At 46.4% G+C, this 72,089-nt stretch overlaps 1 protein-coding gene across 1 annotated transcript; it reads left to right on the top strand.

Moving 5' to 3' along the window:
* The first annotated feature begins 12,358 nt into the window (after positions 1–12,358).
* LOC146184158 (kelch-like protein 36) lies at positions 12,359–44,785 on the top strand. The gene is made up of 8 exons (XM_084608497.1): positions 12,359–12,583; positions 16,469–16,675; positions 23,915–24,123; positions 39,860–40,077; positions 41,637–41,829; positions 43,047–43,246; positions 43,687–43,797; positions 44,589–44,785. Exons 1-8 carry the CDS (start codon positions 12,359–12,361, stop codon positions 44,783–44,785), a joined length of 1,560 nt encoding a protein of 519 aa, XP_084464623.1.
* The last annotated feature ends 27,304 nt before the right edge of the window (positions 44,786–72,089 follow it).

A 72,089-nucleotide genomic window follows, 5' to 3' on the forward strand; every position in this document is an offset into this window, starting at 1 on the left:
AACTCAACTAGCTTTATTCATCAATGACATAAGTTCGAACCTGGATTTAAACGTACCTGTAGATGCTCTTTTTTTAGATTTTGAAAAAGCATTTGACAAAGTTCCTCATCAGCGACTTTTACTTACGCATTAACCACCTTGTATTGGAATGGATACGTAATTTTCTGACTAACCGGAAGCAATTTGTGTACGCTAACAAACTCTCATCGACTTGCTCCCCAGTCCTCTCCGGCGTTCCCCAAGGCACTGTACTTGGACCCTTGCTCTACCTAATCTACATTAATGATCTGCCTAGTAACATTGTTTCTAATATCCGCCTATTTGCAGACGATTGTGTCATCTACCGTCCCATCCATAACAGTTCTGATTCTCGCTTTCTTCGAGATGACCTTAAACGCGTTGAAGCCTGGTGCGACAAATGGTTAATGTCTTTAAACACTAATAAAACGTCATTACTCTCTTTTCATCGACGACAGCACTATCAACCCTCCAGGTATGTCATCTGTGGCTCCAAAATGTCATATGTCCAATCATACAAATACTTTGGCATCACAATTTCTAACACACTTAAATGGTCTGCACATGTAACGAACATTGCTAACGAAGCCAATCGCACTCTTGGTTACCTCCGTCGAAATTTGCGCCTCGCCCCTGTCTCGATTAAAGCACTAACTTACCTCACGTTCGTTCGATCTAAGCTGGAATATGTATGCTCAATCTGGGACCCTCATAAAGCTAACCTTTGTAACATCCTCGAATCAGTTCAAAATCGCGCAGCAAGATTTATCTTTTCAGACTATTCTTGTCACTCCAGCGTAACTGCTCTTAAATCTAAGGCTCACCTTACTAATCTCAATTTGAGACGTTGCATGTTTAGGCATGGCCTTTTTCATAAATTTTATCACACACCACTTGATGTTTCAGTGATATTACCAGCTCATCTCTTCTCAAACCGCACCAGCCATCCCAAAGTTGTCTACCCTCCACCAGCGCAGACTACAGCTCATCTTCGCTCGTTCTTCGTAAAAACTGCTCGGGACTGGAACAATCTGCCAGTCGACTTCGTGCACCACTCCAATCCATCTCAATTCAAGGCAGCCATCGAATCTATTTTCATATGAAATAGCAGCCCATCCCTCATGTAATACCCCATTCCTGGGGCATTTGAGGTATGATAATAAATAAATAAATAAATAAATAAATAAATAAATAAATAAATAAATAAATAAATAAATAAATAAATAAATAAATAAATAAATAAATAAATAAATAAATAAATAAATAAATAAATACGAAGTTGACATCGCAGGTCGTTCGATCCAGGTGTCCGTGCGGTGCCATTCATTTGGCGCTTCCTCAAACGTCGCACCACACTGCATATAGAAGCCGACTAAGTGCAACAGGCATCAGGCGTTTCAAATATTTCAGAGGAAAACAATGGCGCAGTATCTGTCACAATTCTCCACGGATACCTTAACCGAGCCGTAAGGAAAAGGAGGAAGGTGCGAGCGAAAATAGAGAGAAAGAGGTGCCTTGGTGGATGGCTTCCGACCACCGCGCAGCAGACGCTTTCGCCTCATCGCACTTTCGTGGTCCAAAGTGCCCCCTATGGCGTAAATAAAGTTGTCTCTCATTGCTAAACATGAATGACCACAACAAGCGACGCCAGGGAAGCGTACCTCTCGCTACATGTACTCTGGTTTAGGTGAGCGAAGCCGCTGCCAATATTTTTAGTGCTGAATTTAAATGGCACTACCAAAGGGAACAAAGCAAAATATCAAGGAAATAACACATAGCGAATAGGAGAACGTCACATAAGCCTGCCACATGAAGGGAACAATACCAAAGAGAATGGAACGGCGGGCTATCTTGCTCACCAGATTTTTATTCGATGTCGACGCTATTGGCTTGTGTCGCATGTGCTCAGCATTGCAGCTGTCAATAAAATGAACACGCCGAATTTTGAGGCCACTACGTTTAAGGGATATAATTGAGAAAATCAACGTCACTCGCGAAAAACTGGCACTCAAATGTGGTTGAATTTATCGGTGATCGGACACGCCTGAAAGGTATGTTAGATAAAGTACAGAGAGGTGAAGATGTGAAAATATAATTTTAGTCAAATGCGTGAACGAAAGCGCAAATATTGTCACGTTGGCAAAAAGGCGTGTGAGAACCGCAGAGCCGGTGACACAGAGAGCCCGGTGTTGGCGAAGTCCAGGGACGTACGGTTCGAGCTCGAGATGGGAACTTCGTCGTCTCCTGCTTCTCTTCCTAATCTTTATCACACTGGCATAATTAGCTCCTTCGGTGAGGAAGCATCGACCTGATGCTCGGGGCAATTCACGGACTCACAGAGAGGGCGTACTGGCGTGATAAGGTTTGTGTCGAACGACGTGGACCATCTCTGGACGCGCGGTATGACTTGATCGTGGGGCCTCGTGAGGAAGAACTTCATAGTTGAGAGTGCCAACACGGCGCAGAACTCGGTTTGAAGCGAAGTAGCGACGCAAGGGATTTTCGCTAAGTCCGCGTCATCGAACTGGAGACCAAACCAAGACAAGGTCATCGGTCTTATATTCAACTTTGCGGTGCCGCAAGTTGTAGTGTTGCGCATCCTGTACCTGCTGCTCACGAATGCGCCGCTTAGCGAGCTGGCGGGCTTACTCGGCACGTTGCAATAAGTACCCAACATCATCATTGGGGTAGTGGTCGACATGGAGTAGCATTGCGTGAGTGATGTGGTGACTTGGCGGCCATAGACAAGGCTAAATGGCGTCATATTGGTCGTTTCTTGGATGGCTGCATTATACGCGAACTGTTACGTAAGGTAGGACTGCATCCCACGTTTTGTGCTGAACGTCCACATACACTGAAATCATGTCGGCAAGAGTTCTGTTTAAACGTTCAGTTAATCAGTTCGTCTGGGGATGGTAGGAAGTACTCCTGCGGGGACTTGTGTGACTTAAGTCAAGAATATGCTGCATAAGCTCAGCAGAAAGGCCAGCACCTCGGTCCGTGATCACAATCCGAGGAGCACCATGGCTCAGGACGATTTGCAGTATAAGGAATTTTGGAATTTCATTAGCAGTTCCACACGGAAGAGCCGCAGTCTCCGCGTAACGTGTCATGTAGTCGGTGGCGACTATTATCCACTTTTGTCCGGAGCATAAGTAAGGGAATGGCCCTAACAAATCCATCCCGATTTGGTGAAATGGCTAGGTGGGAGGGTCTATGCGTGTTAGGAAACCGGCTCGATTGACAAGACGAATCTTTCGGCGCTGACAGTCACGGCAAGTGCGAACATAATTAGTAACGTCATGTCCAAGACGAGGCCAGTAGTACTTTTTTACTCACATTAAGCTTTCTAAGGCTGTTCCTTTGTCGCTCTCTTAGAACTGTATAGATCTCACAATATTTATTTATCTTTTTGCTTATTATTGTTTATTATACCTATCAGGGCTAGAGGCATTAAAGAAGGGGTGTAGCAAAGCACAAAAATAATTTCAGAAAATTACAGCGAAGGCACAAATATAAATAGCACCTGAGTATGCATTGCTAGCTAAAGCTGCACGAAACACTAAAAATTTTAAAAGTCTAAAATATCTGCGGGAGGGCTTCCAGTCGCGTGAGGTACGCGGAAAGAATGAATGAAAAAAATATTTGGTGTTACATGAATTGAAACCGACTTTGTTGGAGTGGTCAGTACGATGGGAGACATAAAATCGCTTTGGAATAAGCCAATTGGGCTGAATTGGATGGTGCTACAATCTATGAATCAATGCGACACAAGACACATTTAGACAAAGTGATAGCGAAGAGAGAGAATGACTAGCTTGCATAGTTGTTATGCCTGCATTATGGTTATAATTCGTAAGAATGAAACCCATGGAGTTATTTCGAACCAGCTTGACAGCAGAAACATAGTTATCATAAGTAGGATCCCAAAGTAAAGCTGCATACTCGTTTGGAGTGATATAGTTTATTATATGACAGAAGTTTGAAAGGCGACGGAACATTGAAAGCGATGTGACCCAAATAATCTAGTATACGATTACTATTGTTGATTATGGTTCAATATGATGAGAGAATATGGAAAATAAATCCCGTGGACGTTTGTTCCGGTCTTATTTTTTGTTCACAAGCACTAAATCGTTAATGCGCATTTCGAATACGCCGATAAAATATTTTTTTGCAGTGCTGTCTGTACTACATCGTCTTACTATTAAAAACGGGCCGCTCATATCACAAAACCTGGACCAAATGACACCATTGGAACCACGAAAAATCATACGTTTTAAGCGAGACAAATCTGAGCAACATCAGGCTCACCGGTCGTGTACGTTGAATTCAAGTTTTGCTATGTAATGCTGCGTGAGCACGTCAGAAAAGCGAATGAAATAAATGTCGAGGTTGAACTAACCTTGAACCAAGTTTCACGCGATGACCGGGAACACGTGAGAGGCAGCCATCGACATTTTCTTCGGGTGAAGGTTTCGACCTCACTGAGATCATCATGACCTTGTAGTCATAGAAGTGAACCCTCACTTGCTGCCTCCTGCCTGCATGCTCACATTTTTTTTTTCGATGCAGCGACGGTTATAACAAAAGGGAGGGGATGGGGGACAAAGTTTACGTGTGTTCAGCTCCCGCCTCACCCTTTCATATGAAAATAGCTCCGCGAGTTGGCAGCTCCTTGCAACGTAACCGTGCCAGTTTCTCTGGTGACGTCCCACAACCAGCCGACCAATAAAACGTTCGGCGGCGTTCATGAGCGAAAAAAAAACATAAGCGCCGTCGCACCTCCGACCCATCGCTGTCTGGCGATGCAACCTGCCAGCTGACGTCCACCAGATGCATACCATGGCCTCAGACGTGAGAGGGTGAGTGAAAGGGCCGCGGTCGTGTGTCACCTGACGCTACCTGCTCCCATAAGTATACTGATTTTTTGAGGTTGCGGGGCTGTAAAGGAGGAGAGGGATACAAGAATTTGCTTGAGTGGAGAAGGTTTTTGCTACTATAGCGACTGGAGCTATGAATGACACAGCAGCAGAGGACTCCGAACATTTCTCCCAAGTAGGGTTCTTTAACGCGCACTGGCATTACATACTACACAGGCGGCTTGCTGTTGACCTGCAACGAAAAACGGCTGCCATGACCGGTATTTGGTTCCACGTCCACAACCATGGTGAGAAGGTCCCCGTGCGTCACCTGTCTTCTAGCAGCTGCTAGCGGCATACTCGTGATTTTGCAAGTCTTCAAAGATTGAGACGGTCGACGTCGCCGACGCTGAGACAATTCTTTCGACATGGGGTACTAATGATCTCGCGCTGAAATCTCCAAGCAGTATTTATTGTGATCCATTGCTTGCCAGCGCATTCAAACGTTGTTCTTACACAAAAAAACACAAAAACATGTCATTTCGATTCCTTTGGAACACTAAACAGATAAGCTGAAGAACTTTGAAAACTCTTTGTAGACTCATCACAATTGTTAGTAGGCTGTAAAAGCTGGCCAAAAACTTTCATCGTTCTTTCTGAACGCAGTGCAGCATGGGCTATATTTTGCGAATTGCGATGTAAGAACAAATCATTGCATGGAAGTAACGGGAAACTTTTCGAAAACGGCTTAATTAACTTTCTTGTTTAAATGTCTGATGACAATGTTTTCAAATTACATCGAGGAGTTTCCTTTCTTGTTTATTTCAACCGCTTTCTAGCCGACGTGATTAATCTTCGCTGGAGGCAGCAATAAATCGAAACGACTTCAAAAAATAATACTCCCTAGTGTACCAGACGAGAGCCGCAAAACTATTTCAATGTTCACAAAATCAACATTATCAGCACTTGCAACAACGTTCGACCAGGCTTCCCAGTCTCAGGACAAGGCACTTGTTGCTTGGAACAAAGCTTGTAGATGACGCCGCCTTAGGCGATATTTCTGGTGCGCGGTTCGGAATACACACAACAAGGCGCGCTCATTGTTCGCCTGAAAACGAGAAAATCAATGACCTCGAATTTGCGGGCGGAGCAAAGTCCGTCGAGGCGGTGCGCTGCGTTGCGCAGACATCGGAGTTTACGGTGTTACGCTTTGGGTTCCTCGTGTTTGTTTCTTGGCGGGCGCGTTTGTGCGTATCTTCTGGAGAAGAGACATTGTTCATATTTTCTGCACACAAAATTGGCTCTCTCTTCTCTTAAACGGAACTTTTATGGTACATGTGTTCAAGAAAACAACGTATCTCATATAGCATGCACCCTGCTTCCTGCACAAAGTCGTAGATGAGCGCGAATTTCCTCTGGCTAGATGTAACCTGAAAAGCTTGATTTTCGTCTGTCAACAGTATGAATTTGCAAGCACAAATAAACCACGAAATGCTCGTTGCCGTCTTCATGACAATATTGAGCACAATGCTCGTTCCAGATTCGTAAAAGTGATTGTTGGATATGTAGCCACCTGGTTGGAATGAAGATGAATGGGGAATCAATAAAAAAACATGCGAGAAATAAGACCACACAACCACTTCCTCACAAACACGTATCGCAGATATGCCGTGCACTTTTTCACTTGAACAGGTCGTATTCTTTCCTAGGCTATTATATTTATCGACATATCTCGTTCGTTATAAAAGCCCATTCCCCGTGATTTGAGGCGTTTGGCATGCAGGTTGATGCCGTCTTGTGCTAGTCTGAATTCAAATATATTAATAAGAAAAATCTGCAGCAACAAGCAACACTAATTTTAGCAAGCATGAGTCGGCTTACTCTTTGTATGTGCTGTTAACCGACAGGATTGTTGCCATTTCGTGCTAGTAATGTAAAGCAATGGGCGATATTTATGATGTTTTCGCGTTATCTCTCTCTTTGCGTTCTTCGTTCGTACTTTCTTTGACATATGATGACGTTCACGTAGAAATGTCCCTGGCAACTTACTTTCTGTTCATACTCGCATCGATATGCCGAACGTAGCCCGAGGTGCACGATGCTCCCTTACATATACTCGAAATTTATGACTGCGTATTCCGTAGGGGATAAGTTCCACATACGTTTTCCTTTCTCATTTTGCCAATCTGCCTGAAGTCTAAGCTTGAAGCCCTGCCTCGAACCGACAAAGAAAGCGCGACTTGCCTGCGCATGCTTCGGATTTGGACAGTTTAACTAAATACACTAAATTTTCCTCTGACGGGGAACACTTTAAGAAAGGAGAATATACTCTTATAGAAGAATCCTCTCGTTGCAAACCGGCAAGCACAGGTGAAGTTAATATATAAAAAAAGGTATAGTCGCTCTCACCAGGCAGTATGGCAGCTAAGATTTGGAGACCGAGCGCAGAGCTGACTGGGTGCCTGTAATGAGCATTAAAACCTACGGAGCGGCATTATAGCTTAAATTTCTTTGCACAGCCATTCAAACCACTTTCTTGCTGCTTATGTACATACCTTCCGCAATTAAAGGTTCAGGTTTCAACTACTTGCCAATATTTGTAATGAATACAATGAATTCTCAAAACGAATATGATTTGGCTTCTTTGACTGATACATGTCAGGCATCCTCTATAACTACCTTCTTACAGGCTTCTTGACATCACGGATAAGCACCAGCAAAGAATCCTTATTATCTCCGCCAAATAATTTCTTGGGCCTTGTTTAATTCCTTCACAGACGGGACGAATTCTTTCATTCTGAGTTATTGGGCCAGAAGCACCGCAAATAGGTTGTGAATGCGTGGGTGTACTACTGCTCAGCTGTATGCTGAAGAGCATGGGTCCGATGTGCTCTGGCAGCTTTACCTGCGTCGTCATTGGCCTTCATCGACTGACGTCAAATCGAATAATCGATCATGCCCGCACCTTCTTGTGGTTTATCTAGTGTAAATTTTTCAATCTTCCTTAAAGTCTATAGCAACGCGGACGCTGCGCCGCGTAGAGTTCGGGTTGGCCTCCGCGTACATGATGACTCCGTTTAGCGGTCGAGCTACGTTGGCATGCATAGAATCTCCTCCTCTTTTTGCCGTCTTTTATTTGGAGCACAAGCTCTGGCTGTCCTTTTCTCATTGGGAAATGCTGGATGCCAGTTTTGGGGGACGGTAATGACACTGGGGAAATTAGCTGAGTCGGCTAGAAGTTTTTGCCTGTCTCGAACGTGGCATTGGATCGGCACTCAGAGTTCGTGAATTATTTCTCTGCATGCCCTGCATGATGTTCTGTTCCGCTGAGCCGCTATTTTTGCGCCCACGATTTACCATAGTGTGTTGCGGATTGGGATGTTAAAGGCTCCATCGTGTTTATTTCAGATGATGAAGCTCATATCTACTTTGTCTACGTCCTCTAAAAATTCAGGTATGACGTGACAGAAATTATGCTAATAATCAAGGCCTGGAAGAGCTTGATAGTGCCTGTTTCATCCATCGCACGTACATTGGAAGGGAATGTCTGCATCATTCGAGTGAATTAATTGGCTGTCTTCGTGAGATGTATGATGATCTCATGGTTAGTGTTAAGGCCGGGGCAGTCGAACATGGGCTAAGAATTGTGCATGCTGGTACATTTCATATCAATACACCGATAGCGTAAGCCTCAATGGGGTATTCCTGTTTATTTCATTTGCAGACAATTTCTTGTCTTTGGGGGCAAAGGTTTGGAGAAAAAACTTTCTGCGCATTATTGTACAGGGATAGCCGACGGCTGTAGGCTGCCTTGAACTTTATACCTTCGCCTTTCTTGATCATTAAGTCAATGGTAAATTAGGAAATTTTAGGCTTCTTCAGATTGGAAAGGACCCTGTTCAGAATTAACTCCAACATGTCTGCCGAGGAAAAAAAATGTCATTCGTAAATTTCAATTAAGCGAACGGTCGCCTCGTTAACATTGTTTTCCGTAAGGAAAAGTTTGCATCACCTGAGTTTCAATTTGCGCAGGTGCTATGACAACACATCTATTTTTTTAATTTTGCAGTGCTCTTGCAGAGTCCACATGTGATACTGCATCTGCATTGGCGAGACTGCAAGCCCTGTTGGGTGTTTGCGAAGGAAGCAGCGAAGCAGTTTCTTATCGCTGCCATCGCGATGTCTGCGGTGGTGCTTCCAGGAATGGTACGAAGTTACACGGCTTATTTAAATATGTGCTGGTTGCGATATTTCAGCCATGCATGCTAGTTTCTTCGTGGTATCGTTATTAGTTGCGATGCTTCCCAGTTTTATAAGATCGCGTGGTTTTCTAGTTGTACCTGCGGCCAGTGCTTTTTTTTATTTCGCAAGCTTTCCATTGATCATAAAGGTCAAGTAAATCGTTTTCTGCCAGAAACTGCTATCTTGTTGCGCCATTGTCGCAGGCTTTTTTTTATTTTTTGTTCAAAGCGCTTACTGTCTATTAAACTAAGCTTGCGGCATGCGAAAGACTGGTGGTGTGTTAGTGGGTCGGGGTTTTGGCACATAAGCGAATAAGGCTATAATGCGCCGAAAACAAGGTAGTTGCACTAGAAAAACTAATGCACCTTGAAACAGTGTGGACTCCATACCGCCGATGTCGTACTGCACTGTTTCCGCCAGGACTTTCACACGTGAGCTTTTGTCTGCATGTGTAGTCTGCCGTACCTGTGCGCATTGGTAACCTACATATGTTGGTTAGAGATGGCCTTGTTGCACATTTTGCTGCTATACATTATCACTGCATTTGTGGGCTTGATATAATACCGCGCGAATATTTTCGAGCTACGCTGGATCGACACTCAACTGCGAATTATGTGATAGCACCAGCGCTTTACCGGTCATGCTGCACAACTATGCTTAACCCGTCCCGTTGCAAGAGGTTCTGATTTGCTACCTTGCTGTTGTCTTCTAGCTGCTGTGTTTTATTGTCAACTACACTCAAACAACAGGATTCGAGCTCAACAGACTGAAAAAGGTTGGCGAGCGCTGAAATGCACCCTTCAAAAGGACGGCCTCAAAAAATCCGGCAGGGAGGATCCAGAAATATAACTTTATAATTTGCGCGAATGTTAAACTCAGTCCTTACGTCATTCAAGGTCACTAACTTTACTTGGCCACCGATTTTCCGGGGCCATGGAGTGCCTATGAGCGGCCATGCTTTTTTTTTTTTTTTTGTTATGGACGTCTATGGAGCCTTTACTACCAAAGCACTATACCTTGCAATCAGGAGCTCCGGGTGTTCAAGCTTCTTTCTGTTCAGCTCGCGGCGATCCGTCGAAAGGTTGACCATGATTAATGCTTATTGGCGAAATAATTTCCTCCTTCTTTTTTTCTATATTCAGTGTTTGTGTCTTGTTCTAATTTTCTTATTCCTTTTTTTGGCTTCCTTGTCGGCGACATCGGCATATCAGGACGACATGCAAGACTGAACTGGCTTACACGTGGCTCAAAGGGGAATTTATAGAGACTAGGCCTAACTAACCACACGAGGAAATTATGTCGATGTCAGAACCCAATAAGACATCCTAGACGGGGAAATTATTTCGACAGCCTGTCTGTCGATAGACGTCTAACAGCCTCATCTCGTGCAATATCGCAGAGTCTCGCGAACGCAACGCGAGAAAGAATGTTGCGGAATCCAGCGAGCCCGAAGTTCTCACCATAGGCCTAGAAAGGCTTTCGAGTCAATAACCTTCGCTCCTTCCGCGGTTAACGCGGAAAAATGGGCACCGGAACCAGCCGCCACGCCACGCTACGTTTCCCCTCCATTGGCGTGAAAATGCCCTATAGCCCTTCGCTCGCAGGGAACTTGAAGTATAGTGTGAAAGGGTCGATAGGCTGCACCACATAATCGTCGCACACGTATAGAAACTTTCGCGTAGATTGATCCGTTGTTTCGAGCATCCTTCTTTTTTTTTTCTCAGCGTGGTGTGATGGTACTGCGTACATCCACGCAATATATTTTAGGACTCAATATGTTCTTACAAATTCCTTCAAATTCACAAATCGTCTGACCAGTGCACTTCATTTCAGATTCATCCATACATATATTGCTTAAAACCTTTCTCTGTAGTGCACTTACATTCTACTGCTATGCCATGAGAAGTCCGTCTGTCATCTTGCCTTACGTCCCTGTACGTTATATATGAAATCGGTCTCTGCATACTGCTTCCTCTATTCTGCCATCCTAACAATTACCTTTTTTTTTGTAACCCGAAGTGCTCATTATGCAACAAATTATCATCGTCACTTACCAGTTATTATGTGTCCTAATCCTTTTGCACAGACAAAACCTTACTCATTCCATTCAATTCTCCTGCATTCCCCATGCGCAATTCTTTTCTGTTACGGTTTATTTCCAGCCAAGAAATAACATCAGCATCGCAAAGGGCATTGCTGACCGTTATCTGTTTTATTGTTTTATTTGAACATACTGTTGGTCCCCTTTTGGGACCGTTACAGGAGTGGATTTAAAGACAAGGATTATAGACAAGGTTAACAACAGAAAAATGCAAAAAACAGCAATTATTTTTAAAAAAGAGAAATCAGCCTTCATATGCGGAAGCATCTTGTTTGTAGTGTTGTGCTATGCCTTGTCCTTTCTGTACTACTACAGGTTTGTGTCGCCGCGTTTTCTCTCTGTGGGTTGGCGCTGTCCCCTGCCACGATATTCTGTTTTCTACTCGCTGGCTTTAGTGAGCTTATCTGCATTTATGGCTTTCTGTATTAGCTGCATCATTCGCTCCTAATAGTGTCTTTCTGAATGATTTTGTACACCATTTGTCAAGAATGCTTGACTGGTAGTAGCAATTATACACCTTGGACAATAGTACCAACTACGGAACTGAACATAATATGTGCCTGACCTGGAAGCGCTGCACACTCTTGCAAACTCATAATATAATGCCAGTACCTATCACTGAACATCGTGAATGATGGATACGCAGGACAGCTTGAGTCAAGTTTATACCCCACAATTACCAATCGCTTGATGAAGAATGCGTTGCACTGGCAGTTAGGGACTTTGGACTTTTCATGAATATCAGTGTTTTTGCTAAACCGGAGTTGCTAATTTCAAGATGTAGAGGCCTGCGCAGAACTTAAGAGACCTTCGCGTCACCATGCGACCCCAAACTATAGAAACATGTACACAAATACTTCGTCACAATTTTGGAACAACCCCAGGCCACTTTCTTTTCATCAAGTAATAAGTAGGACTAAGCCCTAAACTTGCGCTGCCTTAATAAAGTATTTTTTACCCTCTCGGTTCAGTACCTGGCTTCACTGGTGAAGTTATCCTCAGACGGAATATTATAGTTCGGCGCATAGCAGAAAAAGACGTTAAATGTTGGACGCGAAGCTCGCGTGCAACATCGCGGTAAAGAAGACAGTGCATGGGTTTGGAAAGACGCGCTTTCGCCTCGCTCAGGGGAGAAATGTCTGTATTCTCGCGACTGCTTGGTCCCGGCGGTGACGCACCCTGTGACTTCATGATACGAACGGCCGACGAGTTCAGCACCCACCGATCATTCCTCGGCGGGGCAAATCCTTTCCTTCGGGCGGCGCTTGGCCCGGAATACGGTTCCAGCAAATGGCCGCTGCTGAAGGGTGTCTCGGTAGCTGACCTCGGCCTACTCCTTGGATATTTCTACACGGGCAAGGTAAGGGTACATACCGGGAACAAGAATGTAGAATCTGAGCAGGGCGAGAAAACCGAAGTTGAGCCATTAGGTTTCACCAGCGGCTACCATAGAAACCTAGAGAGCGTAAAATTATAGGAAATTTCACCAAACTTTGTGAAATGTAACAATACCAGTACTACAATGCTGCATCCTCATAATTCATGGCAATGCATGCACACTGTTTTTGACAAAGCGCCAGATTCAGACCTGCACAGTCCCGGTCCTGCCTTCTGCGACCTCAATTACCCAGCTATCTATGCCTCCTTCGCTTGTCATTTACTCCCGGTCAGAGCCAGCCTTGACCAAATCGGGGGCTGCGCTCGCAACCCGTCAGCCGAACCACTCAGTATTGATTCAAAGGAGCAGCCCTGCCCTGCGCAACCCGGAGTCATGTCTTCAAGACCGTATCCTAATCAGCGTAAAACTTGCCTCCCCCATTGCCCCTTTCTCCTATGGGATAAAGTTGGCACTCACTCATAGGGCTTGCTCAAGTAGAATGGGTGTCCTGCCTCTATAAGAAATAAGTTTTCCCCGAGGTATGCCAATGGCAATGATATTGCCGGAACAACCTATCTTTAGAGCAGAAGCTGTACCTCGTCCATGGCAAACCTCAGCCATCTGGCATAGAACGCTTCATCTTTAGGCGATTCAGCGGAAGCATGTTCGTGACGTCATGCCACGTGGCTCACCGCGCCTTCCAGTGCAGGCGCAATGTGTGGAGCAGGCGGTGTACGCGTTGTGGTCATGGCTGTTTGAGAGTAGGTGCCCACCAAAAAGAGAAATACTACAGCCTCCATTTCCAAGAGATCAACGTAAAGAAACAAAATATAAAATTCTTGAGGCACTTTATACCACTTAAGAGCTATAAGGCAAACGCTGTTGAAGCTGCGTCTATTGTAGGGCTATTTTCACAAAACTCTGATGATCCTACAGTGCAGGACAGCAGCTTCTTCCGTGCCGGATTCGGAGTAGCTCCGCTAGGCGGCGATGGTGCGCGTTCGTTGCCCCATTTGGTATTCATAGTTGGCGAAAGCTGACGTGCGATACGCTACCTCCTGGAGACCGAGGTGACAACGTCTTCGTCGTGCCCCTGCGTTGCCATGGAGACAACGAGAACGCTAGACACGCAGACCTAAATCATAGCTCTCACGTGACAGGCGTGGCCTCGGCGGTTAAGGTGTCGGCGGCTGATCGGAGGGGTAGGAGTTTTATTCGTAGTGGAGGCGTTTGAAACATGAAGCGGTAGCTTCACTGTTCGAGGTCAGGAGCTCTCTGCGGCATGCGCTGCCCATGACTTGCAAGGTTCAGCCAAGGTCAAACTTAAACTGCGCGATAAAAAAATGAACTGAGACAGAAAACACTAACACACGTAGAGCGCAGCACCAACCAGCCAGCCAGAAAACCTTTCGTCAAACTTAATAATAAAAGCTTGAGGCACCACTGGATAGCCAGTGGTCAAGCCAAAGCATAGAGAAGTCAAGGTGAAAGTCAACCGTGAAAGTCTTTTCGAGATTTTGCCGAGGACATCAAGCTCATTTTAAGGTCGCTTCAAGTTCAACCAAAATATTGTAACGTGATCGACTTTTGGCGCGCTTAGGAATAAGTCGACATGCGGTGTTCACGTGCTCGGCCGTGATGTCAAGCGTTCAGGCGAGCATAGAATGATTGATAGAAAAAAGTTTATTTGCCCCCAGAAAAGCCGACCACACCGGCCCGCAGCACGCAGGCCTGGGAGTCGGGGCCGCCGCGTTGAAAATTGTCGGGCAAGCCTTGACGTATAGCAGCCTCCGCCGCCAGATGGACGATGTGCCGCTGGAGCTTAGGATCCGGGATTTGATGTAGGGTCTCCCAATTCTTTCTACTGGCTATATTTTGTCCCACCTTGGGAGAATGGAGGTATTGTTGTGCCGAAGGAGTATGGTCCACAACTCACCTTAACCGTTCTTGATAAAGGGCTGCCTGCTGCCTCCGGTGGTCGTGATCGAACCCGGATTCACCGGAAAATTTGTTGGGAGTCGTACCACTGCACCATCGCGTTGCTATCCTATGACATAGAATATTTTAGTTTGGATTCAGTAGGTTTAACGTCCCAAAGCGACGCAGGCTATCAGAGCAGCCGTAGTGAAAGGCTCCGAAAAAAATCGATCAAATGGGGTTCTTTAATGTGCACTGACATTGCACAGCACTGCAGAAAAATATCGCGAATATACGAGATGCAGAAAAAGAAAAACTGCCTTTTAGAGCGAAGCTCTTTGGGACCCGTTTTTCCGTTTCTCGGCTTTGCCATTCTCCTTCGTAACCAGTTCCGTAAATAAATATATAAATTACATCTAGACACTACAGTTCTCCTTGCTGTGAATTTTTGTGGACAGACCCACCAGACTTTATGTGTTGATTTATAGGAAAGGAAAGGCAGAGACTGTCACGATTTAACGCAACGGCCTTTTTTAGCCCATGGTCGAAATCTCGCATTCCAAATTTCCCAAGATTTTGCGAGATGTGTCATTGTCTGGCGTTGTTGCCATCTGCAATCCACACTTGAATATGCGCCAAGGAACGCCACACGACAGGTGCGAAATTGTACCTTCCACACACACTTGCCTGAGAAAGTGTTACAGGTACACCGCCTTCCCTTTCCTGCGAACCAATTATCAGAAACAATTGTGACAGATTATGTGCGTTTCCCTTCCTGTGAACTTATTATTATTTTTAATAACACTGCAGTGAGTTGAGTTCAACTGCAACGAACATGCTCCAAGGAAAGGAAATCATTGTGCGGGGTACGAGTTTTGGCCTTGCTGGATCGGTGGCGGCGGATCTTGATATGTGCACGCCCGAGCCTAAACGCAGAGCCACCGCTGTTCGTCCACTGCGAACCCCGCTTCTTGCGACACGCATTAACATCTCATCAATCCACACCAATTTTAGTAGTCGACTGTGTCCAAGGAAGCGTATTCGAATTCCGGCCTCGACGGCTGCATTTCAATGGAGGCGAAACGGAGTGGCGTCCGTGTGCTGTGCGATGTCAGTGCACCTTAAACAACTCCAGGTGGTCGAAATTTCCGGAGACCTCCACTACGGCGTCTCTCATAGCCTGAGTGGCTTTGGGACGTTAAACCCCACAAACCCCACTACTTATGCGGGAGAACATCCGGTTCCTCTCGCTTGAAATGCCTCCCACGTCTGTGACAACCTAGCAGAATACTTGCATAGTACTCCTATTTATGAACCAGGCAATGGCGCAGCGAGTCAAACATATATCCATCTATTTTGTTCTACCTGAAAGCGTCCTTTATGACAATAAAGAACTGTTAGGGGAGTGTGTCTTGAAGGAGAAACATGCCTGAAAAATAAAACGACTGTAAGATCAAAAAACAGCGTGGCTACTTGGGACAAACAGAGAGGAGAATAACGGACAAGCGCTGACTAACAACTGAAGTTTATTCTAAAAAGCACAGGTAATATACACTTTTTTTCCTCAAGAACCAGGACGCATGCGCTCCCATGCGGACGCATGCGCTTTGGGAGCGCATGCGTCCTGGTTCTTGAGAAAAAAAAGTGTATATTACCTGTGCTTTTTCAAATAAACTTCAGTTAGTCAGCGCTTGTCCGTTATTCTCCTCTCTGTTTGTCCCAAGTAGCCGCGCTGTTTTTTGATCTTGCAATGCACCAACTAGCTCAGATTTCCGTTCTTCTGCAAAACGACTGTAATTGCACGTACATACCTTCCCCAAATTCTTTGCCTCAGTTTATCGAAAAGCTTAAACGGGTGATAAGCAGCGCTCGAATTTCGCATTAGGAAGTGACGTTATCGTCTGCAATTTTGTACGGCAGTAAAACAAGCTATTTTTATTATCGGTGAAGCTGCGCATTGACAACAACAATGTGGCTGAGGTGCTGGCGGCGGCCGACATGCTGCTCATGGATGAGGCGCGCGACCTGGGCCTGGACTACGTGCTGAAGAACATTGACATCGACGACTGCCTCGGCATGGCGCAACTGGCGCAGGATCAGCACTGGCCGAGGTTCCACGACAGCGTGTTCTCCTTCGTGCACGAGCACTTGGATGCGGTGAGCGAAGACTTAGTTGGTCTGTGATGGACTGAGGTGTGCACAATGGTAGACCGTAATCAAGCTGGTACCGCCAGTAAGATTACTCCAAAACTATTCGGCGTATGTGCTTATTGAAGGTACAGGATGCTGGGGAAGATATTGTTACGTAGAAGGTCTACAGTTCGAAAGCTCTCCGCACAGCTAGCGTTGATGGGGGCACCGATTTCACAACACTCCTCATCACGAACAGCGAATACAGCTAAGTAACACTACCCCCCCCCCCCCCGGCGGGAAAAGCACTGGTGCGGTCTATGTTAGCAAAATAGAACGTTGATAATAGGGCTTTAGACGGGACACATGCACTATTTGGGAGGTTGTAGCTGTGGACGGAGACTTCGGAAACACAGATTCAACTTCGTAGGTGACGTCGGTCACGGGACGCAAATCTGTATAAGGGCCAGTGTAACAGGGCAAAAGTTTTTCACACAAGCCCCCTCGACGGCACGGGAGCCACAGCAAAACGAGAGATCCAGGAGTGTAGTGGACATCACGGTGGCGGCTGTCGTACCGGAACGTTTGGGAGTCTTGGGATGCAGAGAGCCTGGCATGAGCTATCCGGCGGGCATCATGAGCGCGTGCGACGGCATCACTGGAATAAGTACTGGTGGCGTCTGCCGAGGGTAGGGAGGTGTCGAAGGGTAGTAACGGGTGTTGGCCAAATAATAAATAAAATGGGGAGTATCCAGCGGTAGAATGTACCGATGATTTGTAGGCGAATGTCACAAAGGGGAGATGGACGTCCCAATCTCGATGGTCGTCAGACACATACATGGCCAGCATGTCTTTGAGGGTACCATTTAGACGTTCCGTGAGGCCGTTGGTCTGGGGGTGATAGGCGGTGGTGAATTTGTGGCGGACGGAACACGAACGGAGAATTTCGTCAACCACTCGCGACAGGAAAAAGCGGCCACGGTCAGTTAGTAGTTCACGAGGAGCACCATGATGAAGAATCAAGTTTTCTAGAAAGAAGTCAGCGACGTCTGTGGCCGCAGCTGGTCGGGATGGCTCGGGTAATAGCGTACCGAGTAGCGTAATCGGTGGCGACGGCGATCTATTTGTTCCCCGAGGCGGAAACTGGAAAGTGGCCAAGGAGGTCAACGCCTATACGGGAAAACGGGTCAGTCGGTATGGGTATCGTCTGCATATGACCTGAAGGCTAAATTGTGGGCTTCCTCCGACGCTGACACAGTTGACATGCTGCAATGTACTGCTGGACAGAGCGGTAGAGCCCCGGCCAGTAGAAATGTCGGCGCAGGTTGTTGTATGTGCGAGAGACAACCAGGTGGCCAGCCGTGGGAGCATTATGGAACTGTTCAAGGATGGTGGAACGCAGGTGTTGGGGAACGACGAGCAAAAGGTCTGTGCCTTCTTGTCGCATGTTACGTCGGTATAGGGTGTTCTCGTGGAGCCCAAATAAGGCGAGAGAGGGGTCAGGGCGGTTGGAGGTACGACGGAGGATAATGAAATGCAGAGAAGATTCTAAGTGCTGTTCCTTGGCAATGTTTGCAAAGGCCGAGACAGACAAGACACATGCATCATCGTCAGAGTCTGTAGGACTAAGGGAGTCGACGGGATGACGTGACAAACAGTCGGCATCTTGGTGAAGTCGGCTGGACTTGTAGACGACGGAAAAGGTGTATTCTTGTAATCGTAGCGCCCAGCGCCCCAAACGACCAGTAGGATCTTTGAGAGAGGAAATCCAGCACAAAACATGATGGTCTGTTATCACAGTAAAAGGGCGGCCAAGCAAATAAGGGCGGAATTTCGTAATAGCCCAGACAAGCGCCAGGCACTCTCGCTCTGTGATAGAATAATTTTGTTCGGGTGTTGAGAGGAGGCGGCTGGCATACGCAATCACCCTTGTACGGCCGTGTTGTCACTGAGCGAGTATAGCTCCTATTCCATCGCCACTTGCTTCGGTACGGAGTTCAGTATTGGCGGAAGGGTTGAAATGGACCAAGACTGGTGGAGCAGTTAGAGCAGCAATAAGCTCTGAGAAAGCTTCGACTTGTTCAGGCCCCCCATAGAATGAAACGTCTTTCTTGAGGAGTTGGGTGAGCGAACGAGCAAGGACTGCGAAGGTCGGGACGAATTGTCGGAAATAGGAGCATAGGCCAATAAAGCTTCGGACATCGCTGGATGAACGCGGAGTGGAAAAATGTCTGACGGCACGTATCTTGTCAGGGTTAGGCTGAACGCCGGAAGCATCAACCAAGTGACCAAGGACTTTGATTTCCCGATGGCCGAAACTACATTTCTTTGAGTTGAGTTGAAGGCCGGCGCGGCGGAATAGCTCGACAATGGTAGAAAGGCGAGAGAGGTGGCTGTCAAAAGTGGACGAGAAAACAATGACGTCGTCTAAGTAACAAAGACAAGTCGTCCACTTGAAGCCGCGCAGAAACGCGTCCATCATTCGTTCGAAAGTAGCAGGGGCGTTACATAGGCCAAAATGCATGAGTTTAAATTGATAGAGGCCGCCAGGGGTGATGAACACTGTTTTTTTCACGGTCTCTCTCGTCGACGGAAATCTGCCAGTAGCCGGAACGAAGGTCGATGGATGAAAAGTAGCTGGCTACATGCAAACTATCAAGAGCGTCGTCGAGGCGCGGAAGAGGATATACACCTTTTTTGGATATTTTATTCAAATGACGGTAGTCAAAGCAGAATCTCCAATTGTTATCCTTCTTCTTGACCAACACGACAGGGGATGCCCAGGGGCTACTGGAAGGCTCGATTATATCGTTCGCTGATATCTTTTCGACCTCCGTTTGAATGACGCGTCGCTCGGCAAGCGAAACACGATAGGGCCGCCTGTGAATAGGACTGGTATCCCGGTGTCAATGCGGTGGGTGACAACTGTCGTTTGACAGAATGGGTGGGTCCCGAAGTCAAAAAGGTCTCTGTAGGTAAACAAAAGCTTGTGTAACTCTGCGGCGAATTCAGGTAGCAGATCAGCTGCAATCATGCGGTTAAGCGGATCAGGGCGCGATGTGGACGACGAGGGGGTGTTGGCAGGGACAACAGTTGTATGATCTGTAGACAGAGCTGAAATGGCACAATCGGTCATCGGGGACAGCGCAGCTAATGAAATTCCCTCGGGCAGAACATGAGTTGAAAAGCTGAAGTTAAGGACAGGGAGAGTGGTGCGGTTCTGGGAGATGTGCACGATTAGATGAAGAAGGGTGACGTTCCGCTGCGCGCATGACATCAGTAATGAAACAAGCGAGATAGTCGCCATCTGGGACGGGTGGAAATGGCGACGTAGGGATGTAAATGGCAGTTTCAGGAGGAAGGCGGCTAAACTGTGCTGATCGAAGGCGGGGTGAGCAGGAGGGTCTTCAGAGCAGAGCGGAAGGTCCAAGCGAAGTAGGCCGCTAGAGCAGTTATAAGGGCAGAGTGGGCTGTTAAGAAGTCGATGCTAAGGATAACACGTCGTGGGGGCATTCATGTAGGACGGTGAACAATACTGGGGCATGACGGACAGCAATTGTAACTCGCGCCGTACACATGCCAGCCGCGGCAGCAGAGCTTCCATTGACGACGCGAACTGTGGACGAGACGGCTTGCGTAAGGCCTATCTTGAGGCGACGGCGAAATGAGGAGCTGAGAACGGAAAGTTGGGCGCCTGTATCAATTAGAGCAGAAACGAGAACTCCCTCCACAAGGACGTCGATACGGTTATTTTGTAGGGCAGGGTTCAGCAGAAGTTTTTCGGTCCGGGTCATAAATGCAGCGTCACCTCCTGGAGCTGCATGGGCTAGTTTTCCGGTAAGTGGCCAGAATAGGATGGCGGCGAACTGCGGCGAGGAAGACAAGAACGCGAACGTCGTGCTTGCGGGAATGGTGAACTGTTGGCAGCACGGACAGTGTAACCGGGGTCAGCACGGGTCTGGTAGGGGCGAGGTGAAGAATAGCGAGGGGCATAGTTCACCTACGCGGCGGTCGACGTAGGTGAACTGACGAGATGGCGTATACCAGCGGCTACGGCAGTTATGGGAAATGTGGCCAACGCGAGAACAAGTAAAACATATGGGACGATTATCCTGGGTACGCCATTCATTTGGGTTGCGGTACCGATATCGGGGCCAGAAACCGGCGCTGGATGAAGCAGCAGGAATCACTGGAGGGGCTGGTCCTGAATCCACGGTGTCGGTGGCGCTGGCAGAAGGGAGGCCCATATTCGCAACTTCTTGGCGAATAACAGCCTTAATAAGTGATATAGTAGCCAGGGTGTTGTCGGGTGTATTCGACAGTGAGGCCGCGGTAGTCATTGCTTCAAGCTCTTGGCGGACAATGCGGGTCAAAGTGCTGTCGTTAGAAGGCGGTCGAGGAGTCGGGAGATCGATACAGGAGGAGCTAGCAGCCGTGTTCGGCAGCCGGTCGAAACGGTGAGATATGCGCTTTTGTTTCGCCTGCTCGAAACGTCGGCACACTTGCAGTCCACGGTGGAGCAATCCCTGTACAACAGAAGGTTGAAGGCATCGTCGGCAATGCCCTTTACAATATGGCCGACTTTATCCTCCTCAGGCATGCCTTGGTCGACTTTGCGGCATAGAGACAGGACGTCTTGAATATAAGTGAGATAAGACTCCGTAGACGTTTGGGCGCGAGAGGCGAGCGCTTTCTTGGCGGCGATGTGGCGGCCGATAGGCTTTCCGAACAGATCGTGTAGCTTCTGTTTGCAGATACCCCAAGACGTTAGGTCATCTTCGTGGGTTTCAAACCACACCCGCGCGGTCCCAGCCAAGTAGAAGATTACATTTGCGAGCATGAGTGTGGGATCCCACCGGTTGTGCTTGCTCACGTGCTCCTATAGGGCTAGCCAGTCGTTTACGTCGACGTCGTCGGTCCCGAAGAAGGTTCCGGGGTCGCGGGGGTGGGCCATGACAACAGCAGGTGCGGCGGCTGTAGAGGTAGAGGCGTCTGTAGTCATTGTAGTGGTTCAGACGTGGCGACCGCTGCGGAGATCCAGCTTGTGACAGGGGATTGAATAGATTCCCCTTCACCAAGAGATGTTACGTGGAAGATCTACAGTCCGAAAGCTCTCCGCAGAGCTAACGTTGATGAGGGCACCGATTTCACAACACTCAGCGTCATCGTCTTCTCGGAGTCTGTTGCACTGCTTCATCCTCATAACGAACAGCGAATACAGCTAAGTAACAATACTCACATAGAGCTCTGCATTTTACTGACATGCGCAATTCTCATTACGGAAGCTATGCTTTAATACTTACAACCAGAAATTCAGCGCTTCAGGGCATCATGACCATTCGCCGAGTTTTTAGAGCCGAAGGTGGCATGGAAGTTGTACGGGTTAAGGAGCGAGTGCATCCATGCCCTGCAGATCGGCTGGTACAGGTTATGCTCCCCGGCTGGACATTGCATACGCTTTCTTTAGGTCGCAATGAAAACACAGAACTAATCTCGATTCAAAGAGGCTAACCCTTGATTTCTATCTTCTAGTGTGCCAGCCTCGTGTGCCTCAGGAGGCTTAAAAAAATGTTCGAAAACGTCAGCCTCATCATGTCATTGTACTTGGCTGAGCAAAATCGCGTACGTTCGGTCGGTGATGCGATTGCGAAGGTGCAGCTTTCCGATGTACGAGATATATGTATTGAATGCCTGCAACTCATATTTCGTCGGTTCATAAACTTCGCTGGCGAAATGAAAACTTTGACGTCTTCTGTACGCAAAAGAATACAAAATGAACTTGCAGGTTTTTTGTCAGGAATATGCTCAACCTTGCAGTGATATGTTTGTTCACCCAATTTTCGCATCGTTCACGTCGCAGATAAGGGGAATGCGAATGCAATACATCGAAAGCAGTTCACTGTATTTCGCACAACGGGGACCACAGTTATACGTTGTCAGCCATATTTACTTAGTAGAAGTAGTAGTAGTAGTATTAGTAGTAGCAGTAGTTGGAGACTATTCAAGCGCAATACGTAGGCGCCGAATACATAGATATATTACGTCGACATTAGAAAGGTTATCTCAAGCGTAGGAATTATGACCAAATGTGAGCCTTCACCGTCCATGGTACAAAATATTGATTACGTCGGTATGCCGGTATACGATCCTATAGAGAATATAAGAAAATATGTAGTCAAGAATAACGAAAGGCAAACTCTTGTGACCTGTAGAGGTTTTGTGAGCAAAGTCATATAATGACTCATATATTGCGGCGTATCATCCGTCAGCGCTTACAAAGCACATTATTATAAGGTAAGCGGTCACTAAAATGAATACGTATAGGAATATTTTTTATTGTTATAGTCGTGACTCATATTACACCAAGCATGAGTCCATCAACATTGCGCATAGTGATGCATATTTACTAAGAATCATTATGCGACGTCCCGTAATAAAGCCCTCCACGAACTATTGTAATGACTTCGATATTTCATCTATAAGCTGTGGTAAAAGACTTGCTGTAGAATTGTTTTCTCCTATTTAAAGCATAACATCTACTTCCGAAGTGTAAATCGTTTCTTCTCTCCTTAGAGTCTTACATGAAAAGTCAAGAAATTATAATATTGCTATTTACAATTTACATGAAGTGTGACGCCTTGTACGAAGTATTACAGGTCTCTGCGGAACAATATCGTTAATAGTTTGGGCAGGGAGGCTGTAGAAGAGGGTTTATTAAACCAAGCGTGAACACTTCTTCTTTCGCCAGAAAAAAAAAAAAAGCTGTTTGAGAGAATAGCTTTAAAGTCGGAAAAAGTACTAAATGTAACCCTCTGTACCTATCACGGGTTAACTGCATTAGCAAGGATTAGAGGCAATTTTTTTTAGCATTCCTTAATATTGCTTGCTCAACATTTTTGTTTGGTTTGACTGATGACATATTGAACGAAAGTTTTACCGCCTTCTCCAATGCTGCATGCTCTAACCTGCCGTCCGTTAATATGAAAGCGATATACATGAATGATCTTCCATGCGAAGCGGCGGCCGTCGTCAACACGGTTCACTTTAATTCTGCCGCTGAATACTATCCATACCTAAAATAATATTGTTCTATCTCACCCACCTCTTCTGTAATTTTCCTTGCAGACCTTTCCATAAAAATGAATGAACTTTGCTCTTGCCTTCACGCATTTATTGCTGACCCAGATGGCCAGGTTAATGGCAATTGAAATTTCTGGCACCTTCGGAATTATACAACGGATCCCGCCTTTTGTGTGGTTTGTGCAGGCGTGGCGTAGGAGCAGCGCGTTTCAAGAGGTTCCAGCTCCGCTGCTCGTCGAGCTATTTTCCTCGAGCGAACTCAACGTGCGCGACGAGGTCGACTTGTTGTGCGCCATCCGCCGCTGGTTCACGCGAAGCCGGATGTCCGCAGCGGAGCTGGAAGACAGCCTGCCTTTCCTGCTGCAGTGCCCGCGCGTAGGCCTCTGCTCAGAAACGTGAGTGACACGTTCCGTATGCGCATCAGTACTTAAGCGCGCTAAACGCCATCGGAAGTAAACGCGACTTTGCGCTTTTCTGATAGCATCTACTCAACTGCTGTTTGCATTGCAGCACATAAGCGAGCAAACAAGCTCAGCTGAACCTTAAAACAGCACTGTCACTCTGCGATGTATCAGTGGTTAAGGACCACGCCTATACTGACGGGAGCACCCGGGTTCCATATCGACCGCGGCGCCTCCTTTTTGATGGCAGGAAAAGGCCATGCGCATGTAGTTCACTAGGGCGCCTCACGTAGCTGAACTGCACTGAAGAATTAAACCTCATAAGCAAAACAAACTGCTCTTTCGTGACATTTAAAATATTTTTTGGATACACAAAGAGAAAGTTTAATAACGCTCTTACAAACGACACATCGATGAACGTACATTCCAAAGGAGCCTTCAGTCCGAGATTTACAGCAAAGTAATGTACTTCAAAGCACTTGTAAGCACTTTGAACCAAAATTTTTTGAAGCCGTACCTTAGGTAGGAGCTCTGTTCAGAGTCCTCTGATATAAAACAAACACTTCATCACCTTATCCCTCTCACTGGAGGCCAGCGGAGGCATAAAAACTGAACAAATTGTTTCATTTCGGTAAGCAGTGCACAAAATCTAGAGGGCAACGAAAAACGCGTGTGCCGCCGCCCGAGTAACGGCGCTTCCCCATCTGCTGCCAGCTGATCAGAAAGATACTTCCGCATGAGGAGGCGCAGGTTCTGCTGCGTTGGGTACATGGCCCGAGCCGGAGTGCGGCGAGCCTCAGCAAGGCAGCATCGCTTCCAAAAAACAGACATTCTTGCAATAATTTGATTCTGTATGCACAATGAAGAATGCTACCGACATTGACGTCAGCGGCTAAAATGGTTCTCTTAGTCTAAAATCGACGAAGTAAGAACTGATGGAATAGTAAGTAGAAATCGCAAGCTTGTAAAAAGTTGGCGGTATCGAGAAAAGGGCAAAGAGGATAATGATAAAAGCAGCATAAGGAACAGGACGAAACACGAAGGAAAGGGGACAAAGACACGGGCGCTTTGTATTTGTTTCCTTGCCTTCGTGTTTTGTCCCGTCCGTTGCGCTGTTTGTTTCATTATGCATTACCAACAAGGCCGACATCTTGAACTTCTGACAAAGAGACGCCAAGACACACACAAACGCACACATACAAGTTTATTTGTTGAGCAAATAAGGCATATATGTTATCATAGCTACAAATTAATCGTCAAAGGAAACCAGCACGTGAAAATCATAAGCACTTGTACAAATATTGTTACAGACCAGGAAGAAGCGGTCAGTGGCGCAGGCAGGAGCTATTGCGCTAGGTCCGCTGCGATTCAGTAAACGTCATCTCGCGGTCATCGAACATCTTCTCTCTGTCCTCTGTTATCCTGTTTTCGTCGGCTTGCCGACTCGTAAATTTGGATGGAGGTGCCGGTTATGCCATCATTACCCCTCATCCTGGCCCGGAGATTCGGCGCCCTGCAACTTCTTGTGCCGTCGGCAGAAAGTTAGGAAGCATATCATGGCTGATTCCCCAGTCTGCAGGACCAAGCAAGACCTTGCCATTCCTCCGCCCCATCCCTCCACTCCGATCACAAGACAGGACGGAGAGACTGTCCGAGACGCCACACTTGACCACACGACACAACAAGAGAACCGGACGACCATGCTTGACCCGACTGACAATCCGTGCCGACCAAAGACACCACGACCCAAGATGCCGCTACACTTGAAAACATATTTACCTGCCTATGCCATGGGGTGCCTTCCTTGGCCTCCACCATCGGGTCTTCGCGATCTGTGGCCCGACAGCGGCCTGGGCAAGCTTCATGGGGAATCATCGTGCCGGCAAACCGGCACGATGCTTCCTTCTTTCTTCTTCATCTTCTCCTTCTCTTCGTCTTGTTCTGCAGCCATACAGACTAACCCATCGTTATGCTATGGTCTCATGAACATAGGCAAACTTCCCTGTCCACGATCGGGACAATCGCTCGGTGGCCCAGGGTTATGTTACGGACAAGGTAGAAGCGGGCTGTGGCGCGGGCAGGAGCGCTCGCGCTATGCCCGCAGGTATTCAGTAAACATCATCTCACGGTCATCGAATATCTTCTGTTTGTCTTCTGTCTGGCCCATTAAGTAAAGACAAATTTATAATATCAATCAATCTCACAAATTACCAGATACAATCTTCAAAAAGAAAAATGCTGTCAGGTACGATTACAGATCAGTAAAGCAGGTCACAACCGGAAAAAAACTATAAAGGTAAAACAAAGCAACGTCTCCATCTGGGTAAAATAAAAATAGTGCAAAAGACAGCCCGTCACACCGGAGAAAACCGCATAGCTGATTAAAGCCTCTTCAGGAATAATATATACACAGAAAACGGAGGCATGTCAGAATAAAAATTAAAAAGTCATAAAAACACCAAAAAAGTTGGCAGTGGTTTAGTCCTGGCGAAACCTGGTTGAGTTGCGAAAGCAACAGCAGCATGGCTCACTCTCCGCACTTCTTCGCCGCTGAGCGGCAGCCGCGCTCTCCTTCTCCGAATAGAAAGAGTGATGCGCAGCTTAAAGACAAAATGCTAAGAAACTTTGACGACGCCTCCATAACGGCACTCACCAACTACGTTCAAGAAGCATAGATAGCGGTCTTCTCCCCCAGCCGTGGAAAACTGCAAACGTTGTGCTCTTTCCAAAACCAGGCAAACCACCGAAATTTGAAAACCTCAGTCCGATTTCTCTAACCTCATGCACTGGAAAGCTCATGAAACGCGCAATCCAAACAAGGCTAACAAACATCATGGAGCAAAACGACCTGTGGCCGCACGAGATGGGTGGGTTCCGACAGGACCTGTGCACGCAGGACCTGATGCTTCGTTTATAACACGATATCATTGAGTCAAATTCCAGAGACGCGAAGGTAATGTTAGCACTAGATCTAACAAAAGCATTTGAGAAAGTAAAACACCAGGCAATTGTTGCGGGACTGCGGGATTTAAGAGTCAGCGAGAGGACATATTATTACATAAGAGATTTCCTGACAAAGAGGAGATTGGAACTGAAATTTCAGGATCTAGAATCCTCCACTGTCCTTTTGGGCAGTAAAAGGATGCCGCAAGGCTCGGTGCCCTCTCCTTCCTCTTAAACGTGGTGATTAAAGGCCTTCGCGTCGCTCTTAATGTCAGTCATAAAAGATCTCAAGTTCAGCATGTACGCCGACGACGTTAATCTCTGGAATAACAATGGTAGCGACGGCAGCAGAGAGGAACGCCTACAGACGGTGGCGGACACCGTTGCGTCCTACGCGGCCGAAATGGGTTTCGCGTGCTCCCTGCAAAAATCCCAGCTTTTCTTATATAACCCAAAATCAATGAGGCACAAGTGCGACTTTAGCTTGGAAATTAAGTTCGATGGCGAAACCGTACCAAACGTCCAGCAAATCAGAATCCTCAGACTTCTTATTCAAGAGAACGGATATAACGACGGAACTATAAAAAACTCACACATATGCGACGCAAGTAACAGGAGTATTTAGGAGGACTGCACTCAAAGGCAGATGCCTGATAAGGCGGATAAAAGGCGTTCAGAATAAGCCGAACATGCTATGCTTCACCGTTCCTCAATATCAGGAAAAATGGAAAAGACAAGATAGACGCGCTCATCAAGCTTTGCGTCAAGAGGGCTCTGAGTCCACCTCTACGGAACGCCTGCTAGAAATGGGCGTGCATAACAGCTGGACGGAACTTGCTGAAGCGGTGAAAAATCGCCCAACTTGTGAGATTAAGTAGGACAAGCATGGGTCGAACCATCTTAGAATGCGTGGGTCGAAAAGCATATAGGTGTACAGCCGACAGGGTTGCCCTACCGCTACAATGCCTCAAGAACATCACTGTCCCTCTTCTCTCTCGCACCATGCACCCAGAATACCACAGAGAAGGGGAAAGAAAGCAGGAGCACTGCTTAAAAGAGCCAAAGGATCCAGAGTAAAAGAAGTTGCCTACGTATGTGCTGCAAGTGGCCGATTGGGGGCGCCAGTCGTCGCAGTTGTCGATGGTAGCTGCGAACCAGTCTGCACTGCCACCTTCCGGTGCAGAAAAATAGACACGGTTGAACGCGTTTCAATAGCGTTCACTTTTGTTGGAACGAAGGCAAGATTGATCTTTAGCGACAGTAAAACTGCTATCTGAAATATCGGAAAAGGCAGGGTCTCGAACGAGGCCGCCCGCATTCTATCCGCTGTAGCTAAAATATATCCCAAGTTCACGCTAATTCGGGTCCCAGCACACATGTCCGTCTCCGGCAACGAGTCGGCCGATGATTTAGAGCGCGATCTCCACTTCCGGGCAAACGCGGAGCTGCCCGACTGCCAGGATATGGACGAGCGTTTGCAAACTTATAACGAAGTCATCGAAAAATATAGATTAGGCAGACATCAGATGGCGGCACCTTATCGTAGCATATTAAGAAAGAAGCCATAGCCTGGCAGTGATTACAAGCCGAAAACTTCACAAAACCTGTCTGGTTGTTTCACACCCATATATATGAGAAAAAAAATTATAAATGCAAAGCCTGCGAAGCCATGGGGGACCCTCGAGCATATTCTCGGGAAATGCCGAAGTCTTTGAGCACTAAGCAACATTAAAACTAGAGGAGCCTGGGAGACTGCTGCGAAGCGACGTCCCCGCTGACCAGCAAAGAGCCGTCAGCTTGGCGGCTGAGGCCGCGATTAACCGATGTATATTCGCTAGTCCTTAGTCATGCAGGTTCCAGCCACCGTTCCTCAGGCCTACATGCCAGGAGCGGGAGTAGAGGGCCTCATTAATTTGTGGAAAATAAAGTTTTACTCGATCAATCAACGGGGCAGCGCGGCCGCGATGGCAGGAATTAGCAAATATTTAGTAATTAGGCATCGGTTGGCATATGACCTTATAAGGCACGCATTCGCGCATACTGTAGACCGGGTTGCATGGCATTATTTAGCAATTAATCACCTCGTTAGGCAACTGTCACTGTTTAGTATTTAGTAAATAATTTGTTCATAGTGTTCAGTAATTCAGATGTTATATGATTCATAACGCAAATACTACTAATGAGTAATAAATACTTAACTAGTCAATTATTAGTGATTATTCATTGATTGGTATAAGGCAAGCATTCGCGCATACTGTGGTGGTGCTGTGATTGGGCGAGACCTCCATGACATCATCTCGTCTCAACCAAACAGAGCCGCCGCAAAAGCATGACACTTGCTGATGACAATGATGAGGCTATAAAGGCTTTCGCCCTAATACTAACAATATTGATAATAATTGCTTCACAGAAGAGAAAGGGGTTAGTATCTGTCATACCTGTTTCTCCATTGAAACGCAGCCGCCGGCATTCGGGACTGAACCTGGGTACTGAGACACAGTAGTCGGCCGTTTTACCACTGCACCAAAGCGGCCGGGCAACAACCCTTCCAGCTTTCCCTCCTACCTGGCTCCCTTCCCTTACGGCGCGGATGAAGTACCCATAGAACAAGTCTGACAGATACTGGACTTTCTCTTGTCAACCAAACATTATTAACAGAGAGGCAGCTCTGGATTTTGTGAAGTCACCTTGAACAGCCTTGAAGGTCAAAAGACTGATAACTGCCCCTTTGCTTTCTTTTAAACTAATGTACAATATACAATAAAAATTTGAAAACATGATCTTGACCTAGATAGGTGTAGGCGTCCACAATTCCATGGCATCCACTAAAAAGTATAAGGCTCCTTCTTATCCCCAAAACCTAATTTACGATTCGTCAGCGATCCCGACGGCTGCGGCTGCGTTTCCACTGAGACGAAAGTAAGAAGCGTCCGTGTACTGTGCGATGTCAGCACACGTTAATGAACCCAAGGTTGTTTAAATTACTCCGTGGACCTCCACTACGGCTCGTCTTTATCTCGCTTTCCACTTTCGCTCTAACCTTCCTCCTTTCCTTTACGGCGCTTTTAAGGTATCCACAGAAGCAAGTGTGACAGATACTGCGTCTTTCCCTTCATGTAAAGCAATGAAAAAGCCGTCAGCGTCACGGAGGTTCTCACGCTCAACAACGTTGAAGGAATGAGGCAGATGCTGCGCCTTTCCTTTCTTCTAAACCTATATAAAATATACTAGAAAAAATATGAAACATTGATGTTGACCTGGTTAGATGTAAGTGTCCATACAAAAAAATCTAATTTTCCGAGAAACCTAATTTAAATAAAGATTACGAAAAAACCACGGATTGAAAAGCTGGTGTTAGAGGCTATCGCGGCAAGACACAGCTTTCCTTCTATCACTTGATTCAAAATATGCTTAAACCCCCACAATGTTTCGATTGCAAAGTGGAGACACCAAACTTCATTGAAGCAGAGACATCCGAACAAAGGGAAGAACGTCTTGGATGTGGAGATGCCAGAATGCATAGCCTTATGATAGTAAATTGGTTCTCAGTAAGAGGAAGGTGCAGAATCTCACACTTGCTCTGTGGACACCTGAGTCACGCTGTAGGGTAAGAAGGAAGGTTAGAAAGTGAAAAGAGAGAAAGAGCAGTCGTAGTGGAGGGATACGGAGTAATTTCGATCACCTGATGATCTTGCGCTGACCTCGCTCAGCGCACAGACGACCCTCCGTTTCGGCTCCATGGAAACGCAACCGCCGGCAGAGCTTGAAAAGCAGCGCATAGCAGCAAAGAGAGAATGTGCCTAAGAAGGCAAAGAGAGCAGCGGAGACGTCCGAACAGAGAGAACGGCTTGCCAAAGGGTGAGGTGAGACTGCCGAACGCAACGAACCGCGTAGCAGTCCAGATGGGGCCTATGGAAGAGTTGATTTAACGGGAACCAACAGAAGTGGATGTGAAGGCACTTCGTGTGGCTGATAACTTCATTCGAGTTTCTGAAAATGCACCTACGCGCCGGACATTTGATAGAAACATTGCGAACAGTCCGTTTGGACACAGGAGAAGGAGGTAGAAACCACTTTCGCGCATAAATAGGAGTCAAGGATGTGCTGGGCCAAGGTCACCAAGGTCAACTGATCTTTCAGCTGGTCAGAAGCTAACCAAGCCTACCATGCTGAGGGAGGAGAGTTTGGAAAGTGAGGTGATTGAATTGCGGCTGGGAAAACATGCAATGTTCTAAGTTGGAATTGTGTTCTGAACAATTTGGGCATGTGGATGAATGTCTGATTCGGTATAGAAACGATCGGGCGGGCGTAAACAGTGTATTTAGTTGTATGCGTCTAAGAATACGTATTTGGGTGGTAGTGAGATATTTATCAGGAATAGGAAGTGTACGAAGAGTTTCTCTAATCTTGCTGTAGTCGATGTTGATTCCTTTTTGTAGTAAAGAGTAGTGTCCCACTTGGGTGGATAAGGCCAGGGAATCCCACGAGCCTGATGTTGGAATTCCCGGGCGAGGCGATGCACTGCCTCATTGCCTGCGATTCCAGCGTGACCAGGAATCCACTTCAGTGTGACAGTTTTAAGACGTAGTTTTGTGAGAGTTCTGCTCAGATGATCCTGCAGTTCTTCTGGAATGCGTCCCGCATGAATGGCGTGTATAGCATGTATTGAATCAGTGTATATTGTATAACCGATAGGGTTGGGGGTGCTTTTGCGATGTCTTGAATAGTGGCGACTATTGCAGGGTCTCGAGAGTCGCTGAAGGAGGAGGATCTATGTAATGACCGATGGTATGCGTCACTACCTCGTTGTAGTTCTCATTTGAGTTAGCAGCCGTTCCGACGTCAGTTCGTGATGCATATGTGTGGGTGATCGTGGAATCAGGAAGGTGTACATGAATGCAAACGCGAGCGGAACGTCTGCCTGGGGCAGTATCGAGTGCAACGTTTTTTGGAATGGGGGTTACTCTGAGGATATCTGGTAGCGAGGAAGGAGGGGTAATTATAGAGAGGTCGATAGGTTTGAGTACAACTTGCTGTAGTATCCAATGCCCGTGTTTATTGCTGGAAAAACGTGCCGTTTGCCGGTCTCGATGTTGTTGTGTATGGTCTCCTAGGCGCCAGAGGAGAGTATAGGCGCTCTGTGGACGTATGTACTACTCGGACGTTAAAGGCAGCCTGGTCTAAAGTCTTTCTATATGTGATATCTTCGGCTACAAGGTACAGCAAGGTATGGAACTATATGTAAAATTTTGCTGAGTGCTAATGCATGGACAAGATGCCTGGCTTGACCCTCGCGTAGCCCGGCGTGTTTATTGACAATGCGGCGAACTAGATGAGTAAGCGGATTACAAACTTTAACGGCTGCCCTACTGAAAATATTGTGCGAGGCTCTGCGTGATTTTCTGTGCGTGGTTATCGACCCGCACAGCGCGAGGTTGTGCGATGCGATGATGTGCGATGCGAGGATGTGCGATGCAAGGGTGTGCGACACTAGGATGTGCGATGCTAGGGTGTGCGATGTGAGGACGTGCGACGTGTGCACGGTGGGAGAACGTGCGACGTGCGTACGGCGAGAAGGCGTGCACACTGTGAGGACTTTTGTACCCGTGTGTGTGCGGCAAATTTTGTGCATAGGTATCAACTTTCAGAGTGCATGGATGTGGGCACTCACCTAGTGCAAGGAATGAGTGCACTCTGAAGGTGCGATACATTAGTCTGATCTCAGAGAAGAGACATTCGGCGTGGGAATGCTACCATGCTATGGTGATACTCTGCATGGTTGCAAGGCTCCTACATCACACCTCATGCTTGTGTTGCGCATAATACTAAAATGCCAGCTTTAGGCCTTGTGCAAGGCCTGAATCAGTGTCTGCTACAGTTATGACACAAAATGTTTTGCAGAAATGATGTTCTCCATGAGATGAGTCTCAAGTGCAAAGAATGCAAGCGTCCAAAAGATACATGTGGTCACCTGGATTGGCTTTATTGGCTTATACAGTGTGGTCACAAAACATCTGCTTTCAGTCCACCAGGTTCGAGCTTGGATACAGGTTTCCTTTTCCGCTGCTCTTGGCCTGATGGATTCGAGCTTGGATACAGGTTTTCACTGTGCGACGTCTGCCAAATGCAAAAAAAGAGGCAGGACTATTCTAAAATCCGAAAATTCAGCTCATGTCTTTACAAAACATTCTGACAAAGGGGTAAGTAGGTGCACTATTATTATTTGATAACAATTCAAAAAGTTTCGATTCTGAAGTACAAAAATCTGAGGAACTGACACAAGAATACAGGCTGTTCAGCATCAGTCCATCACAAAATCTAATACCTTAGTCGAAAAGATATTTCAATGGTCTTTGAAGCATATCCTATCAATCAAAGACATTTGAGCACTGCTTCATGGAAAGCTACAATAACTAGAGCGAACAGAGCAGTTCAAAACTGGAGATTTAAATGGCGTTTGAGAAATAGAAGTGTGCAGTCTAGGATGTGGCTTAGCACACAGGGCTAAGGAATAAAATCAAACCTGAAATGAAAGATTACACAATCCTACATACATGATCATAGAAGGAAAACAAAATTGCACACAGAACAGTGCGGAAAGTACATCATTGCAACTTGTACAAAAACAGTTGATAACACATCTCCAAAAGTGCACGAATATTACTTGAGCCCAGCAGCGAATTATCGATTGCAACAGCGGGGCACAAGAGCTTACAGTGAGATGATGGAATCTTTCAATAGTGATCGAGAATGCCATGTAGAAGTGGCACAACTCCCATGTTTACGAAAAGCTTGGTTAGGATTCATGACGGTCCCTTAGCCTTCCTTCCAATGAGGTCTTGAGAAATACTCTAACCACACGAGGCAGTGGAAACAGTGCATAGGGATCAGGTTAACTGATATTCACAAACATGCCTTGACTAACACCTTTACTTCAAGCGGTCCTCGAGGCCCCCTTTTTTTAAATGAAGCTCCACTTGATTTGCTCCTCGAGTGCATGAGAAAACAGCATCTATAAGTGGCAATGACACTACTACGGGGACACCTAGACTTCCACTTGCAAACATCGCAGCTTTCACACACTGTGCAGACTTCGTTCTACTGCATACCCAGCCTTTCATGAAAGTTGATACAATAAGGATTCACAGACCCACTCTCTGAAGCATTGGCTCTGAGAACCTCAATCTGACTCGAAAATACTGAAACATCGTTTCAAGTACGACCAAGACAATCCTCCTAAGTTTCTGCGGCTGACGCTGAGCATGGATAACTATCGTCAGTTGCAGATTTCAATGCTGTAGTTGATCATCGCATTACGCTACTGTGGTGTAGGCACATTTCAAGTCATCACCAGATACATTAACAACCTTTCAGAGCATGCCGAGTGCCAAGTTGCAGAAAGTATTTGATGTCTAACAGCAAATGAAGCATGTGCAGTGGTTTCTGTGAACCACTGTGGACAGTGGTGCAATCGTTGGGAATGTCATATTGTAAATAGGAAGACAGCGAGGTACCAGAGGTGCAGTTGTGCCATGGAACACCTGTGCTGCACGCATCAATGGCTTTCTGATTGCCTCAAATATACCTCTATGTCTAGATGCAGTGCTCAAGGGGGGGGGGGGGGGGGTCAATTTTGTCTTTTTAGCTGTGGAGGGATATTTGCAGTTGGTGAAAGGCATGGCTTTTCAAGTGCGCTTACAATTATAGCTCCTAGCTTGCTTGAAAACAGAAGCGGCATTTGCTTCTGGAAAGTCAAACTTGTTGGCTCGGGTGCATGCGCTATAATATGCTTCTTTGCACCCCGCATGTGCTCAAAGCTCGCCGCTGAGCCCTCAGAGGGCAAATATTCAACTAGGTCAGTAGAGTTCACAGCAGTTCGAGCAGTTCTCAATGCCTAAATCTTGTTCTACGTGAGCCATATGTCAATGGCAGTGAATGTTGGTAGATGTGAATTGTTTTCAGCCATTTTTCACAGCTGCCTTGTTCACGCAGTCTGCAAAACATATTTTACTAGGCTGTGACTTTTTTTTAACATCCAAAAGCGACTCAGGCTATGAGAAATGCTGCAGTGGAGGACTTCAGAAATTTAAACCACCTGGAGGTCTTTAACGTGCACTGATGTCGCACCTCACACGGGCGCCTTGCTTTTAGTCTCCATCGAAAAGCGGCCGCCACAGCCTACTAGCCTGTGACTCTTGAGGCCGCTTGTGGATGCTGTTCACAAGGACTTGACATTAGAAAATGAGCATGTTACACGTAATGGCATGCACTTTCCGGGTCAAATTTTGTCCTTATGGCCCATTCGGTTAGGGGGACGAGAGCAGAGGCGCCGAGCCGTACAGAGAAGTACAGGAGCACGCCGAGTGAGGGTGTAATTGTCCTCCCACTAGAACGCTCTCTGCGTGTCGAGAGCAGCGCGCCACGACCATTGTGACCGCACTTCCTCCCTAGCATCCTCTGCCTGCCCGCAGTAGCTGCAGTTGCAACCTGAGGAGAAGCAAACACTCCGTGTAGAACTGCTTGCTTTGCATGCCTTTGTTCTCACAGCGCGTCGATCTACCTCCTTTCGCCCTTTCAATGCCAGCAGTGACTCTCAAACCTGAGCAATGCTTTGCAGCCGCCATTTAGAGCATCACCGACTCGAGAAAAAAAAAACGATGGCACGGATATAACGCTTTATGTCATGTGTTGACTCATGGATATGAAGTCCAAGGATCCGGCAAGAAGATGCGCGAGGGATGGGGTGACCTACCATTGTGAGCTTGATAAGCTGGTAATGTTGGCGTTCATAGCGAGTTTTTGCAATCAGCAGCGATTCGGATTTTTCAGGTGTGGGAATTAGCTCTACTTTGTCAAGATAACTAGCGACTGTATCAATACCTTGCTGTAGGGTCTCCTCTACTGCCCCAGGAGACCAGGATTTGCACCAAAAGAGTAAGGTTGTCTGCATAAAATGTATGTCTTAGGTTTGGGATAGATGCTTAAATACCAGATAGGGCAGCCATTAAAAGGTTAAGGATGGGTGAGAGAACAGCGCCCTGAGGCGTTCCACAAATGAGGGCTAAAAGATCAGGTACAGAATCATTAAGACGGAACTTGTCCATGCGCTCACGGGAGATTGCAGTGAGGTAGCCATGCATCTTTGGACCTCAACAAGTTGAGGCAAGATGTTTATTAGAAGAACGCGGGCAAGGTTGTCAAAGGCCTTACGCACACCAAGGGCCACTATAGCTTGGATCTGGAAAGAGGGCGGAGGGTCAAGTTCATGCATGAGGAGAAAAAGAGGTCCTGAATAGACACACCTTCTGGGCAGACAATTTGTGGAAGGAGAAAGAAATCTGTGGATTCAAGATGATCCTCGAACCGTTGAGCACCATCCGTTCCATGGTCGTTTCCAGGAATGATGTTAGAAAAACTGGGTGGAGGTTTGGAAGCGATGTTTTTGTCTGGGTTTGGCTGTAGGGTTATAAGTGATTGTTTCCAAGATGCTGGGAGACTGCTTTCATCCCAATATAAGATTATAATGCACAGCAAATTTTCTTTGTTGTTGTCAGAGAGATTTCGAATGAGTGAGTACGTAATCTGGTCCTCAGCTGGGAATGACTTCCACTTTAGTTGTTCTAGCCTCCAGGCATAATCCCAGAACTTAAACGGCTAATCGAGCTCTGGATTGGAAGCACTAGTGTACGGGAGATAAAGGCTAGGTAGGAGAGCACGAATGCAGAGATCGCGGAGGGGGTTTAAGGCATCCGCCAATAGTTGCGAATAGCCCTTCTAGCTAGTGAGAACAAGAGCCAGTTGAGGCCCGAGGAGTTGTCTGAGTAAGTGCTAGGTTCTTTTATATTTAGAGTGTCATTGATGGCGTTAGAAATGTTGTTTCAGTGATTCGTGTCAAGTGAAACGCAGTGTTCTTTAACCTGTCGAGTCAATTCGGTGACGCGCTCAGAAAGCGAAAACTGTTGGGCTGAGTACGAAGGGTGCGCAAGAGTCGTTTCCGCCTCTTCAAAAGTGTACAAGGTAAGGGTCCGGATTATCTGAGGGGGCTGAAGTGGAACTCTCCTGCGTAGCTTATTTCTGGGCCTGCGTGAGTGCTTTTGTCCAGCTCTGAAGACTGCCAGTAGTATGATAGGTGTCGTGAATAGTGCGAAAGGTATTCCCCTTTCTGTGGGAAATTTTACGTTTACGAGAACTGGTACGGCTATGGACAGTGATTTGGATAATGTAATGGTCGCTGAGCAGTTTTTCATCTGTAACCTTCCATGTGACATCTCGCCGTTCGGTGCCCATTGTGAGGTCTGTCATGGTGGAATATTATTGCCCGTCCCCTTCCCAAGTAATGAAGTTTGGGGTAATATAAAAGTTGACTGAACTCCGTTTAATACGTCATTAAGTATGCGGCAAAGTTGAAGGTGTGTAGGTAACCCCAAATACCGTCCGGGGCATTAAAGTCCGCACCTATCAAGAAGTTGGAGTCTCGAAATAACCTTAAAGTAAAGTGCATGAGCGGTTTAACAAGCGTGTACCCGGTAGGGGGTTAAAAAATTGAGAACGTACAAGGCTAGATTAGTGATGTCCTCAAATAGGAGGTTCTGACGAATATAAGTGGTAACTAGTGAGGCACAATTGCTGCCAGGGGCTGCATGCAGTGCCCGGCAGCCCGGAATACCTTTAAGAGTGCGCGATTCTTGAATGAGAATGACGTTGGGCTGCGAGGGTAAAGTCAAGCCATTGGAAAAGAGTGTTCGATTGGTACTCCGGTGATGTGAAGTGTTTGCGAGAGACTGCTGCACCAAATGGACTTGACACTCATGAGTAATCTAGTGTACGAGACTGTGTTTAGACACTGCCAAATTGAAATACTCTATAGAAAAAATCGAGATCGCTCCATGCTACTTCTCAGATGATCGGGCAGTCTTCGCCTCTGTCAAACAAAATGAACAAAAGATGTGTTAACCCAATGTCTTTCATTTCTTAACATACATGACAACAAGCTCAGCCAGAGAGACGCACCTCTCGCTATGTATATACTGGCATAGCCGAGCAAAGCCATTGCCATTTTTTCCTGGACGCAGCTAGGAGATGGTGTCATATTTTACCTTTGTTGTTTGTTTTAACCTTCTTTACTGGTCTGTAATTGCGCCTAATACCAATCGTTTCTTTGATGGGTTCCTCAGGTCATTCGTGATAATTAATGACTTTACTGATTTTACCTTACATAAAGGGCTGGCTAAGCTTCAAACTATCTTCCTTGCCGTGAGTTTTTTTCCTTCGTGTTGATAACTTGTGCGCTTTTTGTTCCCAAGCTTTTATCTTTTGACGATTAGAGGAGGTCACTCATTAACACCTTAAATTTCTTGAGGAAATAAAATTCTTAGTCAGCGTTTTTGTCCGTCTTGCCTCTTTGTCCTTGTCTCTAAGGGCAGCTACTTTCTGTATCGAATTGTGAACCAATTAGACAGACAAGCTCTACTTCAGCTTGAAGAAACCTTTTCGTATCGGCGAAAGACAATGGGCACTGAGTGCTTGCCACTTGAAACGGGTCTTGTGGAATTCTCACTGTCGAACGCTGTTCATCATAATCAGCCGGACTATGCTTAATTCCGGGTGAAGCCTTTCTCACACTCCTAGAAAGATATGATACCGGTCTCGTGCTAGTTGCGTCCACTTGGACCGGCAAATGTCTCAACCTCACGAGCCCACCATATATTCTTCCACCACCTACTATGCCTTTCTTTCCTTGGAATCCGATTTGTTATCTTAGCCATCATTGGTTATCCTTTTTTTTTCGCAATACATGTCCTGGGTATGCACATTTCTTCTTGATTTCGTTTAGAATGTCAATAACTCTAGTTCTTTCTCTGTCCTACTCTGCACTATTAACGCTACAGTTACCATTTCCCATTTCATAGCTCCCTGCGCCGTCCTCAAATTAAGTTGAACCTTTTCCTCTACGCTCCACGTTTGAGCCATATTAAGAGAGCACAGATAAGATGCAACTGTTATATACTTTCCTCTTGAAAGATATTGATCAGAATCAATACATGAGTAGACGCCAAATGGGCTCTACTGCAATCTTATTATTCTTGTTACTTCTCTATCATAGGCCGGATCTGCTGTTACTCTTAATCCTAAGAAGAAATATTCACCTATCACTTCCAGTGTTTTGAGCACCGTTTCACGTATTAAGGGCCCTTATTTCCTGGAAGGCGAATTCGACTAAATTTGATGCGGTACATTTTTTCCCGATTTGCCAACTGTCTGTCCAGATACTTTACGTGAGGCGGATATAGAGCCTCCATTTTATTCATGAGCACGTACAAGTGCGGACATAAGTAATCGGAGCTCAATTTTCCGTTCAAATTAAAATCACGCTTCTGCACTGGAGATAAGAATATAACTGTCCAAGTGAAAATTTACTGCAACCGGTTTGCACATCCACGACTGCCAGTTTCAATTATGCAATGCGTAAAAAATTGTAGAAGGAAATTTCGTGCTCCGTTTACTTCTGTCCACACCAGTACAGATTTCCCAGGATCCACATTGCTGACATCTCGGCTGATGATTGGATAACGAAAATGGCTTACGTGACTGAAATAAAAGCCGAGAAACCGGCAAGCTCCCTGCCCCTCTCAACATTTCTCCGGTCAATATCACCGAAGGTCACCTGTCGGCCATGACCGCAAACATATCTTATCCCAATAGTTGTTCATTTTCGTTTGCTGATTTTGTGGCTGAATTTAGATCATTAAGTCCAAGGTGGTGACCGTCCGATGGTGGTGTGGCGCAGGACACTAATCATGTTCCGAGAGCTGTGTCCTACCTTTGCGACAGTGCGCGGAGACCTGCGCAGAGGACCCTGCAAGTGTTCGGCCAGCCTACGTCTGCTGCTGCACTGCGATGACATCGAACCGCAGGTGTGCATAGCGCTTGGCTCACAGGTCTCCGAGAGTGACGAAGCTGAAGCTGTGCCGAGCAGAAGCACTGAACGCTGGGTACGAAACAGAGGTGAGTTGCATATCCAGCGACTGCATCTCAGTAGCTGGATCCCATTGGATTTGTATTTTCTACAAATCTTTAACAACACGCTCTGGCTTGCATTTGAAGGAAATTTATCATCCTGTGTTATTAGTGCCTCTCACAAAGCCCTCACGGGTATTCCTTCTTTTTTGATGAGTTTGTCACTCCTCTAGGTTGCCTAATATTGAACGGCCCAATTCAACCAAGTAAGAGGTGAATATATGGATCGTCCACTCAATACATTCCGTGCCATACTCATACTACCTACTCATACTAACGAAAAGCATGAGGAGTCTTGAAAGGGTTCAAAAAGGCGCCAGCGGAAATGTAGATGCATTAAGAGAAAAGCGCAAGAAAATAGTTTTCTTCTAAATTTATACAATCACGCTATTGGCATCGATTGAAAATTAGCGCTTATGTGCCTGCTTTGAACGCTTTTTTAGCTTCAGATGTTTGTCTCCACGTAGCCGCTGCCGCGTCACTTGGCTTAAGCTCATTCAAGGCATGAATTGCATCTGGTACACCTGCCAGGAACGGAACATACAGGCCCCCTAAAAGAAAATCTCCTGAGATCTGAAGTCAATAAGTGTGAATCATAGCAGTCAGCTTTAATGAGAGCCTTCTAGAATGTCGGGATTCGCACGATAATAGCGCTATGTGGAACACCTTCGTGGAGATAATACCTAACACTGCCCAAGTGCTTGGTTATATAACACCTGTACCAAATATTGTGCATCCAAAACCAAACGAGCGCCAAAGGTCGGAAGCTGAGTGAACAATGTGGCTTAAAACAGGTACAGTGTGAGCGCTCAACGCCTTGCTTCATCTAGTGTGAATATATGAGCAGTATCAAATACATTTCAATCGTGTCGTCTATATCGTTAAAAGGCAGCAGTGAAGGACACACGTTTAGTCAGCCCTGTGTTGTCGATTTTCTCAACCGTGCACGGCCGCAGAATAGAACTGAATATGCGCCTCTTGCTCCTGCAATTGCAATAATATCTGAGCTCTTTATTTTCGAAACTTGAGCACTTATATTTCAATACATATCAAAAGCAAGATGCCCTTACCCCTGTCCAAGAGCAGTGTGTATCTCTTCGCGCAGCCGTTTGATATAGAAAAGGTAGAACACGAAAATTATAACAGGTCTGCTATTTGCCATTCATCTTTGGACACTCATAAGGTCTTTTGACCGTCATATGGCTAGCGCTATAGCACGTGTTGTTGCCCCGGTCATTTTTTCAGATATTTCTTTGCATACAAAAGCATCCGCTACATGAGTCGCTTAGTCGCTTTTTATCACTTTACATTAGTTACGATTAATAATATTCCCTCTAGGCTCTTTAACTCCGAGTATAGACTTAAAGGAGCTCTGCACCTTCCCATCTAGCAGCAACACCACGTTCACTGAAATAGCGACAGCGTTAATGTTTCCCAAGGTGTTTTATTTTCTTCATAGGAGACTAGATTCGAAACACGCTGGAATAAACTGCCAATATTCGTTCGATCACATGAAGAAATTGCACCTTTTCACGATTCACTCGCAGCAATTGCAGCCCTGTGTCAGGTTTCCTGCATGGTCTTCGCCCGCGCTAATCCCGAGCGCTGGCTTCCCGGTGTGCCGCACGAGTTGTTTATGGTGCGAGGCTGCAACTCCAGAGTGTGCCGGGTTGCTGTTGAGGCGTACGATCCACGAGCCTCGCGCTGGCTGCTGCACACCATGCACGGAACATCACCCAGGCAAGATGCATTATCCATATTTAAGGGCTATGTCATTAAATGTGAGCCATGGTGTAACATAATGCCCACTCGTATTTCGAACTAAAACTGAAAAATATTGTTTTGGGCTGTTCGGTTTCTTCCGACGATGCTTCTCCTAGTTACTGTACTAATCTGGGCATGTCTTTACGGACTTCTGTAAGCCATAATTCGAAGTACTAATCATTCCATCAGCGGCAAATCAAAAGTAAACGAGGCAATTTGAGCACGACTACATGTAACGAACGACAAATGCCCCGGAGGCTGATTTCATCCTATTCCAGCGAAGCTCTAGCATCCAATACCCTTTAGCTCACAATTATAGTATTACGAAGAAGATCGGCACTATATGGTGAGAGGATGAACGATGATTGGATGGCTGGCGTAGCGCCACTTGCGCAGTAGATCGGCAACAGCGCTAGGCCAGCCAATAAATTATCGTTCATCCTGTCGTCATGTTGTGCCGTTCTCTTGCTAATCAGCACGTAATATTTTCGTGGACGTGCTGGGTACGTTATCCCTATGCTCGACTTGGAGCATCCACGCTATCCGTACTCCGGGACTGTCGACCAAGAGCCCTGGGATATCGCCGCACAGCTTCGCCTTAGCCCTTTCTGCGCAGACCAGACCAGCTGCAACTGCCGCCCAATTCCCAGCCCGGGTCTGAAGACAAAGCGCACACATTAGCTGAGCAGAGACCAGATCAGTCCAAAGACCCGAAGGACCCGAAGAACCAAAAGACACGAACACGCCACCCCCACCCTGCCCAGCCACCCGACGTGACTTCGAGCCGTCAGTCCCATAATTTCTCTGGTGGCGGATGACTCAAGAGCTCCAGGAGAGGCGGATTACCCAAGTTTCACCGTGGTCATTGTCGTCGTGGTGGCAATCTAATCTTCCATTGTATCTTTTCTTGAACATTCTCACCGTCACGTCACCAGCAACTTCTACCAACCGATCGGGACGATCGCTTGGTGGCCCCGAGAAGTGTTGAGAAGAAGATGATTGGCAGTAGCACTAAGCCAGCCATTAAATCATCTTTCATCATGTCGCCATGTGTTGCCCTCTTCTTGAATGTCACCGCGAAAGAATAATTTTTTGGCATTTGCTTTTACGATTATCTCCAATCACATGATATATTGGTTGCCTGACATGCTGTTCATGGCCAAATCGCTGACGCACGAATCGTTTCCATGCAGGGCATTCCACGGCGTAGTGTTGGCGGTCAGGTTCATCTACATAGAGGACGGAAAGCAGGCAGGCGCGTGCCTGCGCTCTTGCGACTGCTTCAGCACCGAGCGCTGTGTATGGGAGCCCTGCTCAGCCATGGATGTAGCTCGTGGCTACGTCGAAGTTGCGGCAATGAACAACGACATGTACGCGTTCGGTGGAAAGAACGGTATGAGCTATTGCTGTTGAGCCATTTTGCCTGAAACCTATAGGGGAAGCATCATGAGTCCATGCTGTAATAGTATCATTTCATGCGTACACTCTATCACACTGTAAATGTGATAACATTTTCTCCATTTGAAATGTGCGAGGGAAGTTTAATCGAATGACAGTGAAGAGACCTCAAAAACATAAAAGTGAATATTAAAGAAATGTTCGAATAGATATGTTAACCTAATTTTAGAGGCCTTCTAGCAAAATCATCCATGTTTGAGAGAAGTTTGGTCGAATGGATTAAGCGTAAAATAATCGTCTGTATCGCGTTACACTGCCACAGCCATGGTGACCAGTCTTACCGTGAATGAAAAAAAATATCATGGCTGACCATGGGAAATTTTTTAAACATTTCAGTATTCTTGTAGCGTTTGCATTTCGGGCTCCTTGATGCAGCTGTCGGTTGCCCTGTCACCGTGGAGCGGTTCAACCCCGCTTCCAATCATGGAACCAGAGTGCCCCCGATGTACAGGGCACGTAGCAGTGGTTCAGCTTCCGCCTACAGAGGTGGGTTCGAATGAGATAGACTTTTCGCTTCTGAATGTCTCACGCACATCTTAACGAGAAGAAATAATCGGTTGCGAACTAACTCTATACTTAACCGACGCATAATGCCTGTGATGTTTCCTTCCCTTTGAGTCTAAATAAAGGTCTCATATATCACTTGAAGCTGTGAAAGACATTACACAGAATCATTATTGGCTTCATCTAAACTATATTCTCAGCATCAAGGATTCTATTCTGTCACAGTGATCGATCGATGAATCGAGCTGACAGGTGACAGTGCTTTCTGTGGCACAACGCAAAAGATAAATGGAGTGGCTTGCACTGCACTTAGTTACGGTCTTAGCGCCTCATCCGATTCAATTGATACTAAGGTGTTGAACACTTCTCATTAGCTTGAAAACTTTATGGTATGGGTGGCCCTCGATATTAAAAGTCCTAAAAAGCATTCATAAAAAGCGTGACCGAAGAGTCGCTTGCCCATAGCCACACCTTGTTCTCGCTTGCCTTTATCGCGTTCGCTGTCAAAAGCAACAAATAGAAGCAAGCACAGTTTCTGAAGTTTACTTGCTGCCGCATTCGTCTTTTCGCTAACGCCTTTCTGATTACAGTGGCGTGAATTAATGTTACCATTTTAATGCCAGCTTCAAGTTAAGCCGATAACTTCAGAGCAGGCTCATATCAGAGTGGAATCCGTGTCTTTACGCTTACCCGGGACAGTGTAAATTATAGGAAGAGCAAATTTAAGGCTGTGCAGCGCAGATGCTTACGACGGGGCTGGCACTTTGGCGCAGGCAAGCTATATTTGAACGGTGGTAACGACGGCCACGAAATGCCCAGCAGTGTGGAAGTCTACATTCCTTCGTCCGAGTCTTGGTTAGTGGCGCAGCGCATGCCAGGCCCTCGCTGCTGCCACCGGATGATGGAGATGAACGGCCACATCTACATCGTCGGCGGATACGACGACAGCTCCCGCCGTTTGCACCAGTGATGATTATGAACTGCTGGACATGCAATTTTACCTCTGTGGAACTCTCCAATGTTGCAAGGGGGCCTAAAACGAGGAAACCTGTACTGCAGGCCTATGTGTTCAGGCCGAATCTCTTCCTTGTTCTAGAAGGGCGTATATGGCGTGTCCTTTGGCGCTCAGACAGAGCAGGTTAGCTTCACAGCGTCCTTTGTTAGAATGAACGTCGAATGAGACAATTTAAGCTCTTGGGAAAACGCCCGTCAATAGTTTATTCCCTATTATTCTTCTATACCCGACAAATATGGATTACGCTACCGCCAGACTCCCATTTCATATAATTCGGAATTAAGTAATTTCGTTGTGCTTTTTATGTCATTGTCAGGCCTATTATTACAAATATACTGATGTTTCTGCAAAAAATTTCAAAATTTCCTAAATATAGTAAGTTCAAAGTAGAGAAACAGTATCCGCAGGAGCAAAGTGCCCACCCTGGCGAACAGAGTGCATCGCAAAATGAACAGAAACAGGCTAATTGATGTTTTAATTTTCCTAGTGGAGTGGGTGGTCCCAACGGAGGGTTTGATGCCGTCAAGAGCAAGGCGACGTCATATCAGCTTTTGAAATGAAAAAAATGTAAGTTCTAGAACCCCGCCGCGATGGTACAGTGCTAACCTGCGTGACTGCTGTACTTGAGGTCTCTGGCACGGGCAGAGGCATATTATTGTCTATGACTCGTGCGCAGCCTCGCCATAAAATATGTACCTGAGTTTCCAGGCTCGATCCCGACCGCCGGCTGCTGTGTTTCAATGGAGGCTAAACGAAGTGGCGTCAGTGTGATGTGTTCGATGTAAATGCATGCTAAAGAACCACAGGTGGTCGAAATTTCCGGAGCCCTTGACTACAGCGTCTCTGAAGGCAGAGGAGGACATCTGACACTTTTTTCTGCACGCAGCCGAAACTGAGTGCAGGAGGAGCGGCGGAAGTATTGCGAGCGCAACGTCCACTAATGACAAGTCATATTTAATGCAGCACTCATTTCGAATAGCATGTGCTAATTTCCATCTCTGGGGATCCTCGGCACTTGGCTTGGAGCACGGTCGTTATCGTCTGCTTTGTTGCTCGGCGTACGAAAAGGATAGACATCGTCACCTACTCTGTCGTCAATTTCGGAAGCGCCAGCACTGGCGCTCTGCCTGTCTCGTTATATTTGGAAGCAGTTTTTGTCTTTATTTTCGTAGGAAGCTTTGTTGACGCTTCTATGACAGCATGAAACTGCTGTTGTACGTTAAACTGATTATTGGCATGCATTGCATTACTTTTGTCAAGCGTCTACCTCCTTTATGCGGTATCGGCTTTAAAGCTGAAATAGACGAGAATTATTTCGCAGTTATAGATATTGATACTTGTGAAGGTTAGTCCAAGAAGCACAGCAACCGATGACACAGCACAGAGCACACGGAAACAGTGCAGCGTCAGCCTTCTCTTAGCACCAACCGTTGCTATCACTTCGCCTTCTGTCTCAGTTATTGATCGCCGTCTTCTGCCTTCTACAATCGGATTTATATGTAGCATTACTCCCGCCGCGAAAATCACAGTCCCGGTGCGTTCTATGTCGGAGAACTGCAGCTGGAGTAGTACGGCTTCATTCGGGCGACACGAACGATATCGGTGTGTGGCAAAGCAAACTCTTGTGGCGGATGCACAGGGGTGATCTCTCATGTCACGCACGTCACTGGCTATAAAACACGGTAGGGTCTGTGTAGCGTGGCAAGAGCTTCTCACACAGGCCAATTCAACGAGTGGGAGTCCCAAGCAAGACGAGAGAGCCCGGGAAGTTGTGGAAATCCCGATGACGAGAATGATGGCGTCGTTTTTTAGTGTTTGGAGAGGAAGCCATAGGAACTGGCATTAGCGGTGGGAGGCAGTACGCTGTCAAACGAAATTGAAGGGTCGCGGCCGAATAGAAAATAGAAGGGCGGATAGCCTATTCTATTTCGACGAGACGAATTGTGCGCGCACGTTACAAATGACAAAGTAATATCTAAATCCCGGTGGTCATCCGAAACATACATTGGCAGCATATCTGTGAGCGTGCGGTTGAGGCGTTCGGTGAGGCCATGTATGCTTGTGGATGTTAAGCGGTGGTGAAATAGTGCTTAATGGAGCAGTATCAGAGGACTTCGTCAACTTCTCAAGCAAGAAAGCAACGGCCACGGTCAGTGAGGAGCTGCAGTGGAGCACCATTAAGCAAGATGACGTGTTGTAGAAGAAACTCTACTACGTCAGTTGTACAGCTGGTGGGTATTGCTTGTGTGACAGCGTAGCGCGTCTTATATTCCGTGTCTACTGAATATGCTCGATCATTTATCGCGAACTGAGCGGCTAATCGCAGCATTTTCGATGTGTGCCGCGGGGACAATTGCAGCGCCACTTATGCAATGCAGGTTCCTTATCAGCAATGACGCGAGTGCGACCCATCTTGTTAGGCGAGGATGGCACAAATCCCGTGACCACTGGCGCCAGGATGGGTGGGATGGTGAGGGCTGCGATGAGCGCAGAAAAGGCGAAGTTGGTCTTGGCCCCAGCAAAATCGGACGTCGTTCTTCGGAAGAATAGTGAGGGGACGACCTGTCTCCGCGAATAACCGCCCAAAATAGGAACATGGGCCATGACAAGTACGCACATCGCTAATACAGCGGGGAGTAGGAAATACACTCACAGCACGAATTTTGTTAGGATCGGAATAAATGTCACGGGTGTCGGCCAAACGTCCGAGCACTTTGGGCTCACGTCAAACGAAGCTGCTCTTCTTCGAATTCACCTGAAGGCCAGCTCTTGGGAAGACTCGAAGAGGGGCATAAAGACAAAAAAGATGACTCTCAAAGGTGAAAGTACAATGACGTCATCGAGATAACATAAGCATGTCATCCATTTGAAGCCGCATAAAGGAAAGTCCATTATGCGCTCGAAATTTGCGGCCGCATTATACTGGCCAAAACGCATCACCGTGAATTGTTAGAGGCCACCAGGAGTTACGAAGGTGGTCTTCTCTCGGTCTCTTTCGTCGACGGCAATCTGCCAATAACCGGAGCGAAGATCAACCGAAGAGAAATAGCTGGCACCGTGCAGGCAATCGAGGGCATCATCTATCTTGGGCGGGGGGTAAACGTCCTTCTTTGTAAACTTATTAAGGTGTGCGAGGCGCTGCAGATGAAGTTTTGTGATGTTAGGAAGATAGTGACAGACCGGAAAGCGTGGCGTGACATGGTCCATAAGGTCACGAAGAGTCGGACACGACTGAACCACTGAACTGAACTGAATCAGCGCAGAGCCTCCAGGTATTGCCCTTCCTAACAAGCACGGAAGGTGACGCCCAGGGGCTACTCGAAGGGTCTGCTATATCTCCTGCCAAAATCCTGTCTACTTCATCTTGTATGACGTGACTTTCAGGAATGGCGACGCGGTAAGGTTTTCTGTCAATTAGGCTGGCGCCTCCGGTATCGATGCGATGAGTAACTAGGGAGGTGTGACCCAAGGAACGGTCACCGAAATCAAATATATCAGCGTACGAAGTCAGAAGGCTCGTACGTGCTTGAACACGAACATGACTCAAATCAGGAGCAACCATTCCTGATATGCGTGCCTGTAGAGGTGGGGATGGTGCACGGTATTACTTCAGGATTAGGGTCGGGAAAAAGAGCAGACACATTGAAGAGAATGGGGTTAATTTGGCGAGAGAATTCCCTCAGGTAGCACTTGCACAAGAAAGCTGAAGATCAACACAGGAAAAAGGTGTGGCTGTTCGCTACGTGCACAATATTGTAAGGGAGAGCGATCGTAAGCTACAGAATCACGTCGCCTGCGGGGCAAACAACGTAGTCGCCATCAGGAATGGAGGAAAAAGGCGACATGAACACATACACAGCGGCATGTGGTTCCAGGCGGGTAAATGTAGCGGAGCGGAGACATATCATTGAGTCAGTCCAGAGCGGTAGGTATCGGTTAAGTAGTCCGGAAAAACAGTCAATCAGAGTGGAGTGTGCAGTTAAAACGTCGCGGCGCAACTGGTGAGGACTGTAAATAACACAGGGATGTGGCAGTCGGCAATGCTAATCTCGCAGTACACAGACCAACCACAGTAGCTGTGTTGCCATCAGTAACACGAGCGGCAAATGAGGCAGCGGGTGTAAGACGTTTCTTGAGGCGTCGACAAAGCGAGGAAATGAGAACAGAAATGTGGGCGCCGGTGTCAGTAAGAGGAGAAACTGGGACTTTGTCAACAAGTATATCTATGAGATTACGTCTGGGTGCGCAGGTTAGTACCGAGTTTGCAGTCCAGGTCGATAATGCATCGTCAGTCCAGGGCGCTGTACTCGCTAGTTTCCCGAGTAGGTGCCGGAGTATGATGGGAAGGAACAGCGACGAGGTACCGGTGAACGGGAGCGACGATGTCGCGGGGATCGAGATCGAATGGAGCGACGGACACTTGAGACAGCGTCGGTGCGAGGTTCATCTGGTTGATAGGGGAAGTGTAAAGGCCCCTCATACGTGGGGCGGAGCTCTTCAGGTTGGGCAGAGGAGCGTATAGGTCCATAGTAGTACCGACGGTCAGCGTTGTAATAGGAACGAGGGCTGGGGCAGGTACGGCTTCGGCAATAGCGCGAAGTGTTGCCGGCTCGACAGCAAATGAACGAAATTGGCCTGTTGTCAGACGTACGCCTTTGTGCAGAATTGCGACTGAGGTAGCAACATGCGGGAGGGGGAGGGGCTTGATTGGTGGTTTCAGCGGCCTTTAGTGGAACAGGACGCGATGGTGACGAGATTGGCACGGGGGTGGAGAAGAGGCCGACGTTGGCAAGCTGCTGGCAGACAGCGGCCTGTATCATGGCCGCGGTGTCGGACAGTAGAGATGTGAGTGGCGCATTAGCTAAGGCCTCTTGTTTTGGACCGACGATCCGAGTTATGGTCGTGGAATGAGAAGGCTGTCGCAGAGGGGCCAGATCATCGCAGGGTAACGTAGCCGCCGTATTCGGCAGGCGCTCAAAGAGAAGCCCGTGACGTCATTGTTTAGCCTGCTCGAATTTTCGGCAGACTTGAAGCACCGAGGCGCGCACGCACGCACGCACGCACACACACACACACACACACACACACACACACACACACACACACACACACACACACACACACACGCACGCACGCACGCACGCACACACACACACACACACACACACACACACACACACACACACACACACACACACACACACACACACACACACACACACACACACACACACACACACACACACACACACACACACACACACACACACACACACACACACACACACACACACACACACACACACACACACACACACACACACACACACACACACACACACACACACACACACACACACACACACACACACACACACACACACACACACACACACACACACACACACACACACACACACACACACACACACACACACACACACACACACACACACACACACACACACACACACACACACACACACACACACACACACACACACACACACACACACACACACACACACACACACACACACACACACACACACACACACACACACACACACACACACACACACACACACACACACACACACACACACACACACACACACACACACACACACACACACACACACACACACACACACACACACACACACACACACACACACACACACACACACACACACACACACACACACACACACACACACACACACACACACACACACACACACACACACACACACACACAGACACACACACACACACACACACACACACACACACACACACACACACACACACACACACACACACACACACACACACACACACACACACACACACACATTTTCAGGAAAGTATTCCATGAAGGCCAGGGTTTTCTTCCTCATGAGCATCGACCCAAGGCAATTTCACACTCATTATTCGGTGTAAATACCCCTCCACTAACAGATGTGATTATAATGAGCACTATGTAGAAAACGTCAAAAACGAATAAGCAAAATTACGCTAAAAGGAGCGCGAGTGCAAGGTAAGAAAAAGGGAAATGTTCTTTGACATTAAGAGTGAGTCCAGCGGTTTCATCCATTCTGTTAAGTATAGACTTTCGCGCCCACAACTCGTTTGCGGAGGTGTTACCTAGCAGCTGAAAGGAGACAGGGAGCGGCAACAGGGTCAGCTGATGTTTCTTGTTACAGTGTTATCTGGGTAATACATTCGGCCGAATGCAATGCCACGCACACTCATGCCGAGTCATTCCATTTCGCCTTGCTTGCGGACGCTTGCGCTCGGCGCCGCCGATCTATCCCCAGATCTCACTGTCGTGACGTAGGACTGTCGAGAGGGTGACTTGCGCAGGCCTTTTCTTAGTCTAGGGGGCGTTGGTTCAGGTATGCTTAAACTGTCCGTTTTTGGTCGTGTGCGATCCGAGAAGGATCCGTACTTCGGTGGGAGCGTAAAGGTGACGCAAGGCTCAGGCAGGTCCACCAGTTTGGCGAAAGGAGGGCCGCTGTTACGTCCTTTACCGTGTTCTACGAACGTGCACAGCTGCGCCTCTATCAAATATGTTGTTTTGGTGAAAATACCATCCGCAACAGAATTGACATAACAAAATTCTAAGGATATAGTAGAGTACGGTGGTAAAAGCAGAAACCGTGACCGACGCACGTCGAAGGACAAAATGCTGTCTCTTCTCTTATATGCTCAATTTAAAGGTGGCAACTTGGAAAAAAAATACCCGTTCGTCCGCCACGACACCAATTGGTGTAGAACTTTCTCTTGTCTGCTATTTTTAGAGCTATATCCTGCCGCATAGCATGTCCGGCACAATAGGATAAAGTCACGTGCGGGTCAATTCAGTACTTTACAGCATTGCCAAATCATTTACCATTTATTTACTCAGATGTCTATAACAAACCAACGGGCCTTATTGGATTTGAGTGGCAACAGAACGAAGTTGATAGAATAAATCCTTATCCGCTTGTGTACTGCCTCGATGGTTATTCTAAATGAAGATGCGCTTCTTGCATGAATTCACATAGAGTTGCTCGTCATGGAATATAATCAGTACAGGAGAAACGATACCAGAACATTTTGCAGAGAATTGCCTTTTGAGTAAAATCGAGTAGCGACAAGGAACGTTGCTGGTTTGCAGAAACTGAGAAAGAGAAGCGGGAATATTTTTTTATCAAGCGTTTTAGTGATGCGTAGGTTTTGGAAAGTAAATAAGAGAATTTTCTTTTACCCGAAAGAGCCCGAAAGGTAAATACGGTGATGTTTTATTTCCCGGTAAATAAAAGTGGACTTAAGAATTTTGCGGCCAGGAATGTGATAATTTAGTGCGTTATTTGACTGTGAATAAATATGTCAGGAATTTCAATTTCGCTCAGAAATTGCTCATTCAGATCTTTCGCATACTGCCTTTTCTGAGAAAATTTATATCATTTCATCGGTTTGCTGCTGAAGATTTTGCCTTATATACCATATTGAAGAGATTTGATTGAATCGCTTAGGTCGAATTTACGATATCGAATTACAGACTGTTCCAGCATCAAAATTAGAAATCTAAAAAAGCTTATAACATCCTTCATTTCTGCGTGGATCATGTGGCAGACAAAGAAGAACATATCGTGCAGGTCTCAATGCATCAGGCATCAGAAACTGCGACCGGGACGTCCACATTTTAGACGTTTAGGTGTTTGCATGGTAATGATACAAATGCTCACTTATGGGTTCACCTGAATAAAACCAGCTGTAAAATTTTAGCGACAGCTCAGTACATAGCACATAGCTTTTTTATCGTTAATACTATCTGTGTGACTTCTCAACGGTTAATTTATCTCTCTTCAGAACGTTCAATTTCGGATTAAACTGCTCTGACGAGCTTTGTCCTTCAACCTTCTGTCATTACTGCATGGTGTCGTGACGCTGGGGCTACGTCGACCCGGCCTTCACTTGGTAGCGTGCAGAGACTCGGGGTTGAAGTAGGATTGAATCTTCGAAGTTGGTGAAATATGTACAAGCAGGTTTACTGGCACTTTGAGAAAACGTATTTACAAGAATATTTACATGAAAAAGAAGGGTACATCAGCAAAATGACAAGCGTTAAGAGTTCATAGCGAGAAGCGACTGGATGAGCCGTTTACCCAGGGCCCAGAGCGACATTTCGTGCTCTGCAGCGTCCTTAAAACCCCCTATGTCCAGCCCCTCTCTGAAGATGCTGACCAACCAAATCCAGGGCACGCCCCTCAGGTATCGGCATCCAATCGAACACATCACTGCACTGATGGTCTGAAGCACTGACTGGTCCGGCATTCATTCGTTGGGCGTGATCACTTGTTGGCGGGAAAAGCTTGGGAACGGCGAGGAGAGGAGGTACATTTCTATTCTTCAGCAAAGAAACCACAGGCTGGTTCTGACAAGGGGTTTTACTTCTCAGAAACCCGAGTGCACGTGGCGCCGCATCCGCTCCCAGCATTGTCCGTTTTCGACAATTGCAAATCTTTCCTGCATTCCTGGGAAATCACTTAATGGCTGTATGCGTCATGCTCCTTTCTTGTCCTGCACGTCAGCGGACATGTCACTCTGTCGTCTCCTTTGGATAGGAGGCATTCATCACTGGAGGATAGCACTTCTCGACTGGAAGGGTGAACAAAAGAAAGAAAGCACTTCCTGCTATTTCCCTCAGGGGGAAGTTTCTTTGTGTTTTTCCAGACGTTCTCTTGACAGGGTCAATTTGGCATTTGCAGGTTGTCCACAAAGCAAAACATGCTTACAAAACAGGATTCCTGGAAACAGGCTCACTTAGAGCCATTGGACCATCACCACATATTCACAAAACTTATCCATGCCCACAGGCGAACAATAGAGCGCGCAATTGCGGATGCTTGGTCGTAACAGCCTCCTCCCCCGCCAGAAGAGTCTCGGAGGGCAGCAGTCCCAGCTGCTGCATGAAGAGACGACTTAATGGCCTGCACGTGAACGCTTGAAGCTCGCTGTTGCTTGTCGCGTTGTCTTGATTGTTGTAGGCCAAATTGCTCGAGCTGTCTGAAACTCAACCACATGTCCAAGCAAGCACTCGGCTCCCGTCTGAAGAGACCAGGTTAAAAGAAAACTGCCATTGTTGTTCGAGAAAAGCCCACTCTCAAGACGTTCAGGACCCACGTATGCCTCGAAAACCAAACGTGCTGCTTTACATAGTCACACATATACAAGCGCACGAAAAAAAAAAAAAAAACCTGATTATCAATTTGGATACATGGTGAGGAACATCTCGGACCGCTTAGAAAGAGCGGCTAAGCGCGTCCGCATTCCCATTTAACTTCCCCTTTTTGTATCTTATTTCAAAATTGTACTGCTGTAAAATCAAGCTCCACCTAAGAAGGCGACTGTTCTTCGATGTCGCAGTTTGCAGCCAAGCCAGGGGACAATGGTCCGTCTCTACGGTGAATTTGGCCCCTCCAAGATAGCACTGCAATTTTTGAATGGCCCATACAATGCAAGCGCACTCTTTCTCTGACGCGCAATAAGCCCTCTCTCTAGAACTCACGGGGTGCTCATTACCGTCGTCATCTCTCTGGCAGAGAACAGCACCTAACCCTCGATCACTGGCATCACACTGGACCGTGAATTCTCGGCCATAGTCTGGAGCTCGCAATACCGGACGGCTAATCAGCACAGCCTTCAGGTTTACGAAGGAGGCTTCCTTTTGTTCGTCCCAGACTACATTTGTCGGTTCTGTCTTGCGGAGAGCGTCGGTCAGAGGGCTAGCCAAAGCTGAATAGTTAGGGATGTAGTGATTGTAGTACCCAGTCAGACCCAGGAATGCTCGAATTCCCGTCTTCGTGCTCGGCCGCGGGTAGTCTGCTACCGCAGAAATCTTAATCTCGCTGGGTTTCCTGAAACCTTGACCTACATTGTGACCCAAGTAGTCCACGGTCGCCCTTGCCAGGCAACATTTCTCGGCCTTTACGGTTAGTCCAGCTTGACGCAAAAGGCTCAGTACAGCTCTTAGATGTACCATATGGTCCGCCCATGAGTCGGAAAAAACCGCAATGTCGTCTAAATAAGGCACCGCGAATGTTTCACACGCCTTTAAAACTCTATCCATGAGTCGGGAAAAACAAAATGGAGCATTTTTGAGCCCGAAACTCATCATTGTTGGCTGGTAGCTGCCCGTCGGAGTGACGAAAGCCGCGTATCTGCTGGCGCGTTCAGTGAGCGGTACTTGCCAGTATCCTCGAGTAAGGTCCAGCGTAGTCACATATGCCGCTCTACTGACCTGTTCTACTCTCTCCTCAATATTCGGAATAGGATACACTTGATCCCTGGTGAGAGAATTTAGCTTTCGGTAGTCTACCACAGGCCTAGGGTCTTTACCTGGAGCTTCTACTAAGATCATAGGCGAAGCATAATCGCTTTCCGAGGGTTTTATTACTCCCAATTCCAGCATGCGAGTTACTTCCCTATCCAGAATTTCTCTTTGCCTTGGAGAGAATCGGTAGCACCTTGATCGCACTGGCACGTCTGAAGTCAGCTCAATATCGTGCTCAGTCAAATCAGTCCTGCCTGGCCTGTCCACGAAGCAGGCCTCAAACTCTGTTATTAGCTCGCCCAGATCGGACAGCTGAGATTTCTTTAGTTCTCCTATCTGCTCCGTCTTTTTGAGAAGCTCCTGTATCTTAGGATCATTGGCTTGCTCCATAGCTAAGTCCTCTCGGGTTCCACTTAAAAGTCTCGTGAGATTACTAGACACTGGCGGCAAGAGGTTACTCTCAAGAACGTCCTCATTCCGCGTCTCATCAAGCTCACTTTCAAGTTGACTTATCTGAGATGCCTCGCTCTCAAAGTTTTCTGGCCCGCTATTTTCCGCATTTACCACTGTTTTAACTGCCGTTTCCTCCGCTGTTGATTTTTCTGAAGTGAGCAGTGTAGCTAGTTCTCGCGCCTTTGAACGTGTTAAGGCCTGCACATCTCTGTCTCCGAAAATCAGAAGGCAAGCTTTGACCTTCTCGTAGTTGTCCGCGTCCTCCTTGTTTAGCCGCGCGACAACCTCCGCTGCCTCGCAGGGCAGAACCGTCAATAATCTCTGAGACCACGTGTCTCGCTGGAAGGACAGTTCTTCGCAAGTTCGCTCAAAGTTACCCAGATACAGACCGATATCCCCTGATATCACATATGGCTGCATGTACTTTGACATCTTGAAATCTGCCTCCTTGTTGAGAAGAGGTACCGCTAGCTGGGGACAATTGCCCGACCTCTTGCTCAACTCTACTTCTAATTTCCGGAGCTCAATTTCTAGCTCCCGCTTTTTTGCTTCTCTCTCAAGCTTCTCACGTTCGTGCTCCCTTTCCTCTTTTTCCCTCTCAAGTTCACGCTCCCTTTCCTCTTTTTCCCTCTGACGTTCGCGCTCCCTTTCCTCTTTTTCCCTCTGACGTTCGCGCTCCCTTTCCTCTTTTTCCCTCTGACGTTCGCGCTCCCTTTCCTCTTTTTCCCTCTCAAGTTCACGCTCACGCCTCTTTTCCTCTTTTTCCCGCTCTTTCTGCTGTCTGAGCTGTTCCTCCTTTTTTTGGGCGATGAGGTTCCATGCTTCACTGAGCTCCTCATCATCGGCTCCCAAATCTGTGATTGCCTTTATAATCAAAGGTTTTCGTGCCAAACCACTTGTATCAATTCCCAATTCCTCACACAATTGCAACAGTTCCGGTTTCTGCAGCTTTTGTAGGTCCATGATCGCTCCGAGTGTCGGCTACTTCCAAAACAACAGTGCAAACTACCAAACCTAAAGGCGTTTCAACACTTTTTACCAGTTCTAAAATCTAACCCTGTTCTAGAACCTGGTCCACATCAGAAGAAAAGCCAAGCACTCACCCACACATGCGATCGATGTTCCGAGCTGCTTTCTTGTTGGCCGATTGTTGCTCCTGCTTGTTGCTTGAGATGCCACCTCCGATCACTAGATGTTGTGGCTTGCAGATTCTGATCCACCTCCAATCACCAGATGTTGTGGCTTGTAGATTCAGATCCCACCTCCAGTCATCAGATGTTGTGGCTTGTAGATTCAGATCCCAACGCTGGTCACCAGTCGTTGTGCTTGTAGATTCAGATCCCACCGCTGATCACCAGTTGTCGTGACGCTGGGGCTACGTCGACCCGGCCTTCACTTGGTAGCGTGCAGAGACTCGGGGTTGAAGTAGGATTGAATCTTCGAAGTTGGTGAAATATGTACAAGCAGGTTTACTGGCACTTTGAGAAAACGTATTTACAAGAATATTTACATGAAAAAGAAGGGTACATCAGCAAAATGACAAGCGTTAAGAGTTCATAGCGAGAAGCGACTGGATGAGCCGTTTACCCAGGGCCCAGAGCGACATTTCGTGCTCTGCAGCGTCCTTAAAACCCCCTATGTCCAGCCCCTCTCTGAAGATGCTGACCAACCAAATCCAGGGCACGCCCCTCAGGTATCGGCATCCAATCGAACACATCACTGCACTGATGGTCTGAAGCACTGACTGGTCCGGCATTCATTCGTTGGGCGTGATCACTTGTTGGCGGGAAAAGCTTGGGAACGGCGAGGAGAGGAGGTACATTTCTATTCTTCAGCAAAGAAACCACAGGCTGGTTCTGACAAGGGGTTTTACTTCTCAGAAACCCGAGTGCACGTGGCGCCGCATCCGCTCCCAGCATTGTCCGTTTTCGACAATTGCAAATCTTTCCTGCATTCCTGGGAAATCACTTAATGGCTGTATGCGTCATGCTCCTTTCTTGTCCTGCACGTCAGCGGACATGTCACTCTGTCGTCTCCTTTGGATAGGAGGCATTCATCACTGGAGGATAGCACTTCTCGACTGGAAGGGTGAACAAAAGAAAGAAAGCACTTCCTGCTATTTCCCTCAGGGGGAAGTTTCTTTGTGTTTTTCCAGACGTTCTCTTGACAGGGTCAATTTGGCATTTGCAGGTTGTCCACAAAGCAAAACATGCTTACAAAACAGGATTCCTGGAAACAGGCTCACTTAGAGCCATTGGACCATCACCACATATTCACAAAACTTATCCATGCCCACAGGCGAACAATAGAGCGCGCAATTGCGGATGCTTGGTCGTAACAGCCTCCTCCCCCGCCAGAAGAGTCTCGGAGGGCAGCAGTCCCAGCTGCTGCATGAAGAGACGACTTAATGGCCTGCACGTGAACGCTTGAAGCTCGCTGTTGCTTGTCGCGTTGTCTTGATTGTTGTAGGCCAAATTGCTCGAGCTGTCTGAAACTCAACCACATGTCCAAGCAAGCACTCGGCTCCCGTCTGAAGAGACCAGGTTAAAAGAAAACTGCCATTGTTGTTCGAGAAAAGCCCACTCTCAAGACGTTCAGGACCCACGTATGCCTCGAAAACCAAACGTGCTGCTTTACATAGTCACACATATACAAGCGCACGAAAAAAAAAAAAAACCTGATTATCAATTTGGATACATGGTGAGGAACATCTCGGACCGCTTAGAAAGAGCGGCTAAGCGCGTCCGCATTCCCATTTAACTTCCCCTTTTTGTATCTTATTTCAAAATTGTACTGCTGTAAAATCAAGCTCCACCTAAGAAGGCGACTGTTCTTCGATGTCGCAGTTTGCAGCCAAGCCAGGGGACAATGGTCCGTCTCTACGGTGAATTTGGCCCCTCCAAGATAGCACTGCAATTTTTGAATGGCCCATACAATGCAAGCGCACTCTTTCTCTGACGCGCAATAAGCCCTCTCTCTAGAACTCACGGGGTGCTCATTACCGTCGTCATCTCTCTGGCAGAGAACAGCACCTAACCCTCGATCACTGGCATCACACTGGACCGTGAATTCTCGGCCATAGTCTGGAGCTCGCAATACCGGACGGCTAATCAGCACAGCCTTCAGGTTTACGAAGGAGGCTTCCTTTTGTTCGTCCCAGACTACATTTGTCGGTTCTGTCTTGCGGAGAGCGTCGGTCAGAGGGCTAGCCAAAGCTGAATAGTTAGGGATGTAGTGATTGTAGTACCCAGTCAGACCCAGGAATGCTCGAATTCCCGTCTTCGTGCTCGGCCGCGGGTAGTCTGCTACCGCAGAAATCTTAATCTCGCTGGGTTTCCTGAAACCTTGACCTACATTGTGACCCAAGTAGTCCACGGTCGCCCTTGCCAGGCAACATTTCTCGGCCTTTACGGTTAGTCCAGCTTGACGCAAAAGGCTCAGTACAGCTCTTAGATGTACCATATGGTCCGCCCATGAGTCGGAAAAAACCGCAATGTCGTCTAAATAAGGCACCGCGAATGTTTCACACGCCTTTAAAACTCTATCCATGAGTCGGGAAAAACAAAATGGAGCATTTTTGAGCCCGAAACTCATCATTGTTGGCTGGTAGCTGCCCGTCGGAGTGACGAAAGCCGCGTATCTGCTGGCGCGTTCAGTGAGCGGTACTTGCCAGTATCCTCGAGTAAGGTCCAGCGTAGTCACATATGCCGCTCTACTGACCTGTTCTACTCTCTCCTCAATATTCGGAATAGGATACACTTGATCCCTGGTGAGAGAATTTAGCTTTCGGTAGTCTACCACAGGCCTAGGGTCTTTACCTGGAGCTTCTACTAAGATCATAGGCGAAGCATAATCGCTTTCCGAGGGTTTTATTACTCCCAATTCCAGCATGCGAGTTACTTCCCTATCCAGAATTTCTCTTTGCCTTGGAGAGAATCGGTAGCACCTTGATCGCACTGGCACGTCTGAAGTCAGCTCAATATCGTGCTCAGTCAAATCAGTCCTGCCTGGCCTGTCCACGAAGCAGGCCTCAAACTCTGTTATTAGCTCGCCCAGATCGGACAGCTGAGATTTCTTTAGTTCTCCTATCTGCTCCGTCTTTTTGAGAAGCTCCTGTATCTTAGGATCATTGGCTTGCTCCATAGCTAAGTCCTCTCGGGTTCCACTTAAAAGTCTCGTGAGATTACTAGACACTGGCGGCAAGAGGTTACTCTCAAGAACGTCCTCATTCCGCGTCTCATCAAGCTCACTTTCAAGTTGACTTATCTGAGATGCCTCGCTCTCAAAGTTTTCTGGCCCGCTATTTTCCGCATTTACCACTGTTTTAACTGCCGTTTCCTCCGCTGTTGATTTTTCTGAAATGAGCAGTGTAGCTAGTTCTCGCGCCTTTGAACGTGTTAAGGCCTGCACATCTCTGTCTCCGAAAATCAGAAGGCAAGCTTTGACCTTCTCGTAGTTGTCCGCGTCCTCCTTGTTTAGCCGCGCGACAACCTCCGCTGCCTCGCAGGGCAGAACCGTCAATAATCTCTGAGACCACGTGTCTCGCTGGAAGGACAGTTCTTCGCAAGTTCGCTCAAAGTTACCCAGATACAGACCGATATCCCCTGATATCACATATGGCTGCATGTACTTTGACATCTTGAAATCTGCCTCCTTGTTGAGAAGAGGTACCGCTAGCTGGGGACAATTGCCCGACCTCTTGCTCAACTCTACTTCTAATTTCCGGAGCTCAATTTCTAGCTCCCGCTTTTTTGCTTCTCTCTCAAGCTTCTCACGTTCGTGCTCCCTTTCCTCTTTTTCCCTCTCAAGTTCACGCTCCCTTTCCTCTTTTTCCCTCTGACGTTCGCGCTCCCTTTCCTCTTTTTCCCTCTGACGTTCGCGCTCCCTTTCCTCTTTTTCCCTCTGACGTTCGCGCTCCCTTTCCTCTTTTTCCCTCTCAAGTTCACGCTCACGCCTCTTTTCCTCTTTTTCCCGCTCTTTCTGCTGTCTGAGCTGTTCCTCCTTTTTTTGGGCGATGAGGTTCCATGCTTCACTGAGCTCCTCATCATCGGCTCCCAAATCTGTGATTGCCTTTATAATCAAAGGTTTTCGTGCCAAACCACTTGTATCAATTCCCAATTCCTCACACAATTGCAACAGTTCCGGTTTCTGCAGCTTTTGTAGGTCCATGATCGCTCCGAGTGTCGGCTACTTCCAAAACAACAGTGCAAACTACCAAACCTAAAGGCGTTTCAACACTTTTTACCAGTTCTAAAATCTAACCCTGTTCTAGAACCTGGTCCACATCAGAAGAAAAGCCAAGCACTCACCCACACATGCGATCGATGTTCCGAGCTGCTTTCTTGTTGGCCGATTGTTGCTCCTGCTTGTTGCTTGAGATGCCACCTCCGATCACTAGATGTTGTGGCTTGCAGATTCTGATCCACCTCCAATCACCAGATGTTGTGGCTTGTAGATTCAGATCCCACCTCCAGTCATCAGATGTTGTGGCTTGTAGATTCAGATCCCAACGCTGGTCACCAGTCGTTGTGCTTGTAGATTCAGATCCCACCGCTGATCACCAGTTGTCGTGACGCTGGGGCTACGTCGACCCGGCCTTCACTTGGTAGCGTGCAGAGACTCGGGGTTGAAGTAGGATTGAATCTTCGAAGTTGGTGAAATATGTACAAGCAGGTTTACTGGCACTTTGAGAAAACGTATTTACAAGAATATTTACATGAAAAAGAAGGGTACATCAGCAAAATGACAAGCGTTAAGAGTTCATAGCGAGAAGCGACTGGATGAGCCGTTTACCCAGGGCCCAGAGCGACATTTCGTGCTCTGCAGCGTCCTTAAAACCCCCTATGTCCAGCCCCTCTCTGAAGATGCTGACCAACCAAATCCAGGGCACGCCCCTCAGGTATCGGCATCCAATCGAACACATCACTGCACTGATGGTCTGAAGCACTGACTGGTCCGGCATTCATTCGTTGGGCGTGATCACTTGTTGGCGGGAAAAGCTTGGGAACGGCGAGGAGAGGAGGTACATTTCTATTCTTCAGCAAAGAAACCACAGGCTGGTTCTGACAAGGGGTTTTACTTCTCAGAAACCCGAGTGCACGTGGCGCCGCATCCGCTCCCAGCATTGTCCGTTTTCGACAATTGCAAATCTTTCCTGCATTCCTGGGAAATCACTTAATGGCTGTATGCGTCATGCTCCTTTCTTGTCCTGCACGTCAGCGGACATGTCACTCTGTCGTCTCCTTTGGATAGGAGGCATTCATCACTGGAGGATAGCACTTCTCGACTGGAAGGGTGAACAAAAGAAAGAAAGCACTTCCTGCTATTTCCCTCAGGGGGAAGTTTCTTTGTGTTTTTCCAGACGTTCTCTTGACAGGGTCAATTTGGCATTTGCAGGTTGTCCACAAAGCAAAACATGCTTACAAAACAGGATTCCTGGAAACAGGCTCACTTAGAGCCATTGGACCATCACCACATATTCACAAAACTTATCCATGCCCACAGGCGAACAATAGAGCGCGAATTCGCGGATGCTTGGTCGTAACAATGGAAACACCGGGGCCTTACCTTTTAAAATTCTTGCTGTCAAATTTCCAAGGTTACTTTTTTTAATAGAAATAGACAGCTCGATTATAGCCATGCAGACATTAGTGTCTGACATTTCTATCGTAAATACCTCTGTGTGTAGATGGTTTTGAGAGTGTGTGCATAGAGTTACTTTCAGTTTTCAACGGAGAGGTCTTGTTGCCTTCGGGAGCCAATTTTCCTTTCTATCATTCTACACACGTGGCTAGGTTTTCAATTTTTTTGTCACCACTCTAGAAACCACAATTCGGCCCGGAAATATTTTTCACTCTAAAGCAAAACAACACAAATATGTTTGTTTTTTGCGATGCTCTGAAATTCAATGCCTCAGTGTGTGTAGAAATCTTCACGTAAGCGAAGCTAATTTGAGATGAATTTGTCTTTTTTCGGCATTCAGAGATTCTGCGCTTTGGCCAAGGGTGTGTATGTACAGGGGTTAGGTTTTGGAAAAGAAGAACACTTCATTTGGTCTGCACACTCTGGTAAGGTTTGCGCTAGCAATGTATTCTGCCAAAATTATTCATTTCATTCTGGTATTTTCTTATTTTAAATATAAGAATGGTTTGGCTTATAGCGTTTAACGTCTCAAAGCGACCAAGGCTATGAGTGATGCCGTAGTAGTCATCTCCGGAAATTTCAACCACCAGAGGTTCTTTAACGTGTACTGTCATCGTGCAGCACACGAGTGTCTGGCTTTTTACCTACATCTAAAAGTGACATCCGATGTCGCCTGTTATCCAAGGATGGAATTTTAACAGGGTGGAAATCGGGCTTGTTGGTGCATGATCTGTGGCTAAAAACAGCGCTAATACGAGACGAAGCAGAGAGAGGGGACACATGGTCTTGTCCCCTCTCTCTGCTTTTGTCTCGTGTTAGCGCTGTTTTTAGCCACATATATAGAGAGAGAGAGTAAAGAAATGTAGAAAAAAACTGTAAATTATACCATAAATAATTGTAGCGCATATTTCGATGAAGATAGAAGAAATCGAGTAGGAAAATAAAACAAAAGTAACCTGAGTGGTGATGGGTAGAGAAATAAAACCTGCAGCATGTTAATTTAATAGACTCTACACAAACGACACGATGTTTAAGAAGTGTCGGGTAATGAGACGCTCTAAGGTCTGTTGAGCAAAATGACTTTAGACGAGAATGTAAAGGAGCAGTAAGATAACAATTCTGGGAGTCAAGTCGTCATCTTTATTTCAACATCACAAGGATGCTAGGGGCGCAGCCAAAAAGCCTATTAACTAAAGCCTAAGTAGTCACCAATGTTTCCACACAAGCTTTCCGCAGCAGCCATGTGAAAGAGAAGCAAAGGAGTGCTTTTTGAAGTAAAAAGGGAACGTGTTATGCCAGGTGATTAAAGTTGTAGATGAATTACGAGGCGGACGTAGTTTTGGAATATTGAGAGTGACAGGTATCCAATAAAATAATTCTGTGCCGCCATTATTTCCACGACAAAAGGTGCTGCATTAAACAAGGGAAGAAGGATGTGTGCGGAACACAAGTAACTTCGTGGAACGGTAGAAATTTGTAATCGACCGAGTTGGCATGCACTAGCAGCTGCATGCTCTGCTAGCTCATTAGCATAAATTCCACAGTGGCCCCGGATATGGGATGACATGAATGGAGCAAGAGACAAAAAAGCGATACGTTCTTTTTAACCACAATAGTAAATAGTAGCAAGCAGAGACGAATGGTTAGTATGGATAAGAATAGGCCTAGTGGGAGTGCTGTTAGGGCGAAAGCCTTTAATGCCTCATCGTTGTCGACAGAAGATTGTCTGCAGATGTGTCACGCTTTCGAGACCTAGAGTTAAAAATAAAGAATAAACTTTATCTCCACCGCTAATTGAACCTCCATTGCTTGGATCCCCATTCCAGAGTTTTACCTACTGCGCCACGCTCTGGATCACGAAAAGCTCTTCCTAATTCCCCTTCTCTACCATGAGGATGATAGCGGGATTCTGCGAGTGAGAGATAGTGCGCCTTTTCTTTTCTGCAACCGAATTAAAGAACGCCGGCGAACTTTTGATGCGTTCAATGAAATGCTGGTTGTGTTCTTCAAGGGGCGCGTGATGTACCGTCGTGACAGGTCATGACGTCATCCGCCCTGCATCCCATCCAGGAATCCGTGCGGCGCCTTTCATTGGCCGCTTCCTCGAACGCCGCACAACACAGCAAACAAAAGCAGACCCAGATGTCTAGGAGGCGTTAGTACAGCAGGCATCAGTGACGTTCGAAATTGATTTACAGGCTAGAAAAGGCGCAGTATATGACACAATTCTCCGCGGACACATCTACCACGCCACAAAAGAAGAGAGCAAGGTGGAGGTACCGTAGTTGATGGCCACGATCCGCCAGGCTATAATGGCTTTCGCCGCATCTCTAGAATCTTTAGAATGTTTTTAAGAACATAATCAGCAGCAGATCGGAAGGCTACAAGCTCTGCTTTATACGCACTGGAGGTCGGCTGCAGAGATATGCGGTGGACAATTAATATATTTCGGGTTGAGTTAAGGACAACAAAAACAGGCGTTCGCGGAGTGATGTGTGAATGACTCATCATTAAATAGATATGCAGCGCGCGTTGAAAAGAAAAGAACATTGCTTCCCAGTTGGTAAGATTAATAAAATGATTCTTAAACTTACGTGAGGGATGATCGGTCCAGAGATTGAACTAAGGCTCTGGTTCACAAGGGTTATATTTAATGTTTTCATATAATATAGGTTGCTCGGGTGCTCTTCAAGAAACTAGAATTAAGGCAATGAAAGAACATTTGCAAGAACATGAAGAGCTGCTTTACGCGCTCTTGCGTAGGAGGAGTCATAGTGACGATTGGTATTCGTTGCAGTGATAGGACACAATTCCTTAATCGAGAAAGAGGTTTGTGGTACCTGCACGCTAGGGCCAACGTGCTAGATCACTTCCTCAGTTTGCAAACTCCGGCACCACTGTTGTCAACCTTCCATGCCCCAAAGAGTGGGTGCGCGCTTGTCGCCGTTTGGTCATTCTGCCTTTGGAGTTCGTACCAGTGTGCACGCACCGCAGTCAACGTATGCGCAATCTTGCGCCTAACATTTCTTTGTTGTCTTCGCCTGTTTTGCATGTTCATCGCTGCCCCTGTATGTTCTCAGAACATTTACCTAAACAGGTAGAGCGACCCAGCTTGTGACGAACGAGCGGCGTATTCTTCTTCCGCAAGTCAACACAGCGGCGTTTGCGCGTCCAACCTGCGCACTTTCGTGTTGTGCTGCCCACGAGAGAGGCGGCTGTCCAGCTTGAGTTATTCATTCGAAAATCAAAGCCCGACGGTTATGCAACATCATTTGCACTTCAGAGCCCGTGGTTTGCTTCGATGCATATATATATATATATATATATATATATATATATATATATATATATATATATATATATATATATATATATATATATATATATATATATACTTATTGGAACTTCAAGGAAGGTATATAAACACCCATGCTACAGATAGGTTGAGTGTCGGAGGTTTGTTAGTGATTGTTTGCCCCAGTACATGAAGCTGGCGCCTGTACTAACATTTTCTGATGGCAAGGAATGAAATTAGGCGAATCGATTCGTAGCTCAGAAAGTTTCAAACCCCACAAGAATCTAGAAGAAAAAAAATATACGAACAAGCGTACAGAGATGGCCTACTTACAACTGAATTAATTACATGAAAGCAGGGACCTACAATGATCATCTAAATAACAAAATAAGAAAGGAACGCAATGAATTGAGCTCGAAGCAGAGATTGCAACAGGACGCGTACGAATTATTACTGCTAAAGTATTCTGACCTTCTTATGTAAGAATTAAACCGCGGTTTCTTGATAATGAACATGGAGAGCTAAAGTAGTTGTCACCCGTTTGACGCGATAGAATGCCTCGACAACTTCAGTTTTCATTTTTGCCTTCTCTTAGATGTCTTTCAAGAGGAGAATGGCGAATGCATATCTTTCCTATCCTATAATTTGCCTCCCATCGTTCAATTCAGCTGTATTAAATCTACCCGGGGGAGCACACGAAGAGGGGAGCAGTGAGCAGCTGTGCGTCAGTCATTTCTTATTTACTATAGCATTACCGGTTCAGCCTGGCAATTTACTTTTTTGAAATATTATTAATTCTACAGAAGAGAAAGCATGTTCTCAACGACTGTTTGAAATCAGTTGACATGGGGTGTGAATTTAAAAAAAAAAGTTTGTTTTGTCGCACTGCGTTTCGTGGCGGTATTACCTGCAATATTTAGGAACAGTAGTTCCTGACATCTTAAAATTGCCATTCTTTCATTACTGTTTTCTTTCCGCTCATTAAAAATTTGTAGTCTTATTTTGTAAAACATTGCAAACCCGTCTGCATTTGATGCCGGAAAAAAGCCACAAAAAATGCACAAAACGGGTCTGAGTAATGTGCACGACAGCTGTATGTAGAGGCTGGGGTCCGCTTAGGTCAATCTGAAGCATGCTATATTAGGGCACCCTAGAACACATACAACACGCTCTCATTTTCTTTCCGCTTTAATGCATTACCTGTGAAAGCAGTAATTGAGGTCTATAGATTAGAAAAAGAAATTTCATGTCTAAGGCAAAATATTAGTGTTCGAATGAGAAGTCATTGAGGCCTATTATTTCTAGAGATAGACTGAGAACAGCTTCACCTTGGAACCGTTATCGCTTTCGGGGGAAGAGATGTTTAGACGGCCAAGTTCACAGCTTGCAGTGGATTGGAGACACACTTGGCGGACTTCTTTCTTCCCTCTTCTTGAGCCCAGACGAAGAAAAGTCGAGTTGTCCAAACCTTAGCTCGGCCTGCGAACGGAGGCTGCCCCCCCCCCCCTCTAACCTTGTTCAGTGCTTTTTTATACACACAAAACCTTGCGGATTTTTCGACGCCCCACAATTGACTTTAAGTTAGTATAAGAGTTTACTGTTAATATTGTCGTGTGCCAAGGCAGCTTGTGATTCGAAAGAAGTGCAAGTGACAGAGGGGTGGGTTCTCAGAATGCGCAAATATTGTCGACCTTGCTACCAGCTTTGCCTCTAGTAGAACCCCCTCATCTATATATAAACGCATTCCATTCGTAACAATATCATAAAGCGGTGAATAAATGTTTGATGAATTCCCGTATAAATTAGAGCATTCTCCTGGCTTGTTTACATGGTTAAATTGGTTAGTTTTGTGAATTTGGGGTTGTTTAATGTCCCAAAGTGACTCCGGCAATGAGAGTCACAGTAGCGGAGGGCTCTAACAGTTTTGACTACCTGAGGTTCTTTAAGGTGCACTGACATAGCATAGCGCCTTGTTTGGCTCCTGCATCGAAAGGCAGACGGGATTCGATCTGTCATCCTTGGGCACAGCAGCCGGAGCGACTCTGCCACCGCGGCGCTGCGCTAAACGTTTGAGAGATGCCTCTATGTATGCATGTACAGTTACAAGGGTACCACAATCGCCAATGGGAAAGATGGGAATTGAACAGCACTTTGTGCTTTTGTGCTCTAAGCAGATGTCGTTTTGTTGGTGCAACTGCATTCGTTCTGCATCCCGGTGTTTAGGGGAACCACACTGATCACTATAATCATCATCATCATCATCATCATCATCATCATCATCATCATCATCATCATCATCATCATCATCATCAGCCTGACTATACCTACTGCAGGGTGAAGGCCTCTCCCATATTTGGAGAGGCATATTTTTGTGACGATCCAAAGAGAACTCGGAGAAGAAGCAGAATAGCAGAACAGTTCGTGGCTCTTCTTTCGCTTCTTCTGAGAAATTCTCTTTGGCTTCTTACTCTCTCGTGGGTATGGCTCACAACATTATTTTATGAATGTTATGGATCATGACATGCAGTACAAATCTCTTTAGAAACATATCAACCACAATGAGATATCCCTTACGGAAATCCCATATCTGCTTCAGATATGGAACATATGCTGCCAGATACAAATATATAAGGCAGCAAATAAGACCTTATCTGGGCCAGATAAGGTCATATATGCGCAATATGTTGCCCTTATATGGCTCAGATTTGGCCATATCATGCAACATATAATCCATATCTGAACGGGTAACGGGACCTTATATTGCTTGATCAGGGGCATATATGGTATCCTCGCAACCTTATCTGGCCTGATAAAGGGCATATATGGCATCGTCATGACCTTATATAGACAGATCAGGGCCATATGCCTGGCATCAACAGGACTTTATATAACCTCATCGGGGCCTTAATTATGTAGGTGCCATAGTGATTGTATATTAGCAATATATGGCTTTCGTCTACCTTCTGCAAATATTCAATATTCGCATCATGTGGTCGACCTTCAATTTTTCTACACTCAACATGGCCTGCATGCTTAGTGTTAATTGTATCCAATTTAGAAAATAGCTACTACTCCTAATATTTCAAATATGCAGATTTCGCTGCACTGTAATTATTACGCCATGTGTTCCTTAATGCAGGAGAGCGCTGGGTTATGGCTATATGCTCCTCTTTCCGTCTACTAACTCGCGTTTTCATTTAAAATGCGGCGGCAGTCCGGTGCACAAACGCATGGTCGGTTAAGTTGAGCGATTCAAAATATCAAGAAAATGATGGCAGTTCAGTATACGGCCCCCTCCGAGCTGTCTAGACGGTGACTCACCCTCAGAGACAGCTGGCGGTGGCTGCGTGGAGGGCCGCACTGGCTAGACAGTGACTCCTCCTCTCCCGCGCTCCCCTCTTCCCTCTTAAACAGCGGCGGCTGCGTCGCTGGCTCGCATTTCATCTCTCCTCCTCGCTGCCACGCTATATACCGCGTAGGCAGCGAGCTCTCCGTTTTGTGTGTGCTTGCTTCTTTCCCCTCCCCCTTTCAACTCCGTGCGCCTAAGCACTTGTCTCGTTCCTTTCGCGGTGGCAGACATGGGAGTTCGGTGCGGCTGGCGGGCGTGCTGCATGTTGTGTATGCTGGTGTGTGTGTGCCAGCACCTGTTCGCTATTAGCGGTGTGCATGTAACAAAAATGCGACAGCAAACCTACAAGAGCTTTAGTCTGACTGTCGGCACAGAGGAAATTACTGTGTCCCACGGCGGGTGGAAGCTGCCTCCCCAGCCTTGGCAGCGAACCTGATGGTCGATTGAGCTTTTCGAGGCTTCTGCTCTGGGTGGCCCGGCCAAATCTTCACCATTGCATTCGGATCGCACCCTCTTCGTGCCGCCTCATCTTCACGCCCGATCACCAAAACCGTGAGCGTGAGACTTCTTGTCGGGAACTAGCACTTGTCAGCCTCAGGATATTGTTCGCTTTATTATTTTGATGGAAAAATTTTCCAATCAGTAAATTGGATGGTAATTGCCAGTATGTGATATTTTTCCGTACATTTCGTTGCTAATTTGTCTTTCGCTCCAGCAATTTTAACAAATTTCAGTGGGTGGATAGGGTCCTTCGTTGTTTAATAATATTATTATTTGCACTACCTAAGTAGCTTCATGCTTGATTTGGTTTAGCGGCAGAGCTGTTGCTGTCATGACAAATGCCATCGGACATGCTTTTTTCTTTTTTTCTCTCTTAATTTCAAAAGCAACCACGAGTTAGGCGCGTTCGCTCATTTTGCACTGCAGTCTCTGCTTAAGGTAACACCGGTACTTCGTGACAGCCTATATATACTTTGCTAAGGTTTAGGTATTATCAGCAGTCCGAGCAGTGTGTGTTTTATCGCCCTGCGGTTTAGCGGTACCTTTTCCTGGTATCGACAAACATTTAAATTTCCTTTCAGTTGTCTAGTTCGATTATTAGCCGTATATTTTATTTAGCTTCGCAAGTAAACCAGCTCAAACTAAAAGCATTTACTGGTTAGAGCTCTGTGTGTAAAAGAGTAGAATAAAAATGTAATATCTAATTTAATAGGTTAATGTCTTTCACTTTAGCTTCTCGTGTAGACATTATTCTGTTCAGATATTCCATTAGTTTGTCATAGTATCGCGCCTAAATCAGTAGAATCTCAATATTTACTAACGGATGAGCATGTCTTTGACCCTCGGTATGCACACGTAATTCAGGCCCGTCTTTGAGCGATTCCATAGAGGCAGGGAAAAAAGAAAACCTGTGGTTTCAAAGCTATTTTCCTGTAAGGTTTGAAATAAAATGGGAAATTCAGGTTTCCCTTGGCAAACTTGATTTAGCGTGCGTTTAGCTGGAATACTGAAATTGTCTTGTGTGTGTTGTAATAAAGTGTTATGTTGATATGCAGATATATAGATCTATAGTTCAAAACCTACATGCCATACGGGCTAGATCTTTAAATCAGGAATTGGGTAGATAAGGCATATCTTACCAGATATGCCTTATCTGGTACTCGAAATCAGGAATTGGGCAGATCAGGCATATACAACCAGATATGCCTTATCTGGTACTCGAAATCAGGAATTGGGCAGATATGCCTTATCTGGCCTAGATCTGTCCTAATATACCATATCTGCCCAATTCCTGATATACCTGATCTGGATTTTTTTTATAAGTTCAGATATGGCATTTCCGTAAGGGATGACGAATCGCGCTTTGGTGGGCGGCGGATAAAATGAGTTGACTCAATGATTGTATAAAGATTTGGACCATATGCAGTGTCCATGGGCGTTCGACTGTGTAGAAATAGAGGCTCGCTTTGCCAATTTTTCAATTCAGCTTACATAGTCAAATTTTTCTCGTCATGTCAAGAAATCTAGTTATGCAAGGAAAAGTAAAGAATAAAAATTAAGAAATGTGTGGACTCCGGCCTTCAACTCAAAAGGTCAAGTGAAACAAGTGCTGAATTTGAAGCCTAAAGATTTAAAGAACAATATCTTTTCTCTGGTTGACAACAGCGTTATAACTTTGACACGAAATTGTCATAATTGAGTTGTCAAATCTGAGGCATGAAAGACGGTGGGCGATAGGATGAGAGGCAGAAAAAAAATGTGACAAAACACCGTATGCAGGTGTTTCGCAGCAGCAGTGTAAGTGAATAAGCGTCCCTGCAGATACGATCTTTAATTGAATCGCTGTAGTGGGAGGCCTATGAGCAGATTTTAGTGGCAAAAATAATTAGGGAAAAGCTTTTCCAATCACTTGTTAGCTATGCACAGAATTTCTCTGCTGGTGCTTTTGGAACCGTTGCCGCCATTCTATCACAGGGGCTTTGAACAAAGTAGAGAAATGTTAAAAAATCCAGCAACAAAGACTGCCATGTCTCTTCCATCGAACTCCCTAATTACGGCCGTGTTGAAGAGACAGTCGGAGAGCGAGTCGGAGATGATTCGATTAAGCTTGAGTGTCCTAAGTCAATGGTAAAAAAATTTAGGCTGCAGTTGATCTTGCCTAAGTACGTGCAAAAGTTAGAGTGAGTTTAGCTAAATTTTGCTTTGTCTACTTGCGCTTTGCTACAATCGGCCTTGTTTAGCTTCAGGGTTTGCAGACAAACTGCTATCAAGAGATTTGCACCTCAAATTTTTTTTTTGTGAAAACACCGATAAGGAAGCGACGGGGCCCGAGCTGTTCAAAATTTTTTTTTTGTTCTCTAAACTTCAAGGGAATACTTTCCAAATGAAAATATAGACAGCTTTATTACGTAAATTCAGGCATAAGTGACCAGACATTTCTTTTACGAATACCATTTATTGTAGATGTTATATCTTCGCTTTATTATTTTAATCTTAGTGTTTTGGATGCTGCAAGTTTTCAACAAAATGAGAGGACAAGTCACAGGTGTATTTTTTTTTCTTGAAGAGCGACATACTGTTTTCGTATCATTTTACGCGTGTGGCATTTTCTCAGTATTTGTTTGTTAGCGTTCACAAGAAACCATAATTTGGCCCGATAGTGTGTATTTGCTCAAAAACGACATCATGCGATAAT

The sequence above is a fragment of the Amblyomma maculatum genome, chromosome 7 (assembly GCF_055883805.1).
Source record: "Amblyomma maculatum isolate TAMU_Amacu chromosome 7, ASM5588380v1, whole genome shotgun sequence".
NCBI lineage: Eukaryota > Metazoa > Arthropoda > Arachnida > Ixodida > Ixodidae > Amblyomma > Amblyomma maculatum.

Bases quoted from the DNA above. Each gene is read 5' to 3' on its own strand.
- LOC146184158 (XM_084608497.1), top strand. From the start codon at position 12,359: ATGTCTGTATTCTCGCGACTGCTTGGTCCCGGCGGTGACGCACCCTGT. The intron at 43,247-43,686 runs GTATGAGCTATT...TCCTTGATGCAG, and splicing joins CGCGTTCGGTGGAAAGAACG to CTGTCGGTTGCCCTGTCACC. The intron at 43,798-44,588 runs GTGGGTTCGAAT...ACTTTGGCGCAG, and splicing joins TTCAGCTTCCGCCTACAGAG to GCAAGCTATATTTGAACGGT.